The following is a 72089-nucleotide window of genomic DNA, read 5'->3' as shown; positions in this document are numbered from 1 at the left end:
TAAGAAGTGGGCAGAGGACGTGAATAGACATTTCTCCAAAGAACACATCCAGATGGGCAACTGACACATGAAAGATGCTCAACAGCACTTATTATCTGGGAAATGCAAATCAGAAGCTCAGTGACGCATCACCTCGCCCCAGAGTGGCCAAAATTAACAACACCGGAAACAACAGGTGTTGCTGAGGATATGGAGAAAGGGGAACCCTGAACCCCATTACAGTGTGCTAGGAATGCAAACTGGTACAGCCACTCTGGAAAACAGTATGGAGCTTCCTCAAAAATTTAAAAATAGAGCTACCCTACGACCCAGCAATTGCACTACTAGGTAGTTACCCAAAGGATACAAAATTACGGATTTGAAGGAATACATACATCCTGATGTTTTTGTTTTTTAGATTTTATTTATTCGAGAGAGAGCACGCACGTGAGTGGGGGTGGGGAGGTGGGGCAACAGCAAAGGGAGAGAGAAAATCTCAAGCAGACGCCCCGCCGAGCGGGAGTCTGAGATCATGACCTGAACTGAAATCAAGAATCAGACCTGTAGGGGGCGCCTGGGTGGCACAGTGGTTAAGCGTCTGCCTTCAGCTCAGGGCGTGATCCCGGCGTTATGGGATTGAGCCCCACGTCAGGCTCCTCTGCTGTGAGCCTGCTTCTTCCTCCCCCACTCCTCCTGCCTGTGTTCCCTCTCTCACTGGTTGTCTCTATCTCTGTTGAATAAATAAATAAAATCTTAAAAAAAAAAAAAAATCAGACCTGTAACCAACCGAGGCACTCAGGCGCCCCTGCACGCTCATGTTTATAGCAGCATTCTCAACAACAGCCAAATTATGGAAGGTAGGACCACTACTTTAAATCTTCTACTAGGCATATTACCTGCATTTCCCGTAGGTCTCTTGCTGTAATTGAGTCCTCTCATTCGGGACTTATTCCTCTGTCTCCTCGTTTCGTCTGTCTGCGTTTGTCTGTGTCAGCTATTCCTACGGCTCTTGAAAGCAGTGGCCTTAGGAGGAAGAGGGCCTGTGCTGCCCTGCAGTGCAGTGTCCCTTGTTCACCAGAACCCGGCACTTCAGGGGTGTCTCCCATGTACGTTGTGTGTACCCTGCCGTTGTAGCTGAGCTGCTTTTTCCTTTAGGATGGTCATATGCAGGGGCTCTCTTGGCTTGTCGTGGGCAGTGTTGGGTCCCTGTGCTGGTAGCAGGTCAGCCTGGGGCTGCCTTGGGCCTGCACCGAGTCAGACTAGGTGTCTGTGACAGGCACTAGCACGAAGCTTTCCCTGCGTTGTCTCCTGAGCAGCTTGCTTGGGCGGAGAGGGGCCGCAGTCAGACCAGTCGCCCACCCCCATCCCACTGCTAGATCTACGGTCGCACTGGTGTGAATGGTTATCTTTCCCTCTCCCTGGGGCAGGAGTCTATTGGGAGCAGTGCTGGCCCCCGTTGGGGCTGCTCACACACTTCCAGGCCTGTGGTGCTGCTTTGGATGGGCTCCGGCCAAGAGCATATGGGGGGTGTATGGATCTGCAATGCGAATGGGGCAGGACGTGCAACCTTAGCAAGGCTTCCCCACTGGTCCTCTGGGGGAGGGGACCTGCTGGCCTGGAACCAAGGCTGCAGGGGACAGATCTGCAAAGTGCAAGGGGGTGGGATCCTGCTTAGCAAGCTCTGACTGCTGCTGGTCCTTTGTGGGAGGCCCGGCAGGGTAGGGACGGAGGCAGGCTGGAGGGGCGGGATGTGTTGAAGCTGGAGGGGCGGGATGTGTTGAAGCAGGGAAGGCAGGGCGGTGGTGTAAGCAAGTTGGGTGGTAGATGTCAGTCCCGCTGGGTCGCACGGGTGGCAAGGGAGGGAAATGGCACCTGTCCTCTCCTTTGTTCCTAGAGGAGTCCCCCAACAATCTCTATCATTCCAGGACATACCCTGAGATGAATAATTCTACCTCCTGTGTGCCCCCAGCATCGCTCAAGCTGCTGCCTCTATGCTGTGTCCTCACGGGCTGTTTGTTCTGCCGTCTCTCTAAGGGTGGGGTCTCCATTTCCTCTCACTCTCCCAGACCTGAGTCCTGTGATTTTTAAAATTCCAGATTTTAAAGTAGCACTGGGGAGCGCCTGGGTGGCACAGCGGTTAAGCTTCTGCCTTCGGCTCAGGGCGTGATCCCGGCGATCTGGGATCGAGCCCCACATCAGGCTCTTCTGGTATGAGCCTGCTTCTTCCTCTCCCACTCCCCCTGCTTGTGTTCCCTCTCTCGCTGGCTGTCTCTATCTCTGTCAAATAAATAAAAAAAAAAAAATCTTTATTTATTTATTTATTTATTTTTAAAGTAGCACCGGTTGTAGGAACTAAGAAAATTCAGCCCCTGTGGTTTTCAGTGTCAAATGTTATGGGGACTCATCTTCCCTGTGTGGGCGCCCCAGTGTGATAATCTGTTTTTCTCCCCTCTCCACACCACTGTGTCCCACCCACAGGTCTGTTAAGCTCCCCCACTGCATCTCTGCCCTTCCTCTGTCTTTGGTGTGGCCTTTTCTTTACACTTACCTGTGGAGTTTGATCTGCTAGTCCTTGGGTCCTTTTCTGGGTTATTTAGTTGTATCCACGAGATAAGGTGAACTTAGGCTCCTCCTACTCGGCCATCTTCCCAGCAGACTCCAGTTTGTTTTTTCTTTAGTTGATTTCTCGTTCCATGTGATAGTGTTCAGAAGAGATGCTTGTAATGATTTCAATTTTCTTAGATTTATTTTTAATTTATTTTTATTATGTCCAGTTAGCCACTGTATAGTTTTTGATGTGGTGTTCAGTGATTCATTAGTTGTGTATAACACCCAGTGCTCATCACAACACATGCCCTCCTTAATACCCATCACCCAGCTACCTCATCCTCCCCACCCCCTCCCCTCTGAAACCCTCAGTTTGTTTGCCGGAGTCCATAGTCTTTCATGGTTCATTCCCCCTTCTGTTACCCCCCCTTCATTCTTCCCTTCCTTCTCCTACCGAACTCCCTGCTATTTCTTATGTTCCATAACTGAGTGAAACCATATGATAATTGTCTTTCTCTGCTTGATAAAAGCACTGCATTTTTACCACCTCCTCACCTCTTCAATTTTTGGAACAAGTTTGAGGATTGGCATTAATTCTTCTTTAAATATTTGGTAAAATTCACCTTTGAAGCCATCTGGTCCTGGGCTTTTCTTTTTGGAAGATATTACTACTTCAGTCTCATTACTAGTAAAAGTCTATTCTTCCTATTTCTTTCTGATTCAGTCTTGATGGGTTGTGTATTTTAGGAATGCTTCCATTTCTCCTCAGTTGTCCAGACGTTTGGTATATAATTTTTCATAGTAGCCTCTTATTACTTTCATATTTCTTTTCTTTCATTTGTAATTGCTCCTCTTTAATGTAGAATTTTGTTAATTTGGATCCTCTCTCTTTTCCTTGGTTAGTCTAAAGACTTGTCAATTTTCTTTATCTTTTCAAAGAACTAACTCTAAGGTTTGTCAACTGTTCTATTGTCTTACTTTCTATTTCATTTACTTCTGCTTTAACCCACATGTACTCCCTTTTTGTCTAACTCTGGGTTTTGTTTTTCTAGGTCCTTGGTACATAGAGTGAGGTTGTTTGAGATCTTTCTTGTTTCTTGATAGTCACTTACTGCTATGAACTCTCCTCTTAAAACTGCTTTTGCTGCATCACATACGTTTTTATACATTGTGTGTCCATTTTTGTTTTAAGATCCCTTTTAAATTTTTATTTGAGATGAAGTGGTAGTATCATTTGGGGTAAACCTGTTTAATCTCTGATATGATAATATATAATAAAGTAAGTTTGACCGAACTGATTCTGGTTTGAAGATCACTGAATCAAGGCATTTGTGGCCCTGATTCTGTGTGTAGTAGAGGTCAGTGCCTGGGGTCCCTAGCTTAAGGAATGGACACGGCCCCATCTACTGAGTTGAGTGACTTGCAACATGGCTAACAGCATCTCTTTGAAGCCGTGTTATATTCCTGAAAGACACACATTTTGGAGGAGGCTAAAACTGTGTTATTAAGTGATTTACTGTAAGTCATTAAGTGGTAATTTTAAGACTGGTGCACATACTGCCTAACTCTACCATTATTATGTTCAAGTATACAGTGAGCTTCCTGTTTGTGTCATTGGAGGCTTTTCAGTAATTATAAGGCATAGTGGCAACACTGGAGGCCCAAAGGGCTTGACTAGTGCTCAAATTATCAAGTGCTGGTTGGCAACATGTTCAGAGGAAACAACTGAAAGCTAGAGAAAGGCTCCCTAAAGACCTTGGTAAAAGAAGAATTGGACTACTTGTTGGACTAAGAAAAGGAGAAGTTAGATGTGGTCATCGTTGACAAGTCAAAGATACTTGGAGATCAGATGGCTGACCTGTTTGGCTGGTAGTGAACAAGCCCAAGATTCTTCTTTAAAATACTGGATGTCACTCTCATACATAAGTAACAAATTTACAATCCCATCCCAAAACTAGAGTATTTCCAATGAATTACATATACAGATGTTCTTGCCAAATCCTATTTTCCTGCCTTTCTCCATCATAATTACTATAATCTTATAAGATTATTATAATATTATTATTATAGTTGCATAGCGCATACCTAAGCAATACGTAGTCTTGATTGTCTTAATGTGATACGTAAGTACTAAGCTATATAATTGTTAGGGATTTGTTTTCACTCCCAAGCTGTATAGAGCTCGAGTTTAATTATTTTTAATTTTTCTACAATATCCTTTAGATTTTTATTCATTTAGTATGTTACCCAGTCAAATGTTTTCTGTTCCTACAAAGAATCTGAAAAGGAAAACTCTACATTTAGTCCTATGGACAAAAAAGATTCTGCCAAATGATGTTCCCACCTAACTTGATTTCTAAACAGACACACCTGATGGGGCCACTGAAATTTTCTGAGTCCCTGATTCAGAAATAGGCAGTTTATATGAGCTGTGGACTATGTGGAGCTCATAAACAGTTGCAGCTCAGCAGCTACTTTATGCCAAGGAGAAAAGTCAGCAGATCAGTAACAATGTGTGTCAATTGCACAATGGCTGCTCCCTCCCTTCTGCCCTCCAAATATCCCAAGACTCTCCTTTGTGGCTCACCCTAACTAGACACACAGAGTGAATTGTGGGAAATGTACTTAAGCGTAGCCACGTTGGCACATTGCAAAGACATCAAAGAATATGACACTTTTTTTTTTTTTTTTCTAGACTGAGTGGCATTAATGTCTTTTAGTGATAGATTTATCTGAGCCGGGTGTTTTTCTTCAAGCAAGGGTCAAACTATTCTCCTGATTTAAATAATCTGTCTGAAGGAGAAAGCTACTCCTTGAATTCAGAGCTCAGCTGTCCCCTCTGTTAGAAATCTCCTAAAGACAGTAGACTTAGCCTTCTCCTGAAGTCCCACGGATGCACTGAGGATGTTCCTTACCACTTTGCGTTTCTTGTTACAAGGAAGCCTATTCCACAGCTTCTCTAAATTAACCCTTTAACACAAGTAGAATGTAAGACATACTTCCCTATTCAGGACTGAGTTGGCCCAATACCAGAGTCAAGCGAAGGATCCAGGACTTCTCTATCCATTGGAGCTTGATCCTTGTGATTTAGTTTTTTAGTGACCCTCTTAAAATAGATGCTCCCTGCCCCATGAGTACATGCATAAAACTGCCCACTGCCTAGGCCTCACTGAAAAGTGCTGTCATCAGAACAGAACCCAGCATCCATGGTCTATTTCTGCTCTGACTTGTGGCTTTTGCAGTGCCACAGATATTGCAGTGGTAAGAGTTACTGGGGCCTTAAGGGCTTCCTAATGTCATCTATTAGGATGGTGTCCCAATTTTTCCTTATTCTACTAAATGTCATCACCTGACTCTTCTTAACTTTTTTTTTATGGTCTGTGATTCCAATGCATTAGAATAGGGGATAAAAATGCTTCAGGTTTGGGGTGCCTGCATGGCACAGCTGCATCAGCGTGGGACTTGTGGTTTCATTTCAGGTCATGATCTCAGGGTCATGAGATCGAACCCCACATTGGGCTCTGCACTCAATGCAGAGTCTGCTCGAGACTCTCTCTCTCTCTCCCTCTGCCCTTCCTGCTCATGCTCTCTCTTTTCCTCTCTCTCTAAAATAAATAAATCTTTAAAAAAAATCCTCAGGTTTGTGGGATATTGAAAGCAGTTTTAGAGGCAAGGCAACATCGAGTCCATTCAATATGGAGATGGTGTGGGATAGAAAGATAAACTGACTATTGCAGTGTTGCAGTGTTTGAGAAGACGAATGTGAGTTTAAAAATCTGGCTTTGGCACAATTGTTATCTATCATTGGGAAGAAAGAGGCGTGGAGATTTTGGATATGTAGTATGGAATTCTAGGTCTTAGTTGCCACACTGTTCAGGACAATTATTAAAAAATGCATGACCCAAGTCTAATCTGGGCTCTTTCAAGGAACCCAACAGAGAACACCATCAGAGGGATAGTCCCACCTATGGCAAATGGGGAGGAATATAAAAAAAATGTGTGCTGCTTAGCAGAATACCAGAACATTCTGCTTAAAACAAGATCTCTGTTTAGACTTCAACACTAATTTCTGTGGTCTTTGCTCTCCACAGAAGTAGAGTTTGAATTTACTTTCATAACATTGGAGAGAAAGCCTAGTACCTAGTATAACTGAAATTATCTGAATTATCTTCAGGGCTTTTTTTTTTTTTTTAGTGTTTCATATCATTTTTATTTATCTTTGTTTTTACACTCCCAGTCAAAACACTGTTTTCCAGAGCCACTTAGGTTAGTCACTTTCTTTTTTATTGAACTATAATTAATGTACAGTGTTGTATTAGTTTCAGGGGGACAGTATGATTTAACAACTCTATACATTACTCAGTGCTCATCATGACAAGTGTGACTTCATTACTGCCAACAAGTCTGTTCAAATTTTCTATTTCTTCCGGATTTGGTTTCGGAAGGTTGTATGTTTCTAGGAATTTATCCACTTGTCCATATACTGGTATATAATATTCTCTTATAAGAACAAACTGGTAGAACAAGTGTGCTGTTCACACTATGACTGATTCTGTAGTTTCAAAAACTTTGTCTTAATTATGGCAGTAGGAAGCAATGAATCAGGATTCACATTTACTCTTACCAGGAAGGAAATGAAACAACTTCTAAGCATGTCATGATACAAATGAGTGATAACAAGAGGGATACCAAGAATGCCATGTTATAACTCATCACTGGACTTCTGAGCTTGAGTTTTCCAGCAGCTAAGAATTCCTGCAGGGAATACAGTTGTCCGAGCACTGCAATTCTCTAGTGAGAACTCTAGACCCAACCAACCATAAGGCTACAATCTTTGGACGGTCTTTCCCAGTGCATGCTACATTTCTCATGTGTTGGGCTTTGCCTAGCAGCACCCTTTGTAGAACAGAAGACAGTCCTCACTGTAAAATGCAAAGGTCCGAGGCAGCAGTGCAGAAATGCTGCTCACGGTTTGGGCACCGTGCAGCAGGCAGGAAAACAAAACAGTTTTTAGTCCCATACCCAAACCCAGTAAACCAAAAAATCAAATTGAAAAAGGCTAGACTCTTATTTAAAGACCTGGACCTGAATCACATTGAGGTGGCAGAAAAAGCAATGATTTAGGAACAGGTGACCAATGGCTGATTCTGGTTTCTTTAGTCAGTCATTGTGCCAGGGAAAGCCTGATGTTGAGTTTTGTCATTATGTCTGGCACAGTGATTGTGTTCCTCTGAGATTTGTAGCAGATACTGCTTTCTCAAAGCTTAAGACTGTTTTACCTCTGGCTCCTCACTGTTGTAGTCAGTGGGGCCTCAAATACTGAACAAGGCAGAAATGATGACAACAACAGACACTTCTATTAATTTTTTTATTTACATGAACCTTCATATAACCAAGATGTTCACATATGGAAATGGATATCAATCCAAAGCCAGGCAAGTTCTTTCTGTATTTTTTTCTATTACCCATACATTAATGCATGGCAATACCCAAGTGGAGGAAACAGGTTCCGGTTGCCTGCTGTCTTAGTTTAACCTTCCTCAACAGCAGCAGAGAGTGCAAGAAGGACATAAATACACCTAGTTTATTTGGGAAGTGATCTTCAGGAAATACTAGTAATAGTGAGATGAGACAGGGAAGGAAAGGAAGCTCATGGTGCATTGCCAAGCCAGTTACCACCAGGGAGCTCTGGAAGTTAAAGGAAGCCCAGCTCAGGTCATGCAGAGACTGCCCAGCTTAAGTATCTCCATTGTGTGCACTCATTGGCTGAGAGCAGCCCTTGGCATGATGGCTGCACTACATACAAAACTGCACAATGGGCTGGTCGGCCAACTATGTTCCCCCATCTCCAGCAAGTATTGAAAAGCACCTCCACGGCAGCTACATTCCTTATTTAATCTTTGAAAGGACACTTTATTATATGGCAAAGGATGTGTTCAAAATCTGGGGTACATTCAAATACCAGCATTCCCTTAATTACTCTTGGATTCTGGAGTGCTAAAATCTTTGCTTTTAGAAAATGTTTATCTGATGGTGGGTTGGTGCTGTTGGTATATTTATACTGTGAAAGAGGCTGAAGGACGTAGTTTTCCAGTCACAAGATCTTGCTCCCACCAATTCTTCTCCACCCTCCTTACTTAAACTCAAATCGACCTACCAGGTCGATTGAAGGCCCAGTCTTGCCTCTGTCTTATGATGAACTGAAATTCAATTTCCTCATGCCTTCTGAGAATCTAAACAGTGAAAAAATTCTGAGAACAAATCTGGACGTAATACTGCCTCAATCTATTCCATAAAAACCTTAAGATACCTGTTCCCTGAGGAGTAGTAATCTTCAGCTGTTCTTACCTTTAGTAAGGACTTGAGTGAACAGCCTTGGGTGGGTTTTTCTCCTCCCATAATTCTCTAGTACTCTTTATAGTTCTGTCAGATAAATATAAGATTGCATTTATTTTCAAAGACTACTGGTTTTACCAAGATTTGAAGAGTCTTCTCTGCTAAATTTCAGAAAGCACTGAGAAATTTGGAAGTTACTTTGCAGTATATAAACCTCCATTCCCTCTCTCCCACCCTAGGCATCAGAGGTTTCATGGACCTAAGGAACTTTCTCCCTTGACTGGTAAGAAACCAGGGTTCCATGGAATGTTCTTCCGAAGATTGTTGTTCTTGCCATAGGAATTACAAAAGCAGACTGAGTCTTGAATTAAAAATCTAATTTAGCACTCTTAAAGATTGAGCCCCATTTTTTATACACTAAGGGCAACAAAATTTATTTATTTATGGCCTTAGGTACTCTGCAGACTATTGCTAGGTTCATCCTAGACCAAATTATCAATTGCCAACATCACAAAAAGTTACTGGGTGGAGATCAACTACGTGTTAAATAATTGAGATCTAGGGTGGTGCAAATTGTTCAAGGGAGGTATAAAAATAACCATCTGAAGTAAATTTTCATTGGCCGTGTCTAGCATATTTTGGTAATTCTCTCTGCACAGTTCTTATCCTGAGAGCTTAGGTAATAGAGTGTTAGGAAGGTGAAATCTGAATGTGCTGGAAGAAAAAATTATGACTGGTATGGAAAGATGTTTTTACCCTTTTTAATTTGTTCTGTCAGCTGCATATCAGGTCTCCAATGTGAAGTTGAACATTTTCCATCATTCATTCAGTCAACACTGAGAGACTTTTATTCAGCTGTTATCAATTGCTATCTTATAACTGGGTTGTCCTGACTCAGGAGGAAATATGTGAGTAGATATCCAACTCTGATTAGTTCTGACACTTAGAGAGGGCTTCTATTCTTATATTATCTCTGTCAAAGTATACCTACATTCTAACACCTGCCTGAACAAATCAAGACCCAGACTAAATGGCAGATAGGAACATCTGGAAAGCATCTCTTCCTCTTGCTTTATGAATATTTATTCTAATTTAAACTGTGTTTAATTCAACACAGACTTATTGAAGACTTGATCACAGACAGAGTTCTATAAACACTCTATAAATTTACTTTCAAGCACCATGGCAATCAAGACAAATTACATAATGTCTGAAACAAGGTCATCCATGGAGATTACAAGGATAGTTTCTATATGGGTGGTAGGAAATCAAATATCATAACCTTATATAGTGCAATATAGGACCATCCCATGTGTATAAAAGGAATGAATAAAACAGATGGGATGATCATGGAAGTAGGAAATTAAGGCAGTCTCCCTAGTACAGTAGATAGAAACACCGGACATCTAAAAATTATTTCTCTCCTCAGGAGAAAAACCTCATTCCAAGAGGTGACAGGGACTTCTGCTGGGGTGAAGAGGCTTTCCTAATACCTCAAAGAGATTTAATTGAAAGTGTGTTTCCTCCGTAAATACAGCTCCAGGAAAAGCCACCTCTCACTGCAAACCGAGTTGCCGTCTCAGATCCCCAATACCTTTGATATAATTTAGAACTTCTAAACTTCTCAAAATAATGGCAGAACAGCTATGGCCTAAAGAAGCCTCTAACTCCAGAGTATGACATTTTTCAATATTACTGTTACTTGAAGGTTCTTCCAGCTTGTCAACCTTCAGAATATTTCCCTTATTGAACCTCTTACTAGTCGATAACTGTGGTGAGCCTTGAAAGGGGAAGTTACCAATGATCTGGTTGATCATGTCAGTCTTGTCAATCTGGTTGCAATGGAAAATTATATTTTTAGTAATTATTTTGGTCTTAAACTAGAATGTTATCCTTCATGTAGAGGAACTTGAATATAAACAGATTCCAGTATTTTAAGACTGTACTCTGATTTCTAGGGGGTATATGTAATAGAATGATACCCTAATGCATGGACTATACTGGAGGTCTGTAGAGCTGCTTTGTTGTTCAAGGCACCCTAAGCTGTTGATACGAATCTTTGTATTAAGTCCTCTAGATATTCGGGGGTAATAAGATCATTTCCCAAGACATTTACCAAATTAGGTAGCAGAACCTAGGAAAGATAATCAGGAATCAAAGAGGGCAAAATTAAAGATTCAACTTCTATTTCAGAACCAGGAAATACCGGAGCAGAACTGGTCAATGCATAAAGAGGAGTTCATGTGTGACGGTGCTGGGACATTCACCAGACATTAAGGTAAGTCCTAGGAAATTACCATAATTTTTAAATTGAGACATTCTTGACGTATACTCTTGTATCAGTGGTAGGTGCACAACATAATGATTTGATATATGTATTGTGAAATGATCACTAAAATAAGTTTAGTTAATATCCATCACCACATAAAGTTACAATTTTTTTCTCATGAGAACTTTTAATATCTATACCCTTAGCTAGTTTCAAATATACAATAGAGTACTGTTAAATATAATAACTGTGCTGTACATTATAGCCCAGGATTTATTTATCTTAAAACTGGAAGGGTGTACCTTTTGACCCCCTTCACCCACCACTGGCAACCATCAATCTATTCTGTGTTATCTATGAAGTTTGTTTTTTAGATTCTACCTATAAGTGTGATCATGCAGTATTTGTCTTTTCTAACTTACTTCATCTGGTATAATGCCCTCAAGTTCTATCAATGGTGTTGCAAATGGCAGAATTCTATTCTTTCTCATGGATGATTAATACTCCATTCTAAATATATACCAACATTCTCTTTATCCGTTCTTTCAAATGTTGGTTGTTGGCCATCTAGTGTTCTTTAAAAAACAGACAGAGGAAGTAAATATGCTTTTCTAATCTATTTGTGGTGTTTTTTGCTATTGAGATATAGGAGGTTTTTTAAAATATATACTTTGGAATATTAACCCCTTATTTGAGACATGGTTACAAATATTTTCTCCCATGTGGGAGGCTGCTTTTTCATTTTGCTGATGGTTTCTCTGCTATGCAGAGGCTTTTTAGTTTGATGTAGTCCCACTTGTTTATCTTTGCTTTAGTGCCTTTGCTTTTGGACTCAAGACCAACGTCATGGTCTGTTTATGTTTTCTTCTAGGGGTTTATGGTTTCAGGTATCATCAAGTCTAATCCACTGTGAGTTGGTTTTTAAAGATAGTGGTCCAGCATTGTTCTATTGCCTGTGTCTACCTAGTTTTCCAAACACCATTTTTTTTTTTTGCTTGAAAACAGGAAGGAAAAGAACACTTCATTCTTTCCAATATAGATAACATAGTGTTATGTTAGTTTGAGGTGTACAATATAATGAGTCAACAGTTCTATACATTTCTCAGTGCTCATCAAGATAAGTGAACTTTTATCTATTTCACCCATTCCACACCCCCTCTGGTAACAACCAGGTTGTTCCCTGCATTTGAGTCTGGTTTTTGGTTGGTCTGGTTTTTTCTTGGTTTGGTCATAGATTTTGTTTCTTAAATTCCACCTATGAGTGAAATCGTATGGTATTTGTCTTTCTCTGACTTGACTTAGCATTATACCCTCTAGACCCATCCATGTTTTGCAAATGACAAGATTTCATTGTTTTTTATGGCTGAATAATATTCCTATATATATCTGTATATAGATATATAGATATCACATCTTCTTTATCCATTCATCTATCTATGGACACTTGAATTCCTTCTATGTCTTAGCTGATGTAATGTAAATGATGCTGAAATATACATAGGTATGCATGTATCTTGTCAAATTAGTCTTTTTGTTTACTTTAGGTAGATATCCACTAATGGAATTATTGGATCATATGGTAATTCCATTTTTAATTTTTTGAAGATACTCTACCCTGTTTTCCACAGTGGGTGCATAATTTGCATTCCCACCAACACTATACAAGTATTCATTTTTCTCCACATCCTCACCCACACTTGTTATTTCTTGGATTTTTTAATTTACCATTCTGATAGGTGTAATATGATACCCCCACTGCAGTTTTAATTTGCACTTCCCCGATGATTGGTGATGTTGAACATCCTTTCATGTGTCTATTGGCCATCTGTATGTCTTCTTTGGAAAAAAGAAGATCCTCTGCCCATTTTTAACTAGATTGTTTGGATTGGTTTTTTGTTTTGTTTTGTTTTGTTTTGGGTGTTAAGTTGTATAACCTCTTCTATATTTTGGATATTAACATCTTATATCATTTGCATATATCTTCAGTCATTCAGTAGGTTGCCTTTTTGTTTTGTTGGTGGTTTCCTTTGTTGTATGAAAGCTTTCTATTTTGGTGTAGTCCTAACAGTTTAATTTTGCTTTTGTTTCTCTTGACAGAGGTTGATATACATTATCTTTTTCTTTGGAGAATAAAATTACCAGGATTTTATTTGTAGGTTTATTATTGTTGCATATCTTTTCATAAGTTTATTTGCATTCCTATAGTTTTTTTAAAATATTTTTTTCTTATATTATGTTAGTCACCATACAGTACATCCCTAGTTTTTGATATAATGCTCCGTGATTCATTACTTGCGTATACCACCCAGTGCACCATGCAATATGTGCCCTCCTTACTACCCATCACTGGTCTATCCCATTCCCCCACACCCTCCCCTCTGAAGCCCTCAGTTTGTTTCCCAGAGTCGATAGTCTCTCATGGTTCATTCCCCTTCTGTTTACCCCCCCTTCATTCTTCCCTTTCTTCTCCTACTGATCTTCCTATTTCTTATGTTTCATAAATGAGTGAAACCATATGATAATTGTCTTTCTCTGCTTGACTTATTTCACTTAGCATAATCTCCTCCAGTCCAGTCCATGTTGCTGCAAATGTTGTGAAATCGTTCTTCTTGATGGCTGAGTAATATTCCATTGTATACATGGACCACATCTTCTTAATTCAGTCATCTGTTGAAGGGCATCTCGGCTCCTTCCACAATTTAGCTATTGTGGACAAAGCTGCTATGAACATTGGGGTGCATATGGCCCTTCTCTTCACTATGTCTGTATCTCTGGGGTAAATACCCAGTAGTGCAATTGCTGGATCATAGGGTAGCTCAATTTTTAACTTATTAAGGGACCTCCACACTGTTTTCCAAAGTGGCTATACCAACTTGCCTTCCCACCAACAGTGTAAGAGGGATCCCCTTTCTCCACATCCTCTACAACAATTGTTGTTTCCTGCCTTGTCAATTTTTGCCATTCTAACTGGCGTAAGGTGGTATCTCAATGTGGATTGGATTTGAATTTCCCTGATGGCTAACGATTTTGAACATTTTTTCATATGTCTGTTAGCCATTTGTATGTCTTCATTGGAAAAGTGTCTGTTCATATCTTCTGCCCATTTTTTTCATTTATTTGTTCCCCGTGTATTGAGTTTGAGAAGTTCTCTGTAGATCTTGGAAACTAATCTTTTATCTGTAGTGTCATTTGCAAATATTGTCTCCCCTTCCGGGGGCTGCCTCTTAGTTTTTTTGACTGTTTCCTTGGCTGTGCAGAAGCTTTTTATCTTGATGAAGTCCCACAAGTTCATTTGTTCTTTTGTTTCTCTTGCTTTTGGAGATGTATCATGAAAAAAGTTGCTATGGCCGATGGCTAAGACGTTGCAGCCTACGTTCTCCTCTATGACTTCGATGGATTCCTGTCTCACATTGAGGTCTTTTATCCATTTGGAGTTTATCTTTGTGTACGGTGTGAGACAGTGGTCAAGTTTAATTCTTTTGCATGTAGCTGTCCAATTTTCCCAGCACCATTTATTGAAGAGACTGTCTTTTTTCCACTGGATGTTTTTTCCTGCTTTGTCAAAGATTAGTTGCCCAAAGAGCCGAGGGACCATTTCTGGAGCCTCCATTCTGTTCCACTGGTCTATGTGTCTGTTTTTGTGCCAGTATCATGCTGTCTTTGTGATCACAGCTTTGTAGTATAGCCTGAAATCCAGCAACGTGATGCACCCAACTTTGTTTTTCCTTTTCAACAATTCCTTGGCGATTCGGGGCCTTTTCTGGTTCCACACAAATTTAAGGGCTGTTTGTTCCAGGTCTTTGAAAAATGTCATTGGTATTTTGATTGGGATGGCACTGAAAGTGTAGATTGCTCTGGGCAGCATGGACATTTTAACTATGTTTATTCTTCCGATCCATGAGCATGGAATATTATTCCATCTTTTTGTGTCTTCAATGTCTTTCAAGAGTGATTTATAGTTTCTAGAATATAGATCCTTTACATCTCTGGTTAATTCCAAGGTAATGTATGATTTTTGGTGCTACTGTAAATGGGATGGATTCCCTAATTTCTCTTTCTTCAGTCTCATTATTCGTGTATAGAAATTCAACTGATTTCTGAGCATTGATTTTTTTATCCCGCCATATTACTGAATTGCTCTATAACTTCTAATAGTTTGGGAGTGGATTCTTTTGGGTTTTCCATATAGAGCATCATGTCATCTGCGAAGAAAGCCAGTTTGACTACTTGTTTGCTGATTTGGATACCTTTTATCCCTTTTTGTTGTCTGATTGCTGTTGCAAGGACTTCTAGTACTATGTTGAATAATAACGGCAAGAGTGGGCATCCTTGTCATGTTCTTGATCTTAAGGGAAAGGCTTTCAGCTTTTCCTCATTGAGAATGATATTCGCTGTAGGCTTTGCCTAGATGGTTTATATGAGATTGAGGAATGCGCCCTCTATCCCTACACTCTGAAGGGTTTTAATCAGGAAAGGATGCTGTATTTTGTCAAATGCTTTTCCTGCATCAGTTGAGAGGATCATATCATTCTTGACTCTTTTCTTGTTGATATGATCTATCACGCTGATCGATTTGCAAATGTTGAACAGCCCTTGCATCCCAGGGATGAATCCCACTTGGTCTTGATGGATAATCCTTTTAATGTACTGTTGGATCCTATTAGCTAGGATCTTGTTGAGAATTTTGGCATCCATATTCATCAGGGCTATCAGTCTGTAATTCTCCTTTTTGCTGGGGTCTTTGCCTGGTTTGGGCATCGAGGTAATACTGGCCTCATAGAATGAGTTTGGTAGTTTTCCTTCTGTTTCTATTTTTTTAAATAGCTTTAGGAGAACAGGTATTATTTCTTCTTTGAATGTTTGGTAGAATTCCCCAGGGAATCCATCAGGCTCTGGACTCTTGTTTTTGGGGAGGGTTTTGATCACTGCTTCAATCTCTTCGTAATTAATCGGTCTGTTTAATCAATTTCTTCCTGTTTCAGTCTTCATAGTTTATAGCTTTCCAGGAAGGCATCCATTTCTTCCAGGTTGTTTAATTTATTGGCATAAAGCCGTTGATAAAAGTTTCTAATGATCCATCCTATTTCATTAGTGTTGGTTGTGATCTCTCCCCTTTCATTCACAATTTTATTAATTTGGGTCCTTTCTCTATTCTTTTGAATAAGTCTGGACAGTGGCTTATTGATCCTATTTATTCTTTCAAAGAAACAGCTTCTAGTTCTGTTGATCTGCTCTACTGTGCTCCTGGTTTCTAATTCATTGATCTCTGCTCTAATCTTGATCACCTGCCTTTTCGTGTGTGGGTTAGGCCTGTTCTTCTGTTCCAGCTCCAGCTTCTTGAGGTGAGAATATAAAAACTGCATTTTAGATTTTTCTATTCTTTTTTTTTTTTTAAAGATTTTATTTATTTATTTGACAGAGATAGAGACAGCCAGCGAGAGAGGGAACACAAGCAGGGGGAGTGGGAGAGGAAGAAGCAGACTCATAGTGGAGGAGCCTGATGTGGGGCTCGATCCCATAACGCCGGGATCACGCCCTGAGCCGAAGGCAGCCGCTTAACCGCTGTGCCACCCAGGCGCCCCAGATTTTTCTATTCTTTTGAGTGAGGCTTGGATGGCTATGTATTTTCCCCTTAGGACCACCTTTGCAGTGTCCCATAGGTTTTGGACCAATGTGTTTTCATTCTCGTTGGTCTCCAGAAATTGTTTAAACTGATTTTTAATTTCCTGGTTTACCCAATCATTCTTGAGCAGGATGATTCATAGTTTCAAGTGTTTGAATTTCATCCACATTTTTCCTTGTGATTGAGTTCCAATTTCAAAGCATTGTGTTCTGAGAATATGCAGGGAATAATCTCAGTCTCTTGGTATCAGTTGAGACCTGTTTTGTGACCCAGTATATAGTCTGTTCTGGAAAAAGTTCCATGTGCATTCGAAAAGAATGAGTGTTCTGTTGTTCCGGGGTGTTGTGTTCTGTATATATCTATGAGGTCCATCTGGTCCAGTATGTCATTCAAAGCTCTTGTTTTTTTGTTGATTTTCTGCTTAGGTGACGTGTCTATTGCTGAGAGCGGAGTGTTGAGGTCCCCTACTATTAATGTATTATTATCTATATGTCTCTTTATTCTGATTAAGAGTTGGCTTGTGTCTCTAGCTGCTCCCCTGTTGGGGGCATAGATATTTATGATTGTCATATCCACTTTTGGATACAGCCTTTAAAAATAATATAGTGTCATCCTGTATCTCTAACTACAGTCTGTAGTTTAAAATCTAATCTGTCTGATATGAGAATTGCTACCCCAGTTTTCTTTTCAGGTCCGTTGGCATGAAAAATTGTTTTCCATCCCTTCACGTTCAGTCTGGATGTATCTTTAGGTTCAAAATGAGTCTCTTGTAGACAGCAAATGGATGGGTCATATCTTTTTATCCAATCTGCAACCTTGTGGCATTTATGAGAGCATTTAGGCCATTCACATTGAGAGTGATTATTGAGAGAGATGATTTTAATGATGTCATGTTGCTTTTAATGATGTCATGTTGCCTGTGAAGTCCTTGTTTCTATAGATTGTAAATTTCTGTTCCGTATCACTCTTGGGGCCTTTTTATAGAACCCCCCCTTAATATCTCCTGTAGGGCTGGTTTGGTGGTTACAAATTCGGTCAGTTTCTGCCTATCCTGGAAGGTCCTTATCTCTCCATCAATTCTGCATGACAGCCTTGCTGGATGAAGGATCCTTGGCTGCATGTTCTTCTCAGATAGAGCTTTGAAAATACGCTGCCAACCCTTCTTAGCCTGCCAGTTCTCTGCAGACAGGTCTGACGTTACTCTGATATTTTTACCTGTGTACGTAAGGATTTTCTTCCCCCGGCCGCTTTCACTACTGTATCCTTGGATCTAATATTTGCGAATTGCACTATGACGTGACGTGGTGTAGGTCTGTGGTCACTGACCTTGGGATGGGCCCTCTCTGCCTCTTGGACATGAATGCTTGCTTCCTTTGCCAGATTAGGGAAGTTCTCAGCTACAATTTGTTCAAATATCTCTTCTAGAACTCTGCCTTTCTCCACCCCCTCGGGGATGCCAATGATTCTGACCTTGGAACATTTCATTGAGTCAATAATCTCCCGTAATCTACATTCTTGAGATTGGGTTTTTTTGAGCCAAGTTTCTGTTTTAACTTTCTATCAACCCATCCTCCAATTCACTAATTCGTTCTTCTGCCCCTTTACCCTGGCCGTCAGAGCGACTAGTTTAGACTGCAATTGATTCATAGCATTTTTAATTTCTGCCAAATTCGCTCTCATTTCTGCCCTGATTCTATGTTCTTGTTAATATTATTTTCAAGCCTACACATCATCTTGACCATTGTGACTCTGAACTCCATTTCTGACAATTTGGTTATATCCATATCCATCATTTCTGTGGCAGGAGCCACAGTCTGTGTCTCCTTTCTTAGTTGAGGGTTTCTCCTCATCATCATTCTGATGAGGAGAGGTTGCGGGGATGCCCAGAGCCCAAATTATTCATCAGGACCCAGGCAGTGTGCACTTGTTTTATAGGGACCTTAGGGATGTGGGCTTCTTGCTTTTTCAGCCTGTCTTCTGGGGGAGGGGCCTACTGTGCTGATAGTCAGGCAACCCTGTTTGGGTAGAGTGGCCCTGTCCCCTGCGAGGGGGGACGGGGATTGGCACAATGTGAACTGGTATTTCCAGGCTTTTGTTCTCTGGTGGCTTTCCCTGGTGGTTTTCTGTGGCTCTTCTGAGAGAGCAGCAGTGGCCGTATCCTGCCCTCTGTCTCAGAACAGAGAGATTACAGTCCGCTCTCCACTGAGCTCTCTTGGCCACTTTAACTCTGTTTCTGTCTGTGCTGCCAAAAACCCTGCAGTGTCCCGGGATGTGTGCCCCACAGCCGGTGTCCCAGCCCTCACTTCCAGGGCCGGCACGTCTCTGTCCTTTGTGCTTCTAATACCGCCAGCCGTCCCCGGTTCCCGCACGCTCTCCTGAGCTCCCAGTGTCAGTCCGGTTCCAGTGAGCGCTCTGGAGCTCCGGTTTTCAGTTGGTCACATGAGCACTCCTGAGCTCCTCGTTTCAGTCTGGTTCCAGTGAGTGCTCCGGAGATCCAGTTGTCAGTCTGGTCACATGTGCGCATTCCCGTGCTCACGGTCTCAGTCTGCTTTCTCGTGGTTACCAGTCTGCGAGTCAGGCTCACTCCCCAGTGCAAGCGGCTACCGCTTCCCGGCGCCCGAGCACAGCTGCTCCCTCCCCCTTCCATTTATCTTCCAATATCTGTGCGCGAAATCACGGCTCCTCCACTTTGTACCTTAATACTCAGCCCTGGAGATGTATCTTCCTGCATCTCCGGCTGATTCCGTGGGTTTTCAGGATGGTCTGGTAGATATCCAGCTCGACTCAGGGGACCAGCTGAAAAAGCTGTCCCCTACTCCTCGCCATCTTTTCTCTCCCTCTGATATACATTTTTTTATTTTGTTACGTTAGTCATACAGTATATCATTAGTTTTTGAGGTAGTGTTCCCTGAATCATTGCATATAAAACCCAGTGCTTCATGCAACACATGCTCTCTTAATATCCATCACCAGGCTAACCCATCCTCCCAACCCCTTCCCCTCTGAAACCTTCAGTTTGTTTCCCAGCATCCATAGTCTCTCATGGTTCGTCTCCCCCTCTGATTTCCCCCCCTTTTCATTTTTCCCTTTCTTCTCCTAATGTCCTCCCAGCTCTTCCTTATGTTCCACATATAAGTAAAACAATATGATAATTGTCTTTCTCTGCTTGACTTTTTCACTTAGCGTAATCCCCTCCAGTTCCATCCATGTTCATGCAAATGGTGGGTATTCATCCTTTCTGATGGTTAATATTCCATTGTATATATGGAACATATCTTCTTTATCCATTCGTCTGTTGAAGGGCATCTCAGCTCCTTCCACAGTTTGGCTATTGTGGACACTGATGCTATGAACATTGGGGTGCACATGCCCCTTCTTTTCACTACATCTGTATCTTTGCAGTAAATACCTAGTAGTGCAATTGCTGGGTCATAGGGCAGCTCTATTTTTAACATATTGAGGAAACTCCATACTATTTTCCAGAGTGGCTGTACATTCCCACCAACAGTGTAAGAGGGTTCCCCTTTCTCCACATACTCGCTAGCTTTTTTTGTTTCCTGTTTTGTTAATTTTTGCTATTCTAACTGGTGTAAGGTGGTATCTCATTGTGGTTTTGATTTGTATTTCCCTGATGGATACTGATGTTGAACATTTTTTCATGTGTCTGTTAGTCATTTGTATGTTTTCTTTGGAGAAGTGTCTGTTCATGACTTCTGCCCATTTTTTTTACTGGGTTATTAGTTTTTTGAGTGTTGAGTTTAAGAAGTTCTTTACAGATCTTGGATATCAGCTCTTTATCTGTAATGTCATTTTGCAAGTATCTTTTCCCATTCCATGGTCTGCCTCTCAGTTTTGTTTGTTTCCTTTGCTGTGCAGAAGCTTTCTATCTTGATGAAGTACTGCAAGTTCATTTTTGCTTTTGTTTCACTTGTCTTTGGAGATGTGTCTTGAAAGAAGTTACTGTGGCTGACGTTGAAGAGATTGCTGTCTATGTTCTCTAGGATTTTGATGCATTCCTGTCTCACGTTGAGGTCTTTCATCCATTTTGAGTTTATCTTTGTGTATAGTGTAAGGGAATGGTCCAGTTGTATTCTTCTATATGTAGCTGTCCAATTTTCTCAACACCAGTTATTGAAGTGACTGTCTTTTTTCCATTGGATATTTTTTCCTGATTTGTCAAAGATTAGTTGATCATAGAGTTGAGGGTCCATTTCTGGAGTCTAGTCTGTTCCACTGGTCTGTGTGTCTGGTTTTTTGCCAGTATCATGCTACTTTGGTGGTCACAGCTTTGAAATATACCTTGAAGTCAGGTAACATGATGTTCCTAGCTTTTTCTTTTTCATCATTCCCTTGGTGATTTGGGGTCTTTCCTGGTTCCATACAAATTTTAGGTCTTTTTGTTGCAGGCCTTTGAAAAATGCCAATGTATTTTAATAGGGATGGCACTGAAAGTGTAAATTGCTCTGGGCAGGACAGACTTTTTAACAATGTTTATTCTTACAATCCATGAGCATGGAATATTTTTTCCATCTTTTTGTGTCTTCCTCATTGTCTTTCATAAGTGTTCTGTAGTTTCTAGAGTGTAGATCTTTACCTCTTTAGTTAGCTTTATTCCTAGGTATCTAATGGTTTTTGTTGCTATTGTGAATGGAACTGATTCCTTGATTTCTCTTTATACAGTTACATTGTTAGTGTATAGAAAAGCAACTGATTACTGTGCATTGACTTTTGTATCCTGCCACACTGCTGAACTGCTGGATGAGTTCTAGTAATTTGGGGGTGAAGTCTTTTGGGTTTTCCACAGGAAGTATCATGTCATCTGCGAAGAAGAGAGAGTTTGACTTCTTCTTTGCCAATCTGGATGCCTTTTATTTCTTTTTGTTGTCAGATAGCTGAGGCTAGGACTTCTAGTACTGTGTTGAACAACAGTGGTGAGAGTGGGGATCCCTGCTGTGTTCCTGAGAGCTTTTCCCTACTGAGAATGATATTCACTGTGGGCTTTTCATAGATGACTTTTATGATATTGAGGAATGTTCCCTCTATCCCTATACTCTTAAGAGTTTTAACCAGGAATGGATGTTGTATTTTGTTAAATGCTTTTTCTGCATCAATTGAGAGGATCATACAGTTCTTGTCTTTTCTTTTGTTGATGTGCTCTACCACATTGCTTGATTTGCAAATGCTGAACCACCCTTGCATCCCAGGCATAAAACCCACTTGGTCGTGGTGAATAATCCTTTTATTTATTTATTTATTTTTAAAAGATTTTGTTTTTATTTATTCGACAGAGATAGAGACAGCCAGCGAGAGAGGGATCACAAGCAGGGGGAGTGGGAGAGGAAGAAGCAGGCTCATAGCGGAGGAGCCTGATGTGGGGCTCGATCCCATAACGCTGGGATCACGCCCTGAGCCGAAGGCAGACGCTTAACCGCTGTGCCACCCAGGCGCCCCTGAATAATCCTTTTAATGTACTATTGGATACTATTAGCTAGGATCTTGTTGAGTATTTTGGCATCCATGTTCATCAGGGATACTGGTCTGTAATTCTCCTTTTTGAGGGGGTCTTTGCCTGGTTTTGGGATCAGGGTAATGCTGTCCTCATAGAAGGAGCTTGGAAGTTTTCCTTCTGTTTCTGTTTTTTGGAACAGCTTCAGAATAGGTATTATTTCTTCTTTAAATGTTTGGTAGAATTCCCCTGGGAAGCCATCTGGCCCAGGACTTTTGTTTTTTGGGAGGTTTTTGATCAGTGCTTCAATTTCATTGCTGTTAATTGGTCTATTCAGATTGCCTATTTCTTCCTGTTTGTCTTGGTAGTTTGTAAGTTTCCAGGAAGGCATCCATTTCTTCCAGGTTGCTTAATTTGTTGGCATATAGTTGCTGGTAATAATTTCTAATAATTGTTTCTATTTCCATGGTGTTGTGATCTCTCCCCTTTCATTCATGATTTTATTAATTTGGGTTCTCCCTTTTGGATAAGTTTGGCCAGTAGTTTATTGATCTTATTCTTTCAAAGAACCAGCTTCCAGTTTCGTTGATCTGTTCTACTGTTTTTCTGGTTTCTATTTCATTGATCTCTGCTCTATTATTTCTCTTCTCCTGCTTGGCTTAGGTTTGATTTGCTGTTCTTTCTCCAGCTCCTTTAGGTGTGGGGTTAGCTTGTGCATTTGGGATTTTTCTGATTTTTTGAGAGAGGCTTGGATGACAATGTATTTCCCCCTTAGGAGTGCCTTTGCAGTGTTTTCATTCTCATTGGTGTCCATGAATTGGTTAATTTCCTGGTTGACCTATTCATTCTTTAGCAGGATGCTCTTTAACTTCCAAGTGTTTGCATTTCTTCCAAATGTTTTCTTGTGACTGAGTTTCAGTTTCAAGGCATTGTGGTCTGGTATCATGCAAGGAATAATCTCATTCTTTTGGTATTGGCTGAGACCTGATTTGTGACCCTGTATATGGTCTATTTTGGAGAAAGTTCCATGTGCATTAAAGAAGAATGGGTAGGTTGTTGTTTTAGGGTAGAATCTTCTCTATATATCTACGAAGTCCATCTGGTCCAACGTGTCATTCAAAGCTCTTGTTTCTTTATTGATCTTCTGTTTAGATGATCTGTCCAGTGCTGAGTGGAGCCCAACACCACTTCTTAAAGAGACAGTCTTTCCTCCATTGTATATTCTTGGCTCATTTGTCATAAATTAATTTAGCATATTTGTGTTTATTTCTGGGCTCTCTATTCTGTTCCATTGATGTTTGTGTCTGTTTTAAACACCTATACCACACTGTTCTGATTACTATAGCTTTCTAACCTAATCTGAAATCAGGAAGTGTAATGCCTCCAGCGCTATTCTGCTTTTCCAAGGTTTCTTTGAATATTTGGGGCCTTTTGTGGTTCTACAAATTTTAGGATTGTTTTATTTCTGTGAAAAATACCACTGGAATTTTGATAGGGCTTGCACTGTATCTGTATACTGCTTTGGGTAGAATAGACATTTTAACAGTATCAATTCTTTCAACTCATGAGCATGGATTTTTTTTTTTTTCCTTCAATCAGTGTCTTATAATTTTCAACGTTCAAGTCTTCAAACTCCTTGGTAAAATTTATTCCATTTGATGCAATTTTGAATGGGGGAATTATTTTCTCAACTGTTCTGATAGTTGACAGTTTGTATATTGATTTTGTATATTAAAACTTGATGGGATTCATTTATCAGTCCTACCAGTTTTTAGTGGATCATTAGGGTTTTATAATATATCAGCAAATACAGACAGTTGCGCTCCCTTTTCAATTCAGATGCCCTTCTTCCTTCTCCCAGTTGATCCGGCTGGGATATTTAGTACTATGTTGCATAAAAGTGGCAAGAATGAGTAGCTTTGTCTTTTTCCTGATCTTTGAAAAAAAGCTTTCAGCTTTTCATCATTGAGTATAACATTAGCTGTGGGCATGCTGTTGACAGTTTTTATCATGAACGAATGTTGAATTTTATAAAATGTTTTTTATTTTTTCATTATGTTAGTCACCATACAGTACATCCCTAGTTTTTGATGTAAAGTTCGATGATTCATTACTTGCGTATAACACCCAGTGCACCATGCAATACGTGCCCTATCTCATTCCCCCACCCCCCTCCCCTCTGAAGCCCTCAGTTTGTTTCCCAGAGTCCATAGTCTCTCATGGTTCATTATCCCTTCTGTTTACCCTCCCCTTTCTTCTCCTACCAATCTTCCTACTTCTTATGTTCCATAAATGAATGAAACCATATGATAATTGTCTTTCTCTGCTTGACTTATTTCGCTTAGCATTATCTCCTCCAGTCCCGTCCATGCTTTTTATGCATCTCTTGAGATGTTCATGTGGTATCAATCCATTTTGTTAATGTACTGTATTACATTGATTTGTGGAAGTTGATGCTTTCTGGAATAAATCCCACTATGATATCTTTAATATGCTATTGAAATCAGCTTGCTAATATTTTGTTGAGAATTTCTGCACCCATGTTCATCAGGGATATTGGCTTGCAGGTGCTTTTGTTTTTTTATTTTTTTTCTGGTAGAGTCTTTGGCTGGGGTATCAAGGTGATGCTGGTCACATGAAAGAGGAAGGGAAGCTTCCAAACTCATCTTCTTTTTTGGAGAATCTTAAGGATTGGTAGTAAATCATCTTTTAATGTTAGCCAGAATTCACCAGTGAAGCCATCTGGTCCTGGACTTTGGAAGATTTTTGACCACTGATTCAATCTCTTTAACAGTAGTCTGTTCAATTTTTTTTTTTTTTACTTATTCATGACTCAGTCTTGGTAGGTTGTATGTTTCTAGGAATTTATACATTTTTCTGGGGTGGTCAATTTGTTGCTGTGTAAAAGACTGTTCACAGTATTCTCTCATGATCCTTTGTTTTTGTGTTGTTATATCTTTTGTCTTCTCTCTGAGTGTAACTAAAGTTCTGTCCATTTTATCTTTTTCAAAAATATTTTAAAAAGAAACAAGAGCAGGGTTTTTAAATTGTCTTTTTAGTACCTTTCATTTATCTCCACTCTAATCTTTGTTGTTTCCTTCCTTTTATTAACTTTGAGCTAAGTTAGGTTGCTTGAGATCTTTTATATTTGATATAGGCATTTACTATTATGAACTTCTCTCTTAGAACTGCTTTTGCTCATCACAATACCTATCACCCTTTTAGTCCTTCCCCCCACCCACCTCCCTGCCAGTAACCTTCAGTTGCTCTGTGTAGTTCAGAGTCTGTTTCTTGGTTTGCCTCTTTGTTTTCCCTATGTTCATCTGTTTTGTTTCCTAAATTTGCACATGAGTGAAACCATATGCTGTCTTTCTCTATCTACATCATTGCAAATAGCTATACAAAAGAATGGAATCTTGCTAATATTCCATTGTGTGTGTGTATATATATACACACACACACATATATATATACCACATCATCTTTATCCATTCATCAGTTGATCAACATTTGGGCTCTTTCCATAATTTGGCTATTGTTGATGATGCTGCTATAAACGTCAGGGTGAATGTATCCCTTCAGATCAGTATTTTCGTATCTTTGGGGTAAATACCTAGTAGTGCAGTTGCTAGGCCATAGGGTAGTTCTATTTTTAACTTTTTGAGGAAGCTCCATATTGTAGTCCAGAATGACTGCACCAGTTTGCATTCCCACCAGTAGTGAACGAAGATTCCCCTTTCCCTACATCCTCACCAACACCTGTTGTTGCTTTTGTTCATTTTAGCCATTCTAAAAGGTGTGAAGTGATATCTCATTGTGGTTCCAATTTATATTTCCCTGATGATGAGTGATGTTGAGCATCTTTTCATGTGTCTGTTGGCCATCTGGAAAATGTCTATTCATATCTTCTGCCCATTTTTTATTTGTTTTTTGGGGCATTGAGTTTGGGTGCTAAGTTCTTTATATATTTTGGATACTCATTATCAGTTATGTCATTTGTAAACATCTCCCATTCTGTAAGTTGCCTTCTAGTTTTGTTGTTTCTTTCCTTTGCCGTGCAGAAGCTTCTTATTTTGATAAACTTCCAGCAGTTTATTTTTGCTTTTGTTTCCCTTGCCTCAAGAAACCTATCTAGTAAGAAGTAGCAACTGCCAGTGTTCTCCTCTAGGATTTTAATAGTTTCCTGTCTCACATTTAGGTCTTGCATCTATCTGGAATTTATTTTTGTGTATGGTATAGGAAAGTGGTTCAGGTTTATTCTTTTGCATGTTGCCAACCAGGTTTCCTAATACCATTTGTTGAAGAGACTGTCTTTTTCCCATTGGATATTCTTTCCTGCTTTGTCGAAGATTAAGTGCCCATATAGTTGTGGGTTCATTTCTGGTTTTTTTATTCTGTCCCATTGATCTATTTTTTTGTACCAGCACCATACTGTTTTGATCACTACAGCTTTGTAATATAACTTGTTGCAATGCCTACAGCTTTGCTTTGCTTTTTCAAGGTTGCTTTGGCTAGTCAGGGTCTTATTGTGGTTCCATATAAATTTTGGGATTATTTGTTCTAGCTCTGTGGAAAATGCTTGTGGTATTTTGATAGGGATTGCATTAAATGTATGGGTAGTGTCTTAGCACTATTTGTTCTTCCAATCCATGAGCATTCATGGAATGTCTTTCATGTTGTCTTCAATTTCTTTGTTGTGTAGTTTTCAGAGTACAGATTTTTTACATCTTCGGTTAGGTTTATTCCTAGGTATCTCATAGTTTTTGGTGCAATTATAAATAGGATTGATTCCTTAATTTTCCTTTCTGCTGCTTCATTATTGGTGTAAAGATATTGTAAAAGTTATTTTTTAAGGCAGCATGGTCCTTTTGATAAAAATGTTTAAAGTTTTTCTTCTCTAAGTGCATTGCAATGATAAACATTGGAGACTCATGTATGTGAAAGAACTGAAACTAATACCTTCTGTGCATGAAAAGACATAAATAAAGGGTGGCTATGTAGGCAATCAGAAACTTCAGTGTTAAGAGCAGTAGGACCACTGACCAATTCAGTTTTGAAGAACAAAAAACTTCAAGTGCCAGGCAAGCTTATTCCAATCAACCATGGTGTAATGAGCATCCTATTAGGCAGAAGTTAATTCACCAATGTTGCTAAGTGCATCCTGTTTTGAGATTGAGTAGGTCTGAATTCACTTATCTGTTTCTATTTTCTAACTGCTACCTTAATGTTAATTTGCATACAGGAATAACAAGCTTCCTCTGTGTGTAATAATCTTTACACACAAAATGATGCAGTATTTTGCAAACTGGCAGATCTGTAAGCTATTTACATTAGAAAGGTACAGTTTCAGTTGTGCTCATTTGCAAAACTTGGACTTTCAGGTGGTGACTTTAAGCAGCTGTTACTCAGAATCTAAAAGCATCTGAAAAACCTCCCTACAATGAACATAATTAATTCTACCAGTAAATTCTCACAATTTCTCCCCAAGTCCCAGTATCTTTCCTTCAAAAGCTGAAATCTTTAATGTCTACTTATTAATGGGTAGAAACTTTTAGAAAGTAAAGTACCATATGGTCTACCATGAGACTGTTGTTGCCCTACCCCTGATCCCTGCATTAGTCTCTCTCTGCCTCCTTGTCCAGCCGTTTGGTCTACTGTCCTCACATGGGGCAGTACTTAGAGGAGTTCATGGCTCTTATAGTTTTCACCACCAAAAATAGCTTCAAAAATACCCCCTCTGGAGAATGGGAGGTGGGTATTTATGCATTGACTCCTATATAAGTTGTCCTTAACAGCCTCTTATTTGGGCTGCTACTGTATATGCTTTGAGGGATGTTCCGAAGCTCCAAGGAAAGAAAAGCTTGGCGATGAGATAGTCACTTGAGTCAGAAAGCCACAGTGAAGCCTGAGAACTGTTTACCACAGTCACAATGGTATCATTGATGGACAAAGGGGATATTGCCCAGAATCAGCTACTGCTATACCCTCTTTTACTAGTCAAACTAAAATAATACTGGTAATTAATTGTCGCGATACTTACTATGTCCAGGATTTTGAGATCTCCCAGCTCTCAAGGAACAAAGGCTAAAGTCTCAGCCACTTGGACTGGTTCCTCCTGGACACATGGGCCCTTCTTCAGCTCACCCAATCCAGTTGCCTTGGGCATCTATGCTCGTGAGTCACTTGTCCCCACAAGCTGTGCTGGAACAGAACACAAAGGGCTACGTAAAGATTGATTTCCCGGATGATAGAGTGAGAACTTTGGTGAAATCTCCCACAACAACCATGAAAATAACTGGCAAAGCAACTAAAAACAGCCATTTCAGAACTCTGGTAATTAACTGAAAATCATATATCCCAGAGGAGATTGTGAACCTCAGTAAAACGGGGGGTTTCTTTTTAAATTTTAACTTGGGGTTCTTCTCACTCCCCTCCCTAACCACGTCAGCTGTGCAACAGCTTTAATGACCGCTTTTGCAGCTGCTATAAAAGTACCATCCCCAGAGCACAGCCAATATTTTGTCCCAACCTAAAGCCTCTGGGAAACCTCTATTTCAAGTGTATTTTGCCTATTTGAGTTCATCTCAGGGGGTAATATCTCTAACGCTAGAGCATTACCAAAACAATATAATGTTTGTTAGCAATATCACACCTGCCTAAGATTGTGATTTTAATTGCAAAAAAGAAGAGCTTAGTCAGAAATTTAAGAGGAAATTCTGGAAAACTAGAAGTCCATAGGAAACTTATAAAAGCTTGGGCTTATTCCTCAGGATCTCTGTGGTTCTTGATAAAGAAGATAAAAGGCTGAGGACATGCCTTATCACATAGATCCCCATACAGGTAAGGAATTTAAGATAATCTTCTGACCAGTTACTGGCAGATGACTACATTATACTGACCCAGGGGTAAAAATAAGAAGCTCTGGTTCAAGATAGCAATGTACGAATTCACCTCTACCCACTGACCCCCTAAATCTACACCTACATTCAGAATGATTACCTCCAATTCATCCAAAAACTGGCTGAGTGACTTACATGTCAGGTGAACAAGAAACACCCACATCAATACACGTAGGAGAGGCTGAGACACAATCTCACCATAAGCCCTACTCCTTGTGTGGCAACCGACGATTTGAAGGAAATTCTCAACTCCCAGCTCCTTCCTGAGAGCACTTGAATTCCTTCTCTCTTATCCCCAAATTTAAAATCTACAGCTGAAAGATGGGCTCCCAAAACATCTAGCTTTGAAAGCCACTGGGGTTTGTACCCATAAAAATAAGCTAACAGTAAACCAAGAAGCAGTTCTTAAAGGGCTCTCATAGAGTCATCATGGCCAACCCAGTATAGCAGAGCATATAGGCCGCAGACTAAAATACACCCAGTCTTTCCATGAAAGAGGCCTATTTGCTTAAAATCTTCAGTCTGAGGGGCAAGCTTCTAATTAAATGCACATATGGGGCCAACAGCAATACTCTGCAAACACAGTGGAGGCTATTTATGCTCTGTCCCTTCAGATAAAAGGAGTTTATGCACACATCTTGTACCGCCATTTTTGTGGCTGCCAGCCAAGAGCTGCCCTTTGACTGCCTGGCTCAGGTGGCCAGTGGAGCTTATGTTCAAGGTTCCAGAAAACTCTAACAACAAACAGGTAAATGGTAACTGACTAGACACCCAGGTCCAGTACAGAGGCGGCAGACATAAATGTCCAGTCTTTCTATTAAAGAGGCTTTTTAGCTTATTTTCACACCTATAACCTCAGAAGCAGGCTTCTAATTAAACACACATTTAGGGACTGACTGCAGTCCTCTAGGGAGACTAACAGGTGCCATCTTTGTGCTTTTCCTCTGCCCCATACTGACTTTCATGGCTATCAACCAGAGGACACATTCATTGACAGCCTGGCTCTGGTGGCCAGGGGAGCTACATTCATGGGTTAAACAGGATGGCAGCAAACAAAACAGTTTTAACTGGTTACCCACCCATAGCTCAATGCAGAAGGAGCAGAAAGAAACTCCATCTTCCACTCAAACACTGAAGTATATTTGTATGCTTTCAAAGCTGCTGCCTGAGGGTCTGGCTTCAAAGCAGCATGGCTCTAGGTACTTACTAATATCCTATAAGTCCTCCAAGTTATGACTATGTATAAGACCTAAGAACAAAGAAACCTTCTTGAACAATAATAATCTAGGACAGGCTAACCAAAGTTTCACTTCCTATACAAGGCCATTCCTTCAAGACTAGGAGAGGTGGTTGGTTTACCTTATGCAGTAAACCAGCAAATAAAGGAAAATGATAAATTATCTCAATTTCACTAAGGACTTTAGAAATTTTACCCGATCAAAAAGTTATATATTACAGTCATAAAGATGTCACGGAGGTCAGGAGAACAGTGTGTGAATAAAGTGAGAATTTCAACATAAGACAGTGCCAGAGTTGAAATCACAGTAACTGATCACAAAAATACAATAGAGGGTGTCACAACAGACTAGATGAAGCAGAAAAAAGAATAAGTGAACTTGAACATAAGCCCATGGAACTGATTCATCAGAGCAACAATAAGGAATGAAAATGAGTAAAGATATCTTTCCCTCCCTTCCCCTATGATCTTTTGTTTTATATTCCACAAGTGAAATAATATCCTCTCATTCCATCCAAATCATTGCAAATGGTAAGATTTCAATTTTTGATGGCTAATATTCCAGTGTGTGTATATACATACCACGACTTCTTCACCCATTCATCTGTCAATGGACATCTAGTCTCTTTCCATAGTTTGGCTATTGTGGACATTGCTGCTATAAACACTGGGTGCAGGTGCCCCTTTGGATCACTATGTTTGTACCCTTTGGGTAAATACCTAGTAGTGCAAGTTTTTGAGGAACCTCCATACTGTTTACCTGAGTGGCTGTACCAGCAGTGTAAGAAGGTTCCCATCCTTGCCAACATTTGTTGTTTCCTGACTTATTAGCCATTCTCACTCCACCTTTGAATCAAAATAAAATTTAAAAAAAGGAAAAGAGTGAAGATAATTTAAAGGACTTATAGGACAACATAAGGGCCAGTATTTGCATTACAGGGGTTCTAGAAAAAGAAAGGCTTTCTGTCCCCTTTTTTCCTATTTGGAAAAATAATGGCTAAAGAAGAAAACATCACCCAGATCGGAATCCAAAGAAATTCACACCGAACCACATTTTAATTCTCAGAAGTTAAAACCAAGATGAGAATCTTAAAAGATGAGAATCTTAAAAGCAGCACAAGAAAGCAACCTGTTACAAGAAAAAAACTATACAATTTTTTCCAGAAACTTTGCAGTCCAGAAAAGAGCAGCACAACATATTTAAAGTGCTGACACAAACCAACAACTGAAAAGTTGTCTATAAGAATTGAAGGAGACATAGCTTTTCAAAGTCTGAAGGAGTTCATCACCAATAGACAGGATTTCCAATAAATGATAAAATTCTTAATGAGAGCCCTTTTATTTCAGCTTAAAGTATACATTTCATTGGTAACTGTGTGTGGTACAAATTCAGGTAATCTAATGGAAAGGGTAGGTCAATCAAATATTACGAACACTAAAGACAAAAGTAGTAAAAATTACTGTAATGTGTTAATGGATACATGGCGGGGGAGAGAATCTCTCAAGCAGATTCCATCTGGGCACGGAGCCCAATTTCATGACCCTGAGATCATGAATCTAATTTTTTTTGTTTAACATACAAGCCTCATGGTAACCATGTGGCAAAACCTACAGGAGATACAAAAAAGATTAATCATCAAATCACCGAGCTCATAGCAAGGGAAGAAGGACAAAGGAAATGATTAACAAAATGGTAATGACTAAATGGATTAAAAAAAAATCGATCTATATGCTGCCTACAAAAAACTCAAAATAGGACCTTGGAAAAATGGCAGAGTAGGAGGATGCTGAGCCCTCCCTGTCCAACTAGGTATCCTCCACTTCCAAATCAAACTGGAGAGTGATCTGAAGACTAGCAGAACACACTCCACAGCTAGATAGAAGAAGCATCTGAAAGGGCAATCAGAAAGGCAAAGGGAGGCTGCCCACAGGAGGGATGGAGTTGCACACAGGGAGGGCAGAGAAACAGGCCCTCACATGGGAAGGATTAATATCCATGTTTGGTTTTTAAAGCCAGAGGGGCTGAATTTTGTGAGTTTTAAAACCAGTAGGACTTGGAGCCTGTAACTGACTCAGCACTGGGTGAGCCAGAAGGGCAATAGCTAGGTCGCCCCCAACCCTTTAAAACAGACAACAGAGTGCAGAGACGCAACATGAAAAGGGACGTTTATACAACATTAGGGGCAAGGCGGAGACAGAACTGTTCCTACTGATTTCTGAGTGTACTGGAGGAGCTCTCCAAAAAAGAAGAGAGATGGAAGGTGTCATTTCCCCCCCCAAGACCCCCAGCATAAACACAGAGCCACTCTGGGAGGCAGGGCTATACAAACATTTGCTACCTAACCTCCTAGCAGTGCACCATGCCCATGAGGTCTTCTGCAGAGCTGCCCACTCCAAGCCTGCTAGCTTTGGCCCTGGGCTCAGGGCAAATTTTGTTAGCACCCTGTCCAGGAACACAAACAGCGGCCACCATGCACTGCACCTAGCCATCATTGAGCCCAACCCCCCTTCCCCAGTCACCCTGGGGTGCTTGGGGGAATCTGGCATAGGACTAATGGCCCAGCCTAAATTTTGCTACCACCCCACTCCCAAGTTCCCCAGCCTGATTTTCCACTCAGCACTATCCTGCCTGGATCCCATTAACACCACGCACAAATCTCAACAAAGTGTTGGTAGAAATGACTGTGCTAAAAGGAAAAAAAGGAAAAGTAACTCAGACACAACAGCAGGGAATGAACAACACACACAGTATCCTGTCCTGTAGTACCAAGTTCTGGTGAACAGGGAACTCTACTCCTGAACCTCTTTTTCATAAAGTCACTACTTTGAGAGCAGAAGACATAGTTGACTTTAACAGAGGCAGACAAAATGAAGAGACAGAAATTTACCCCAAATGAAAGAACAGGACAAGGCAACAGCCACAGATATAAGTAACATAGAGAATTTAAAGCAACAATCATAAGGATACTCACTGATCTTAAGAGTGGAAGACATGAGCAAGACCCTTAATGCAGAGATAAAGGGCTCAATAAACAAAATGAGAAACACCCTTGATGGAGTGAAAAGTAGGATGGAAGAAGCAGAGGAATGAATTAGTGACCTAGAAGACAGAGTAATGGAAAATAAAAGAGAGAAAAAAGAATTATGCAAAACAAGAATAGACTCAGTGACTCCATCAAACACAATAACATCTGTATTATAGGAATCCCAGAAGAAGAAGAAGAGAAAAGAGGTCAGAAAATGTCACAAGTCATAATGGGTGAAAACTTCCCTAAACTGGGGAAGGAAACATATCCAGATCGAGGAGGCACAGAGAACTCCCATCCATATGAACAAAAGCAGACCCACACCAATACCTTATAATTAGGAGAATACAGTGACAAAGAGAAAGTTTTCAAAGGAGCAAGACAAAAGGAGCCCACAAGTTATAAGGGAAAACCCATAAAGCTAGCCAGAGATTTTTTTCAACAAAAACTTTGCAAGACAGAAGGGAGTGGCAGGATATATTCAAAGCACTGAATGAGAAAAATCTGCAGCCAAGAATACTCCATCCAGCAAGGCTATCATTCAGAACAGAAGGAGAGATAAAGAGTTTCCTAGAGAAAAACTAAAGGAGCTTGTGACCACTAAACAAGTCCCACAGGAAATATTAAAGGGGACTGTTTGGACAGGAAAGACCACAAGTGAAATACAAGAGCAGTAAAAATGAATACTTGTATAAAAAAATCAGTCAAGGAACTCACAAGATATAGTAACATACCTGAAGCATGGGGAGGAGTAAAAAATGGGTTCAAATTTAAAGGACCATCAATTTCATATAAACTGCTAAAGAAGAGGTGATACACAAACCTCATGGTAACCATATATCAAAAACTGCTAATAAATATGCAAAGAATAAAGAGAAAGAAATCCAAATACATTACTAATGAAAATCAGCAAAACATGAGAGAAAGACAAAAAAGGATCAAGGAAAATCTTCAGAAACAACCACAAGCAAGTAATAAAATGGCAATAAATACATGTCAGTAATTACTTTGAATGTAAATGGACTAAAGACTCCAATCAAAAGACACAGGGTAACAATAAATAAAGAAACAAGACCCTTCTATGTACTGTCTACCAGAGACTCAGGCCCAAACATACTTAAAGACTGAAAGGGAGGGGATGGAGAAATATATATCATGCAAATCATTGTCAAAAGAGAGCTGGAGTAGAAATACTTACAATGGACAAACTAGACTTTAAAATAAACACTGTACCAAGAGACGAAGGAGAGTAGATAATAATGGGACTATCCAACAAGAAAATATAACAATTGTCAAATGTTTATGCACCAAACATAGGAACAAACAAACATAAAGGAACAAACCAATAATAATACAATAATAGTGGGGGAATTTAATATCCTACTCACATCGTGGGACAGATCACCTAAACAGAAAATCCATAAGGAAACAATGGGTCAGATGGATTTAACAGATATACTCAGAACATTTCATCCTAAAACAGAATACACATTCTTTACAAGTGCACATGGAATATTCTCCAGAATAGATCACATACTAGACCACAAAACAGGCCCTTAACAAATTCAAGAAGATGGAAGTCATAGCATGCATTTTTTTAAAGATTTTATTTATTGATTGACAGAAAGAGACAATCAGAGAGGGAACACAAGCAGGGGCAGTGGGAGAGGCAGAAGCAGGCTTCCTGCTGTGCAGGGAGCCTGATGCAGGGGGCTCGATCCCAGAGCACCAGGATCATGACCTGAGCCAAAGGCAGACGATTAATGACTGAGCCACCCAGGCGCCCCATCATGCATCTTTTCTGAACACAACACTATGCAACTAGAACTCGACCACAACTCAACCACAAGAAAAAATATGTAAACACCACAAATACGTGGAGGATAAAACACATGCTACTAAACAATGCGTGAGTCAACCAGAAAGTAAGTACTTTTTTATTTCTTCTTTTCTCAGGAAAACAAGAGAAAGGACCCAAATAAATAAAATCACAAATGAGAGAGGAGAAATACCACCACAGAAATAATTGTAAGAGAACATTATGAAAAACTTTATGTCCACAGACTGGACAACCTAGAAGAAATATAAAATTTGAATAGACTGATAAGCAGCAAAAACATTGATTCAGTCATCAAAAAACTCCCAAAAAACAAATGTCTAGAACCAGATGGCTTCATGGGGGAATTCTACCATACATTTAAAGAACAGTTAATACCCATTCTTCCCAAACTATTCCAAAACCTAGAAAAGGAAAGAAAACTTCCAAATTCATTTTGTGAGGCCAGCATTATCCTGATACCAAAACCAAATAATGGCCTATAGTTCTCTTTTTTTAGTAGTGTCTTTATCCCTGATAAACATAGAGGCAAAAATCCTCAACAGAATACTAGCAAACCAAACCCAAAAGTACATTAAAAAAAATTGGCCATTATCAAGTGGGGTACACCCCGGGCTACAAGGATGGTTCAATATTTGCAAATCAATCAACATGATACATCACATCAATAAGAGAATGAATCAGAACCATATGGTTATTTCAACAGACTCCAAAAAAGCATTTGACAAAGTACAACATCCAGTCATGATAAAAACCCTCAACAAAATAAGTTTAGAGGGAACATACCTCAATATAATAAGGGCCATATATGAAGAAATCACAGCCAACATCATCCTAAATGGGGAAAAACTGAGTGCTTTTCCTCTACAGTCAGGAACAAGACAAAGATGTCCACTCTCACCACTTCTCTTCAACATAGTACTGCAAATCCTAGTCAAGCAATAAGATAAGAAAAAAAAAAGGCATAGAAACTAGTGAGGAAGAAGTAAAACTTTCACTAGTTGCAGATTACTGATACAGAAAACCCAAAAGATTCCACGAAAAAAACTTCTAGAACTGATAAATTCTGTAAAGTTGCAGGATACAAAATCAATGTATCAAAATCTGTTGCATTTCTACACACCAATAATGAAGCATCAGAAAGAGAAATTAACAATCCCATTTACAACTGCACCAAAAATAATAAGATATGTAGGAATAAACCTAACCAAAGAGATCAAAGACCTACACTCTGAAAACTATAAAACACTGATTGATAAAAGAACATGAAGAGGACACAAAGAAAACACATTCCATTCTCATGGATTAGAAGAACAATTATTTTTATAATTTCTATATTACCCAAAGCAATATACAGAGTTAATGCAATCCCTATCAAAATGCCAACAACATTTTTCACAGATCTAGAACAAATAATACTAAAACTTGTATGGAACCACAAAAGACCCTTAATAGCCAAAGCAATCTTGAAAAAGAACAAAACTGGAGGTATCACAATCCCATATCTCAAGACGTACTACAAAGCTATAGTACTCAGAACTGTATGGTACTGGCACAAAAACAGACACACAGATCAATGGAACAGATGAGAGAACCCATAAATAAAGCCATGATTATATGGTCAATTAATCTACAAAGAAAGCAAGAATACACAATGAGAAAAAGACAGTCTCTTCAACAAATGGTGTTTCAAAAACTGGACAGCTACATCCAAAAGAATAAGCCTGGACCACTTTCTTACACCATACACGAAAATAAACTCAAAATGGATTAAAGACCTAAATGTGAGACATGAAAACATTAAATTCTTATAAGAAACCATAGTCCATAATCTCTTTGTCAGCAGCTGTAGAAACATTCTTCTATGTGTCCCGTGGCAAGGGAAACATAAGTAAAATAAAATTATCGGGAACACGCCAAAATAAAAAGCTTTTGCACAGCAAGGAAACCATCAACAAGACAAAAACACAGCCTAGTAAGTGGGAGAAGATATTTGTAAAGATTTTTCTGATAAGGGCTTAATATCCAAAATATAGAAAAAACTTCTGATTTACACACACACAAATATATATATATATATATATATATATATATATATATATATATATATATATATATATAAGAACTTGTGCAAATCAATACCCGCCCCCATGATCCAGTTGAAAAATGGGTGGAGGACCTGAATAGACATTCTTCCAAAGACGATATACACACGGCCAACAGACACATGAAAAGTTGCTCAACATTACTCATCATCAGGGAAACGCAAATCAAAACCACAATGAGACAATCACCTCACACCTGTCAGAATGGCTAAAATCTAAAACAAAGAAATAAGAAATGTTGATGAGAATGTGGAAAAAAGGAACCTTTGTAGACTGCTGGTGGGATAGTAAACTGGTGTACCCAACTGTGGAAAACAGTATGGAAGTTCCTCAAAAAATAAAAAATAGAATCACCATATAACCAGTAATTCCACTACTGGGTATTTACCAAAAGAAAACAAAACCCTATTTGGAAAAGGTATGTGTACCCCTATGTTTACTGCAGCATTATTTAGAAGAGCCAAGATATGGAAGCAGAAGCAACCCAAATGTCTAACAATAGATGAATGGATATATGTATATATTTATAATATAGCAACACACACATACACCCAATGGAATATTACTCAGCCATAAAAAAGAATGAAATCTTGCCATTTGCAAGAAAATGGGTGGACTAGAGGATAAAATGCTAAGTGAAATAAGTCAGAGAAAGACAAAAACCATATGATTTCACTCAAGTGGAATTTAAGAAATAAAGAAGAAAGAAAAATAAAACAAAAAACAGACTCCTTATAGAGAATAAACTGTTTGTTGCCAGAGGAAATATGATAGGGGGAAGGATGAAACAGGTCAAGGGAATAAAGAGTACACTTATGGTGTTGAGCACCGAGTAATGTATAGAATCTTTGAATCATTATATTGTAGACCTGAAACTAACATAATACATTAAATACTTGAATAAAAAGAAGTAAATTGCCAAAACGCCAAGAACAACTTTCCAAAAAGAAGAGCCTAGAACCAGATGACTTCACTGATGAAACTGGGGGTGGGGGGGAAGCATGGCAAATACTAATTCATTGTAGTAGTCCAGTATTACATCGATAACCAGAATTAAAAATTGCAGGAAAATCAAACTACATACTGAAACTCTCATAAATATAAACACAAAGTCCTTAATAAAATGACTAGCACACCGAATATAGAAATGTATAAAGGGAACTATACACCATGACCAAATGGGATTTATCCCAGGAATGCAAGGTTCATTTAACATCTGAGAAATGGATAAATTGCAACACATGGCATTGGTAGATTAAGGACAAAACTACATTAACAACTCAACAGACACAGAAAATTTCATCTGGTAAAATGCAGTATGCTTTCATGATAAAAACATTCAACATTCTGAGAAGGGCACTTGCTCAACCTGATAAAGGGCATCTATGAAAAACTCCCAGCTAACATCACACTCCATAGTAAAAGACTGAATACTTTACTTTCTCCCTAAGATCAGGAACAAGCCAAGAATGTCTGTTGTTACTACTTTTATTCAACATCATACTGGAGGTTATAGCCAAGGCGAACTGGAAAAGAAAATAAAAAGCATCCAGACTGGAAAGAAAAGATGTAAAACTATCTCTATTTGTAGATGATAGTATCTTTTATATAGGAAATCCTAAGGAACCCACTAGTAAGTCCAGTACAGTTAGTTCCAGGATACAAGATCAATATGACCCATTAATTCCACTCTTACCTATGTATCCAAGAGAAATGAGAACATAAGTCCACAACACCAAAACATGTACAAAAATGGTTATAGCTGCATTCTTTATAACTCCAAAGTGAAACAACCCAATATCCATCCAATGAGGAATGGATAAATATAGTATATTCATGCAATGAAATATTACACAGCAATAAAAAATAAAGTACTACCTGAAACCAATATAATGTTTTATGTCAATTCTACATCAATAAAAAAGACATTTCAGTTTTACAGGAGAATCTTAGAAGGGTAAATTGCCCCAAGTCACTCATATGGTCTGTGCCAAAACCAGAACTCTGATCCAGTTAAACTCCCACACAGACTAACCATCATGCACACCGCCTCTTTTTAGTTGAACAGATCTATTCTCTTTCATACTTACAACTTATTTTCTTATGTGAATAGACAAGTACATGATATCATTTTGACTATATGCTGACTTATCACTTTAGAGACTTCACCTAAAAAAGGTGAATTTTATGCTTATATGTATTATAACTGCTACTATTATTTTTTAAAATCACTACAATATAAATCAGTGTTTCTTAACCTTTTTTATCATTATCTTTCCCCAAGGAACATTTTTGGGGCACTTTTCCTAATTGTCTCCCAGTAAAAACGTGATATTACATACATACTGTGTACCTGTTTATGAGTGTGTATATGTTTGTGTGTGTGTACACGCACATGTGCACTTTATACATAAATAGGATTTTTTTGCTCCTAACAACAAATTTTTACCCCCTTCACAGTGATATAATTCCTGTTGATAGTGAACGATCTGGATTTAAGATAGAATGTGTCAAAATATCTTTTCTTCCCCATGACTTGCTATTTGAGGCCTAATGGTGTTTCTGACAAAGATACCACTAAAGGTTTGATTAAATTGGGTTATAAGTCTCCAACAGTACTCTCTGAAGCTGCTATACCTTCCATTTTACACAGTTCTCTAGCCTCTTGCACTTGGCATCTGAGAATGGCCTATATCATTTATCTGTGATTGGCTGAGACAGGCTGAAGAGCTAATGGAGATACTAGTATAACAGGGTGTGAGACATGGCAGGAAAACTAGGCAGAAGTGCACTAGTTTGACTTGCTTACAGTCTAGGATTTATCCTGTTTCCCAAATGGGACCAGCTCTGATGCTGTCAGCATATCTTCTCATCAAAGGCCAATTGTTGTTGGCCAGAGACTGTGACCTTGTTCTCCTTGATCTTATGGAAGAAGCTTACAGTGTTTCCTACCATGAAGAAAAGAAGGATACTACAACTACTGGCTGCATTTTGGAGGTCTCTTGATAAAAATGATTCAGACATCTTTGAAAATCTTCCTGTGGGCAAGAGGGTGAGACTCAGGAGATAGCAAACTCTCTGAAGTCATCTCTATGTGTACGGTTGACTTGCTATATCTTAAGATGGAGGGTGGTACAAATAGCACTAATAGTATAAGTGCCTTGTGGAAGCAACTCCAGAGAATTAAAATTTTTGCCTAAAGATGAGGTGGTCTTATAGATGGGATAATCATACTCCTCTGTGATTTGGAGTACAGGTGGATTTTAAAACACAAGAAACTCTTCTGAATTAAGTCCGGATACCTGAAATGTTGACAATCTGGTCTTGTCTCTGTATGTTCTAATACCTACTTCATATTTGCAGGGCCTGGGGATTTTTTTCCTTAGAAGAATTACTATAATCTGGCGGCACCTGGATGGATTGGTTGGTTAAGGTGCCTTCAGCTCAGGGCATCTTGGGATCAAGCCCTTCATCAGGCTCCCTGCTCAGCAGGGAGCCTGCTTCTCCCTCCCTTCCTCTCACGTGCTCTCTCTCAAATAAATTTTAAGAATATTTAAAAAAAAGAATAGTGTAATCTCATTTGAGGTTAGCCATGTTATTATGGACTCACTTCATTGTCTCTACTATTCCTCCAAATGATCCTACAGACAAATGATACCTCAGTTTTAGCTTGATCAAGTCACTAATTGACTGAAAATGAATCATGAATTCAAACTAGACACAGGTCTGGCTCGGAATGCTTCCTACTTTAGCTTAATGCCAATATCACCTAAATTTTTCATAGGCTGTAGACATAAAGTGATAACATGAGCAGAGAAGAGATGATCATATTATCCAAGCCCAGTCTAGAATGAGAGTTTCACCTCATTTGTGTCTATGAAAGAGAGTTAGTTGTTCATTTTTTTAAAATATTTTTTTATTATATTGTTAGTCATCATACAGTTAGTTTAAAACAGTGATTCTCTGACCTTGGTTTGAGAGACAAGATGGATTAATCTTCAACTGGAAACTGCTTTATAAATATCCATATTCACGGTAGAAACCTTATTCATGTGAAAGGATAAAGGGAAATTAGAGTAGAAGAAAAAGCAAACACGGGTGGTATTATTGAGCCACTTAGGTTTTGTTTAAAGTTTTGTTTAAACTGGGTGAGCATTTCTCCCATTAATCCTGTAATGTTGGCTACTTTCTCCCAATTTGAAGTCATGCTAGAAGTAATTTATTAGATACAGTGATGGCCCTGTAAATGCCATTATAAATGTATTCAAATTTCCCCCCACATGATTGAATGAGCTTCTTCAACTTCTTATTTCCAAGAATTGCTAGAACTCCTCAGAAACCATTTCATTCAGATATGTATCTCCCAAATTCACAAATAATGGGGAGTAGACAACAGGCTACTGAGCAACCAATGGTCAAAGAAGAAATCAACAGAAAAATTAAAAAAATATCTTGAGACAAACAAAAATGGAAATGCAACATACCAAAACTTATGGGATGCAGCAAAAGGAGTTTTAAGAGGGATGTTCATAACAATAAATGCCTACATCAAAAAATTAAAAAGATCTCAAATAATCTAAATTTACAACTTAAGGAACTAGAAAAAGAAGAACAAAGCCCAAAATTAGTAGAAGGAAGGAAATAACAACACCACAGAAGAAGTAAATATCAAATAAAGACTAACAAACAATAGATCAATAAAACTAAGAAGTGGTTTTTTGAAAAAACAAACTTTTAGCTACACTTACCAAGAAAAAGAGAGGACACAAATACAATCAGAAATAAAAGAGATGTTACAACTGATACCAAGAAATACAAAGGATCATAACAAACTATTATGAACAATTATACACCTACAAACTGGATACCCTAGAAGAAATGGATAAATTCCTAGAAAAATACAACCTATTGATACCGAATCAAAGAAATATAAAATCTGAACAGACCAATTGACTAGTGAGAAGATTAAATCAGTAACTGAAATCCTCCCAACCAACAAAAGTCTAGGACCAGATTGCTTCACTAGTAAATTCTACCAAACATTTCAAGAAGAATTAACACAAAATCTTCTCAAACTCTTCCATACAACAGAAGACGAAAAAACACTTCCAAACTAATTTTAAAGGCCAGAGTTACCCTAATATCAAAACCAGATAAGGATGCCACAAAAAATTATAGGCCAACACCCCTGAGGAACATAGAGGCAAAAATTCTCAAAAAAATATTAACAGATTCACTATTAAAAGGATCATACACCACGACCAACTGGGATCTCAAGGATATAAGGATGGTCAACATTTGTAAATCAACCACTGTGACACACTACATTAACAAAATAAGGGATTAACATCACATGAACATCTCAACTGACTGAAAACACATTTGACGAAAAACAAACTGGATATGGAAGGAATATACTTTAACATAAAAACGAACATATATGACAAGCCCACAGCTAACATCATACTCAATGGTGAAAAACTGAAAGCTTTTCCTCCAAGATCAGGAACAAGAAAATAATGCCCACTCTCACCATTCTTATTTAACATAGAAAAGATCCAAATTGGAAAGAAGGAGGTACCAGCTGGCCCTACTGGCAGATAACATTATATATAGAAAATCCCGAAGACTCCACAAAAACAGTGTTAGAATAAATAAATTTGCTAATGTTGCAGGATACAAAACTCAATATACAAAGTCAGTTCCATTTCTATAAACTAGGAATGAACTATCAAAAAAGGATTAAGAAATTAATTCAAAAATTAAAATCTCATTCACAATTGCATGGAAAAGAATAAAATATTTAGGAATAAATTTAACTGAGGAGAGGAAAGACCTGAACACTGAAAACTGTAAAACACTGATGAAAGACACTGAAGAATATACAAATGGAAAGATATCTCATGGTCATGCATTAGATTTAATATTGTTAAAATGTTTATACTACCCAAAACCATCTACAGATTCAAAGCAATTCCTATCAAAATTCCAATGGCATGGGGCGCCTGGGTAGCGCAGTCGTTAAGCGTCTGCCTTCGGCTCAGGGCGTGGTCCCGGCGTTCCGGGATCTAGTCCCACATCGGGGTCCTCTGCTGGGAGCCTGCTTCTTCCTCTCCCTCTCCCCTGCTGTGTTCCCTCTCTCGCTGGCTGTCTCTCTGTCACATAAATAAATAAAATCTTTTAAAAAAAAAATTCCAATGGCATTTTCACAGAAGCAGAACCACAATAGACCCTGAATAACCAAAGTGATCTTTAGAAAAAAGAACAAATCTGGAGGCATCACACTTCCTGATTTCAAACTCTATTACAAAGCCAGAGTTATAAAACAGTATGGCACTGGCATAAAATCAATGCATAGATCAATGGAACAGAATAGAGCCCAGAAATAAACCCATGCATATAGGGTCAATTAGCTTATGATAAAGGAGGCAAGAATATACAATGGGGAAAGGACAGTCCCTTCAATAAATTGTGCTAGGGAAACTGGACAACCATATATAAACAAATGTACTGAACCACTATCCTGCATCATACATAAAAGTCAACTCAAAATGATTAGATTTGACCTTGAGACCTGAAACCGTAACACATCTAGAAGGAAACAGCAAGCTCCTTAACATCAGTATTGGCAATGAGTGTTTGGAAGTACACCCAAGGAAAAGCAACGAAACTAAAAACAAACAGGTGGAACTACATCAAACTTTAAAGCTTCTGTATAACAAAGGAAACCATCAACAAAATGAAAAGTAAATCAAACCTACTAAATGGGAGAATATATTTGCAAATCATGTATCTGATAAGGGGTTAATATTCAAAATACATGAGGAACTCATACAATTCAATAGCAAAAAAAAAAAAAATCCAATTAAAAGGTAGAGAATCTAAATAAATATTTTTCCAGAGAAGACATGTAGATCGCCAACAGGTACATGAAAAGGTACTCAACATCAGCAATCAGGGAAATGCAAATTGAAACCACAATGATATAGCATCTCACACGTTTCAGAATGGCTATTATGAAAAAGACGAGAAATAACAAGTGTTGCCAAGGATGGGGGCGAAAAGTGCTCTCTTGGTGAGAATGTAAATTGATGCAGCCACTATGAAAACCAGTATGGAATTTCCTCAAAAGAATTAAAAATAGAATTACCATATGGTCCAACAATTCCACTTCAGGATATTTACTGAAGAAAATGAAAACACTAACTCAAAGAGATATCTGCACCCCAGTCTTCATCACAGCTTTATTTACAATAACCAAGACATGAAAACAATGTGTGCCCATCGATGGATGAACAAATAAAAAATGTGATCTGTATCTATAACACACACACACACACACACACTGGAATATCATTCAGTCATAAAAAAGGAGATCTTTCCATTTGCAACAACATAGATTAACCTTCAGGGTATTAAGCAAGTGAAACAGAGAAAACAAATACCGTATGACCTCACCTTATAATTGGAATCTAAAAAAAAAAAAAAAGATTTGAACCTTCTAAAGCTGATATAGTAAGTCAAATGTGAGGCGGTAGAAATAGTACGTTCTTCTATGTTGCAGTCACTATTCTCAGATTATTTCAACTACAATTAAGGCGAAGACTCAAACACAGTTGGAGAACTCCCTCCCAACAATGAATAAGTAGATTATCTCTCAACAGCTGATAACTTAAGAAGCGACAAGGTAATAATCTTACTAGGCTATCTCCTAACTTTGTGTGATCAAGAATATGAGATATAACTTCACACCAGTCAGAATGGCTAAAATTAACAAGTTAGAAAATGACAGATGTTGGCAAGGATGAGGAGAAAGGGGAACCCTCTTACACTGTTGGTGGGAAAGCAAACTGGTGCAGCCACTCTGGAAAACAGTATAGGGGTTCCTCAAAAAGTTAAAAATAGAACTACCCTATGACCCAGCAATTGCACTGCTAGGTATTTACCCAAAGGACACAAAAATATTATTTGAGGGAACACATGCACCCTGATGTTTCAGCAGAATTATCTACAATAGCCAAATTGTGGACAGAGCCCAGTGTCCATCAACTGATGAATGGAAAAGGAGATGTGGTTTATATATGTATATTACACACACACACACACCATGGAATATTAGCCATAAAAAAGAATGACATCTTGCCAACAATGTGGACGGAGCTAGAGAATATTATACTAAGTGAAATAAGTCACCAGAAAGACAAATACCATATGATTTCACTCACATGTGGAATTTAAGAAGCAAAGGGGGGGGGGGGGGAACAAACCAAGAAATAGTCTAAACTACAGAGAAGAAACTGATGGTTGCCAGAGGGGTGGGGCGATGGGTTAAATAGGTGATGGGGATTAAGGAGTGTGCTTGTGATGACCACCAGGGATTGTAAGTGTTGTATCACTTAATTGTACACCTGAAACTAATACACTGTATGTAAACTAGCTAGAATTTAAATAAAACCAAACAAAGATTTAATTATGAGAAGCAGTCTTCAGATAATAACACTGTTAATGTCATATCTTGGAATAGTTACAATAATCAATTTAGTTGCTCTGTCCTTACTGTATTTTAGATCTGTCCAGTTATATATAACAGTCTTCTTCTATAAATATATTTGTGTTTGGCTCTTCCAGTTCTAATAATGTTTTGCTTTATTCTAATAATGTTTGCTTCTATAATATGTGTTCCATAATACAGGTTTATGACTTCATGAATCACACTATATCATTAATATATTTTATTCTAGGCATTGCTAATATTAATATTGCTAATACTGCTTTATTTTTATTTGCATGCCAGGAATCTCTTTGCCCAAGACTTTTTTTAAAATTTGGTGACTTCAAAAGAATTAATACCTATTCTTCTGAAGCTGTTTCAAAAAAACAGAAATGGAAGGAAAACTTCCAAACTCTTTCTATGAGGCTAGCATTACCTTGATCCCCAAACCAGACAAAGACCCCACCAAAAAGAAGAATTACAGACCAATATCCCTGATGAATATGAATGCAAATATTCTACCAAGATACTAGCCAATGGGATCCAAAAGTGCATTAAAAGGATTATTCACCACAGCCAAGTGCGATCTATTCCTGGGCTGCAAGGGTGGTTCAACACCCTCAAATCAATGTGATACAGTACATAAATAAGGACAAGAACCATATGATCCTCTCAATAGGTGCAGAAAAAGCATTTGACAAAGTACAACATTCTTTCTTGATTAAAAGTCTCCACATTGTAGGAATAAAGGGTACATACCTCAATAGCATAAAAGCCATCTACAAAAAGCCCACAGCAAATATCATTCTCAATGGGGAAAAACTGAGCGCTTTTCCCCTAAGGTCAGAAACACGGCAGGGATGTCCACTATCACCACCGCTGTTCATCATAGTACTAGAAGTCCTAGCCACAGCAATCAGGCAACAAAAAGAAATAAAAGGCATCTGAATCAGCAAAGAAGTCATCAAACTCTCCCTCTTTGCAGATGTGGAAAACCTTAAGACTCCACCCCAAAATTGCTAGAACTCATACAGGAATTTAGCAAAGTGGCAGGATATAAAAACAATGCACAGAAATCAGTTGCATTTCTATACACTAACAATGAGACAGAAGAAAGAGAAATTAAGGAGTGGGAGATCCCATTATAATTGTACCCCCAAACTGTAAGATCCCTAGTAATAAACCTAACCAAAGAGGGAAAGGATCTATACTTTGAAACTATAGTATGCTTATGAAAGAAATTGAGGAAGACAGAAAGAAATGGAAAAATATTCCATGCTCGTGGACTGGAAGAACAAATATTGTGCAAATGTCTATGCTACCTAGAGCAATCTATACATTTAATGCAACCCCTATCAAAATACCATCAACTTTTTTCACAGAGCTGGAATCCTAAGTCCTAAAATCTGTATGGAAAGAGAAAAGACCCCGAAGAGCCTAAAGAGGGTTGAAAAAGAACACCAAAGCTAGTGGCATCACAATTCTGGACTTCAAACTGTATTACAAAGCTGTAATTATCAAGACAGTACGGTATTAGCACAAAAACAGACACACAGATCAATGGAACAGAACAGAGAGCCGAGGAATGGCCCCTCAACTTTATGGTCAACTAATCTTTGACAAAGCAGTTAAGAATATCCACTGGGGAAAAGACAGTATCTTCAACAAATGGTGCTGGAAAAACTGGACAGCCACATGCAGAAGAATGAAACTGGACCATTTCCTTACACCACACACAAAGATAAACTCAAAATGGATGAAAGACCTAAATGTAGGATAGAAATCCATCAAAATCCTAGAGGAGAACACAGACAGCAACCTCTGTGACCTCAGCTGCAGCAACTTCTTGCTGGACACGTCTCCAAAGGCAAGGGAAACAAAGGCAAAAATGAACTATTGGGACATCATCAAGATAAAAAGCTTTTGCACAGCAAAGGAAACAGTCAACAAAACTAAAAGACAACCAACAGAATGGGAGAAGATATTTGCAAATGACATATAAGATAAAGGGCTAGTATCCGAAATCTATAAAGAACTTATCAAACTCAACACCCAAAGAACAAATAATCCAATCAAGATATGGGTAGAAGACATGAACAGATATTTTTCCAAAGACAACACCCAAATGGGCAACAGACACATGAAAAAAAAAAAACAAAACAAAACTCATCACTTGGCAGCAGGGAAATACAAATCAAAACCACAATGAGATACCACCTCACACCAGAGTGGCTACAATTAACAAGTCAGAAAATGACAGATGTTGGCGAGGATACAGAGAAAGGGGAACCCTCTATTCTGTCCATGGGAATGCAAGCTGGTGCAGCCACTCTGGAAAACAGTATGGAGATTCCTCAAAAAGTTAAAAATAGAGCTATACTATTACCCACCAATTGCACTACTGGGTATTTAGCCCAAAGATACAGATGTAGTGATCCGAAGAGGCACCTGCACCCCAATATTTATAGCAGCAATGTCCACAACTGTGGAAAGAGCCCAGTGTCCATCGACAATGAATAAGAAGATGTGGTGCATGTATATACAACAGAATACTACTCAGCCATCAAAAATGAAATCTTGCCATTTGCAATAACATGGATGGAACTAGAGGGTATTATGCTAAGTGAAATAGGTCAACCAGAGAAAGGAAATTATCATAGGATCTCACTCAAATGTGAAATTTAAGAAACAAAACAGAGGATCATAGGGGAAGAGAGGAAAAAATAAAAGAAGACAAAATCAGAGATGGAGACAAGACAAAAGAGACCTAATCATAGGAAAGAAACTGAGAGTTACTGAGGGGAGATTGGAGGGGGATAGGGTAACTGGGTGACAGACATTAAAGAGGGCATATGATGTAAAGATCATGGGGTACTGTGTAAGACTGATTAATCACTGACCTCTTCCTCTGAAACCAGTAATACATTCTTTGTTAAGTAATTGATTTTAAATAAAAATTCTTAAAAATTTGCTGACTTTATCTATCTTATAGAAAGTATATATCTCGGTTTTTCCTAAGTCAGTCTGACAGTCTTCTAGAGAGAGGATTCCATCCAGTATTTAATATAATAAATCCTTAACTCATTTCTTTCATCTTTGTATCATTTTTTCAGTATTTTCCTGATTTTATCAATGTTCTATTAACTTTACACTTTTCCAGCTCATTAATGCTTCCCATTCTTTATTCTCAAGTCAAAGATAAGAAAATAAGAATAACCTAGTAGAGCAAATAGTTATCTCAGTACCAGTAAGACACACAGAATACTTCTCTTTCTCTAACCATTGCTTTCTGACCACCTCTTCCCATGAGAATTTTTAATGTTTTTACTTCACTTTTCATTGTAGGCATCTCCTTCTAACGCCACTGACAACTTTTAGATTTTGTGGAGATAGTTTAGTAATTTTTATAACAGTCAATAGGAATGATGCTTATAGTTTATCCTCATTTGGCATTTATATATGCCAAATGTATGGCATACTATACATTTAGCCTAATATTCATTTAAATTCAATTATATTTCAGGGTTTATTACTTACCATTGTTTCCTTTCTGTATTTTCCTTTATGTCGGTCTTCCTTCTTGATCAGTGGTTTAAAGACATTTTCAAATATTTTTCTTCAAATGTAGTAAATGTATGCTCTCAGGAAGCAGGCCTAAATTCTCAGATTATATCTTCCCTTTTGTCTCCAAGATAAAATGACTGGAATCCAACAGTCCTATATGGAGCAAAGATATTGTTCAGTCAGCCTAGAAGCTAAGCAAAGGTGATATCTACAATATTCCTACTTATTTTTTCTTTATTAGTTGTTTTTCTATTTGGAACCTTTCAGGCAATTCTCTACATTACTCAGCACCTACCATGATACGGGTAGCCACTGTCTGTCACTGTGCAATGTTATTACAATAGTCCCAGTGCTGTACTTTTCATCTCCAGGACTTATTTATAACTGGAAGTCTGTACCTCTTAATCCCCTTTACTATTTCACCCATTCACCTCCACCCACCTCCCCTCTGATAACCACTAGTTATTCTCCACATTTAAGAGTCTCCTTATTTGTTTCATTTATTTTGTTTTATAGATTCTACATATAAGTGAAACCATATGGTACTTGTCTTTCTCTGTCTGACTCACTTCACCCAGCCCAATACCTTCTAGGTCCATTCACGTTGTCACAAATGGCAAGGGAACTTTTCTACAGGCCATCACAATCTTTGCCCGCCCAGTCAGGAGCTCCAGAGCATTCTCAGAGCTGCATCACAGTTTGAAGCTCTTCCTTTCCCAATCTTTTTTTTTTTCATTTGCCTTTTCCTTTCACAGGTATGAGACCTTAATCATGATACGAAGTCTTTCTCTGACTACCTCTGCTCTTCTTCCCTTCATCTTTCACAATAACATTCTTGTACTTCTAACTTCTTAGCATGCTTCCCAAAGGACCAAAACCAATACAGCTGGTAATAGGAGTGGTTTGAGAAATCAGGAGAAAAGATGGGATTTTGAGAACAGAGCACTCATTACCATACCACTAAGGATGACGTCATATTGAGTGGAATGTGGGGCATGAATAATCCATGACATGAGCTGGCAGTCCCATTACTGATTTCACCAGTCATCACATGGAAAAATATGGTTGGTGGACCATTCTTGCTGGTGCTGTGACTCAGGCTTCTGTCCATGTATGCAATTTTCCCTCATACCTTTGGAACTGGCTATATAAATCTTCAAAGATGACTTGATGCCCTACACAGAAATGAGAAAATAAGAGTGATTAACTGGTGAAGGCTAAATATGAGTGCAAAAAGATCCCTCTTACAGTTTTCAAAGAGACTCTTATCTTCTGCAATGGCAGAGCAGACAGAGCCAAGGAATAGACCAAATTAAAGTTGCTGAGCTTCAAAGATAGTGAACCCTCAGTCAAAGCAGATCTATTTTTTTAAAAGACTTTATTTATTTATTTATTTATTTATTTATTTATTTATTTATTCATGAGAGGCAGAGAGAGACAGAGAGAGGCAGAGGGAGAAGCAGGCTCCCTGTGGAGCAGGGAGCCCTATGTGGGACTTGATTCCAGGACCCAAATGCAGGTGCTTAACTGACTGAACCACCCAGGAGCCCAAGGCAGGTCTATTAAGACTATGGCCCTGGTCAGGAAAACCTAGCAATCTGACATGGATTAGGCATATCTAGGTGGATACTCCCTATAAATTGTGGTTTGCAGACTTCCCTGTGCCCTGAGAGCCTCCAGAGCTACTGTAACACTCCTCTTTAGAACTAGTCCCACACCATACACAAAAATAAACTCCAAATGGATGAAAGACCTCGATGTGAGACAGGAATCCATCAAAATTCTAGAGGAGAACATAGGCAGCAACCTCTACGACATCGGCCAAAGCAAACTTTTTCATGACACATCCCCAAAGGCAAGAGAAACAAAAGATAAAATGAATTTATGGGACTTCATCAAGATTAAAAGTTTCTGCACATCCAAGGAAACAGAAAAACTAAGAGGCAGCCCACGGAATGGGAGAATATATTTGCAAATGACACTACAGATAAAGGACTGGTATCCAAGATCTACAAAGAACTTCTCAATCTCAATACAAGAGAAACAAATAAATCAAAAAATGGGCAGAAGATATGAACACTTTTCCAATGAAGACATACAAATGGCTAACAGACACATGAAAAAATGTTCAAAATCATTAGCCATCAAGGAAATTCAAATCAAAACCACACTGAGATACCACCTTACGCCAGTTAGAATGGCAAAAATAGACAAGGCAAGAAACAACAATTGTTGGAGAGGATGTGGAGAAAGGGGATCCCTCCTACATTGTTGGTGGGAATGCAAGTTGGTACAGCCACTCTGGAAAACAGTGTGGAGGTCCCTTAAAAAGTTAAAAATTGAGCTACCCTATGATCCATCCATTGCACTACTAGGTATTTACCCCAAAGATACAGATGTAGTGAAGAGAAGGGCCATATGCACCCCAATGTTCATAGCAGCAATGTCCACAATAGCTAAATTGTGGAAGGAGCCGAGATGCCCTTCAACAGATGACTGGATTAAGAAGTTGTGGTCCATATATACAATGGAATATTACTCAGCTATCAGAAAGAACGAGTTCTCAGCATTTGCTACAACATGGACAGCACTGGAGGAGATAATGCTAAGTGAAATAAGTCAAGCAGAGAAAGACAACTATCATATGATTTCTCTCATCTATGGAACATAAGAACTAGGATGATCGGTAGGGGAAGAAAGGGATAAAGAAAGGGGGGGTAATCAGAAGGGGGAATGAAACATGAGAGACTATGGACTATGAGAAACAAACTGAGGACTTCAGAGGGGAGGGGGTGGGGGAATGGGATAGACCGGTGATGGGTAGTAAGGAGGGCACGTATTGCATGGTGCACTGGGTGTTATACACAACTAATGAATCATCGAGCCTTACATCGGAAACCGGGGATGTACTGTATGGTGACTAACATAATATAATAAAAAATCATTAAAAAAAAAAAAAAAACTAGTCCCGCCCCATCCCCACTCTTGGGAAGGGACTGTATACTCTTCTCCAACACAAGGTGGCAGCAGCTCTCATCGGAAACTTCCCTCAGGCATATAATTAGGTTTGTCCCATTATAACAGGACTAGGGATATATGGGCAACAGGGAAGAAAGAGATTGTAACTGCAGAAAACTAAGTAGTAGTCAGTATGTGCTGACCAAGGAAGTACATGCAGTATTGGATTTTGAGGGTTCTTGATCAAGAGGAATGAAATATAGCACTAAAAAAGCAATAATTCATTGATCTGGATTCATTCTATTTAACATCCTTCCCTGTTCTCCATCCTAGAGAGTAGGGCAAACTCATTGCTAAAGTAGCACTTAGAAGCTTAGAGAAAATGATAACCCATGCAGAACAAAGCAAAAATGCCTGAGTTACCATGGTAGATTATATTATGGCAAGGATGAATCCTAAAAATTACTGGATACTACTGCAAACTTAGCCAAGTGGAAACCATAACTGTGGCTGCTGTGCTGGAGGTAATATCTTCATAAGAGCAGATTAATGAATAAGTTGTATGTAGCCATTGATTAGGTAGATGTATTTTTTTTCTATCTAATTTAGGAACGAATATAAAAAATAGCCCTGGGGAAACTTTTATTCATATAGAAAGGACGAGTAAATGCATTTTTAAACCATTCATAAGTCTTCCTTGCTGTCATGATATAGTCAGAAGAAGTCTGGACCACGTCCATCTGATCCATGATATCCAAGAAAACATGCTGTTGAGGCAGGATGTGGATGAGGTGGCTACTATATGGAAGGTTTTCATAAGAACCATGTTCTGGAAGGCAAGAGAGGAACCCTTCCAAGATTCCAGAATCTATAATTTTAATAAAGCTGCTAGAGATCTAGTGAACAGGAATGTGCCTGTACATCTCCAAAGTAGAATACAGATTTCTACACCTTGATGCCTTGCCACAAAGAAGCAAGTACAAGGCCTGGTCAGCCTTTCTGTGTTCTGGGGATAGTCAATCCCTTACCTGAGATACGGGTCTGGCCTATAAACCAGGTGACACTAAAGGCTGCCAGTTTTAAGTGCAGCTTGGAGCAGAAAGGTACTCTTTGGCAGGTCCAGACTATGATGCACATAGTTTTACTTCTTCAGTCAGATGATTTAGCAGACCTGATGGTGTCAGTGGTGACAAATGTTTCATTGTAGACTTTCTGGAAAGCCCATGGGAATCTGAAGCAAGGCCATATCATCTGCAAAGGAGAATTATATGCCTTTGATAAAGTTTTTGGTGTGTTACTACAGCCTGATAGAAATGGACTGGCCATTAAGTCACAGTGATTGTCACGTTGCTTGTCCAGCTTTTTAAGATGCAAATGGTACACTTGGAATTGAATCCAAGCAGGAGGGGTGCTAGTGCAGCTTACTTTGCCTTCTTAGTCCTGACCCATATCAAGTATTGGTGAGTATATGGAGTAAATTTCTCTCTCATACATTTCCCATGGGAAAGTAAAATTGAACAACCACATCTGTAAACAGTTTGGCAGCTTCATAAATAACTTAAACATGTACTTACTATGTAATGTAGCTATTCCATACCCAGATATTCATGCAAGATAAATGAAAGGGTATATTCATACAAAAACTTGTTGACAAATGTTCGTATTAGCTTTATCTGTAATAGCCAAACTCTGGAAGCAACCCAAACATCCATTAAGAGATGAGACAAATTGTGGTATATCCATATAGTGGAACTATTCAGCAACATAAAGGAATAAACTATTGATTTAACAATATGGATGAATTTCAATATGAATCTCAAAATGACACAGGCCGTATTTTTTTAGAGTACATACTGTGTAATTCCATTCTAGAAAATGCCAAGTAATATAGGGAGACAGTGTCAGTTGGAGGGAGGGGTTAAAAGTGGCAGAAAACTTTTGGCAGTGATAGATATGTTGATTACTGTCATTATTATGCTGATAGTTTCACAGGTATATGCATATGTCAAAATGTATTAAGTTACATACATTAAATATTTTTATTGTACACCAACTATACTTCAATAAAACTATCTTTTTAATAGAGCAGAAATTCAGAAAGTGGTGATAACATCCCAGGAAAAGCTTTTTCTGTGCTCTAGTAATGCCACACGGACTAAATTTAAAGGTGATGGCCATGCTTGGGTATCATTCTTCTGAGACTCATGAAGAACTAGATGAATCATCAGTATATTCAAGCATAGGAAATGAAGGTGTCCTATTCATTCCAGCATACCATGCCAGACTAGGTCAAATACCTCTCCTCAGCATACTAAAGCCTACAGTTCTTCACAAATCACTCCTTGGTCCCTTAGGAAGATCACACATAGAAACTAAGAGAGCAAGGGAATAAGTTATGGCCCAGCTGGTTTCCCTACCACAAGAAGTCTGGGGTTGCCAGGCACCTGAGAGATAATCAAGCACTGGTGACCACATGCAACTGGCTCACTCTGTTAAGGACAGACGGTCCAAGCCTCACTCTTACTATACTGGATTTTCTTTGCCAAGTCAGAAAGCAATATAATTGAATGGTCAGGTACATTTTGAGATAGTAGATGCCAAGTCCTCTACAGGGAGGAAGGTTTCAGACATCTTGAAGTCAATGTCCTAGCCTTAGTCATCTTCTAATGTGCAACAGAACATACAGCCCTTTTTAACTAGGGGAGGTATGTAATAGAGAAGTCCGTTTCATACTTGGAGCGGCATTTAGAAGTAGTAATAACCGATCTGAGCCAATGCAATCCTGTAACCTGTGATCCAGCTCTATAGGATCTTGAGGCAGTGTCTCGCTGAGAAAAACATACAAGAACTTGTTTGTACTTAGTTACCTGGATATTGGCCAGTGAATTGTTTGGTCAATGGGAAGTACTTCCTGTGCCCTTTGAATGACAATTTGAACTATAGAGTCACAAGCCATAGGCAAGAAGGGAGAATCACTGGCTGAGCACTATTACTAATACGTGGTAATTCCTGGGTGCCATCCCCACTGCCTTTATTTTTTGGCATCTCTATTTTCTTTAGTGAGGGTTCTAAAACTCACTGCTTCATAAAGATCCAGAATGTCGTAGAGACCAAGACTATGGGCCTGGCTTGACTCAAAGGCCTATGAGTTTTGAAACACTAGGTCGCCTAGTGTTTCAGGAAAAACTGCCTTCAAAGCCATGTTTGAGAAGCCTATTCATTGTTACAACATTCTGGCAGCACTGTAGAAGTCAGTCTCCAATAAAACACTGAAATATACAAAGAGTAGGACTTAATATTCAAAGGTCCAAATGAGTAGTGATTTCACTGAAAATTCAACTTCTTACAAAACCTGGACCCCTTGAAACTGACCTTGCAGGAAGGATGAAAGGGAGTAGGGCCAAATCTCAGACTGGTCCTTGCCTGGTAACTGCAATAATAATAAAGGAGTCATGGATTCCTCATTTGTCCAATCCACTTGAATAAGAGAAGTTGTCATGGGGCAAATGAACCATGTTTTCATTCCAGTGCTGACCCAGAAGGGAGAAAACTGTTTATCCAAGACTACTAGCATAAAGCCAACAGTCCACTTTGACCCTCTGTATTCTTTCCGAAGACATGTAACATGAAAGACCCATGTTTAAAGCCATAAACTCTGTGGCCACCTGGAGAGACTTATAACAGATCCCTAGTGCTGCCCATAGAGTGTTTTTGCAAACTACAAGGCCTAGGAATTTAGATTTCTAGAATCTACCATGGCCTGATTCTGCAGGAGTCCAGAGATGTTTCTCGTGGCAGATTCTGAAGCAAAATAGTAATCCTCTGACATGCCCCTTTCCCTCAGCTTAGATCCTTCATTAGGGATATGAGTATAGACATATAGATTTTCTTTTCAGCGTAGCCAAATTGCCTGCTTAGGCATTGTAACAGCTCTTCTAAAGGTCCTGATCATTTTCTGCTGGAATTGGATATAAAAGCTGCTGCATTCCATGCCTAGCTGCAAGCCATGTGCCAATGCTAGAGAAATCCAGGAGAGAGCACCATGGGGGCAAGAGTATTGAAAGGATTTATAGACTGACAGAATATCCTTGCCTGATTCTTAACTACTCACTTCTTAGATACATGACAGATAAATGATCAGAGAGGATATTATGGGTGAAATATAGACACAGGGGCTAGAACAGATGTTCAGGAAGATACCATAACAAGGGAACAGAAGTAATAAGCAAACAGACCTATTTCAATCTATGACAATATAAAAATTAACAACCTGGGAGTAAGACTTCCTTCTTTTTTTCTTTTTTCCAACCCATAAGAACAATCCTATAAATGTTCTTGCCTAAAGGGAAAGACAGGGGGAAGTTTATAGAAAGGTTTATTATTTCTTTATAGGGAAGAAATGAGCCTTTTCTTCAAGAAGAAAGGATCAAAGACCAAAGAACCGGGAGGAGGGAAAAAAGCCCTTGGCAATGAATAGAAGAGTATATACGTTATGGAGGTATGGAAAGATGTCAGAAAGATGGACAGCAGATTTCAGCAACTGTTACTGTGGGCCATGGTTTCCACTTAAGGTCATCCACAAGAAGAGTAATTATAAAGAATGGAATTGCTTCTTGTTACTTTGGGATCTAGAAGTATGCCTTTGTAAGAAGACACTATCTTACAATTTGAGTCACTTAATCTCAATTTAAGATGGGTTGTCTTCATCTGCCATCTAAGTAAGCTTCTCAAGAATGGCCTTCAGGGGCATGTGGGTGGTGCAGTTGGTTAAGCATCTGCCTTCTACTCCAGTCATGATCCCGGGGTCCTGGAATAGAGCCCTGGATCCGGCTCCCTGGAGCCTGCTTCTCCCTCTCCCTCTGCCTGCTGCTCCCCTAGCTTGTATGCTGTCTGTCAAATAAATAAATACAATATTAAAAAAAAAGAATGGCCTTCAGTGTTCATTCTATTCTTTATTACATCAAATGATTTCCTTAAACTTCCAGCTTCATTTCCTTCTAAGTGTAGCCGTTTTATATATCATCTTCCTTCTCCTTTCTGGCTATTCCAAAAAGTTCATATTCTCTCAAAAGTCTAAACTTGAATAATAATCATAGGAAAAATGTTTAAAACTGGCACAAGGTATATGCCATCTATGTTCTAGACTCTAGAGAGACATTATATAGTCCCTGACTTAATGGTTTATAGTGCCTAGCAGGAAAAAAATAAGGAACAATTACTAATTACAAGAATGAGAGATAGGAAGATATTAAAGGATGTCTGGAGCACAGTAGGAGTACACAGAGGGGATTTAATCTGGTCTAGGGAGTCCTACTTCACCACCTCGGGTAGTCCTTTATTAAGCTGAGTCTTTCTGAATGAGGGAGGATGCCTTATTGTCAAACTAGTACATTCTCTTTTTTTTAAAAAAAAAAATTCAACATTTAATAATTTAGGTAAGAAACAGGCTTTTTTCATAAAGACATAAAGATAAATTCTTACCCCAGGATAGTCTGCAACTTTTGGTTATGGTTAGTAACCTAAATATTTGAGCTCTATGGGTTTCATAATTCTAATTTGTCACTTAGACAAAACAGTCAAATTGATTTTGTAAGTATTTTAGGGAAATATCTTTTCCCACATGTCTTTACTTTCACAGAATCTGATTTTTAACTTCTCCCTGCTAGCTAAATCCTTAATCAGTGAGAAATGGTAAACTATTTGATGACAACAGCTCTTATAGAAAGAGTTTAAAGGCTAAGGGAGGCACAGAAAAGTCTAATTTTGCATAATAGGTCACCTGAGTCTTCTTAGATGAAATAGAACTAAGCCCTACATGTTCCAGGATTTTAGATCTTCTCAACATTTTTTTTTTCTGTTGACATTTCCATTAGCACTTCAGCCTAAGGGAAGTGAGTATATAAACTGGCTCGGACTGTGTGGCTTTCACTGTTTGAAGTTGCTGTTCCAGGGATGACTAGCTTTCTTAATCCAATTTTGTTGAACTCTAAGGTGATAACCACAGTTTGCTTCCTCCCTAGTACCTATCCATCAGGAAGAAGCATCGCTAGTTTAGACTTAAAAGACTGAGCTCCCCTTTCCCTAAGTAGCCATTGCTATTAACCCACAGTAGCAAGTCAGTGGCCACTCTTGACTTCTATCTCACCCCATTGGTTACACACTGTCAACAATTTCAAGAAATGCACTAGATGTTGTGGTATCCTTCTTTACCTTCTAGCACTAATACAAGCTTTTATTATTTTCAACTCTGGTCACCTAAGTGAAGTTTTGTTAAGGATGGGGAAAGAGTTTCACCCCAGAGCTCATCTTCCCCAAGAGCCTCAGAAGGCTAGTTTGGGATCAATGTACATGTCAGGTTCGGTTTGACATGTTCCTTTTCTGTTTTGTACATGCCTGCTGGGACCTTTTAAAGAGCTTTGAGCAAATTCAACCATTCATCCATACAAAAGTACAAAGGATCAGTTCTTCTCTTTACCACCCACAATGGTACAGTTAGGGAAGTAGAGAATGCACTTAACCCCATCTAAACTCATGGTTCCCACTCTGTGGGTATGCTTTCAAATATTACTATACTGCTCTTACTCTCCAAGCACACAGCCTGCTGGTGCAATCAATTTCTGGGAGCATGATTGACCTATTTTTCTCTGCCATTCAGACTTCCTCTAAGCAGACATATCTCTAACCCTTGGCATATAAATTCTCTTAAAAAAATCCTGATACTTAAACAAATGGCAAAGTTCAATATAAAATGGGGATAGTTCTTCCTTAAGAATTATCAAATAGGGGAGGTGGGAAAAACATGGATGTTACTATTATGATACCAGATACATAGTGAGCACTAATGTCCTATTTGGATCTTGAAGGCTTTAGTCTAATAGTCTCCAGGGTTACACTCTACTTCAAGGTTTAGATTCAGCATAGTCTGCCCTTTTATCCCACTGTGCCCTACTCCATAGGATTAAAGGGTTTAGTTTTTGTAAGAGAAGGTAAAAACTTAAAATGGAGACATCACAGTCTTTGTTGTGTTTCCTTCTTTTCCTGCTTTTTCAAAACTCAATATGAAGTAGGAAGACTCTGCGATGAAGATTATTAGCAGACAGTCAGTCTTTTAAGAAAGTGCTCTCAGGATTCTCAACTGCAGAAGGGAAAGGAATCAAGCAGAACTGAGCAGAGGGAGAAGTCAAGCTTCAGTGCTGTCTGGGTAGAATACCTCAGCTAATTCTGTAGGAAGATCTAAAGATAAAATTATCCCTCAGAGCTGCCCACAGCTGGAAAAAAAGAAGGCCAGACTTTTACACTCCTGGGACAATCATTTATTGGATGCAGACAATCCAAGAAAGAGGCATGGCTTTGGACAAGGGTGTTCTCTTCCACTGAGGAAGCCTTAAAGAAGGCTGATAGCTGAGGGCTGTATGCACACAGCACTCTCAGCAGCTTGGGCAATCAGTCCCTTATTCTTGAATGAGGATCTTAGTAACATAGCATAGTAGCCACCATATTACCTAATGTATACCTCTGGAGAAATTTTCAAGTTTCTAAAGATTTGAACCTGTAGTCTGAGACAAGTGTATCGTGTCCATATGCAAGCTGAAATACCTGTAAATATTATTAACTAAAAAGAAATTATCTTTTAATCTTGATTGGGGCTATAATCCTTTTATTTTCACATATACCCTTAAACAAGGAAAGAACATTATTATCCATACCTATCTATTCAAAAGGGAAAATAATTAAGTGGTTCTCTAAAATAATCATCTTCTGGAGATACTCATTGGCCTTTAGGATTGACCTCTTTAAATCTATACATAATTAGCAGAGAGCTGGCAAAGAGAGATACTGCTTCCTTATGGATTGCCATGATAATGTAATTGGATATCTTCTTTCTAACTAGTGTGGAGTAGTGGGAATAAAATATCAATATGGACATGCCTACCTATTAGCAATACTGAAGTGTAAAATGAGTAGTAGAATAAAGAAAGTACTGCAGACCATTTGAAGAAAGGCTTCAAAAGTGAGACTCTTAACACTGTGGGAGATACATAAAATCCTTCGGGAGACAGGTAGGATAATACTACAAACAAAGGCAAAGCTCAAAATTCTCAGAGTATTCTGGGAAATCAATATGGCTCTATGGCTAGAACTACTCACGAAGTAGAAACAGGAAGAACCTGGGACCAGAAGGTCGTCTTCTCTGTCCTCCAAACAAAATGACAGCACAGGTTTAAGAAGACGACTTGCTTGATAAAACAATGTCTTACAAAGGCTAACTGAACACTCGATGGGGATGAATTAAATGTGGGAATGGAACAGATTAATAAGAAGCATATAACGTTCAGGCCTCCAGACAATAGCCAAATTAGTATCAACAAAGATACAAGAAGATATGATAACCTATGAGGAATGTCAGTCTTCTTTATTCCTGTTTGGTCCTTTAAAAATGAACCAAAAGAATTCATGAATTATATTCTTTAGTATAATGTAGTCTATGGTGTTATTACAGTCCATATGATGAACTTTTTCAAATGCTATTAGCTTATTTGCACTTCTTGGCCTATTTCGATAGAGCTGTAGTTTGATAATCTATAGAACAAAGCCAGGTGGATTAGACAGAATTTTTCCTCAGCAACCCAGCACTGCTTACCACAGGACTGACAGAAGGGAAAGACCTGGGCATCTGCTTCTTGCATTTCTACAATTTCATACAGAATGGAAAAATGTTTTCTGAAAGTAAAAGGGTCAGCAGTGCTATCATCTAAAACAGATTTGTTGAGGATTATCAATACATATTGATTAATTGAACAACTGGATGGTTTAGTCCATGTATACTCATAGTGATGACATTCCAAAGAGTCCGGAAGACTAAACAGAGTCTTACACCATCTCACAACAAATTACTGATCTCTGAAAATTGCAAAATTGAATATTCTAGAATACTGGTCCCCTATCAGTTCCAGTCAGCTAAGATATCACTTTAAAAGCTAAACCAAGATTGTAAGACAGACTTTTTAATTATCACTGGTAAGATCAATTTCCTTGTATATTCAGTTCCCGGCTTAGCTCGGCTCATGTGGTATAAAAGAAAAGGCACTACTTTTCAAAACAGAGCAATATTTTCCCATTCTCCCACTTTGTCTTCACAAATATGTTCTTAAACAGACTGACTGAACTTTCCAGGCTTTGACTATCTTATGGGTAAGATTATCTACCTACTTACCTACCTATCATAATATCTATAGTAATTTGAACGTTTGTAAATTATTTTTCATTAGACCAGGTATAATTTAAAATATCAGGTTTTTTGACAAGATCATTAGATAGGAATATGTTTTAGATTCAGTTTTCCTGGAGGCAGAGACTAAGAGGAGAGAAAACAGAAACTTTATAGTGGAGAGATGTGACAAACGATCTCAGCTAGGTAATCAAGGTCAACATAAACAATGAGAAGTCATGATCATAGTATATACCCTTTATATGTTGTGATAAAAATGGCACTTTACCTCTGTCATCTTCCTCCCCAAAACCTGTATCCTCAACTTAATCATGAATTAAACATCTGACAAATCTCAACTGAGAGTCATTTTACAAAATGTCTGACCAGTGCTCCTCAAAACTGTTAAGGTAATTGAAAACAAGAAAATTCTGAGAAACTGCCATAGCCAAGAGAAGCCTAAGGAAGCCTGACAGCTAAATGTAATGTGGTATCCTTGATTGGATTCTGGAACTCAACAACAAAAAGTGAAGGACATTAGGTAAAAATGAAGGAAATTTGGACAAAATATGGACTTTAATTGATAATAATATGTCAATATTGGTTCATTAATTTTAACAAATGTGCCATACTAATGTAGAATATTAATAACAGGGAAAACTGGGTACAAGATGTAATGGGAACATTCTGTAATATCTCTGCAATTTTTCTGTAAATCTAAAACTGTTGTAAAAAAATAGCTTACTTTAAACAAAGTAAAGAAGTTCCTTACATAAAAGTTCAAACTCTAGGTTTAGAGCGCTACTAAATATACTAGGAAGAAAATCCCCAGTATGTGGAGCACCTCTTGTACATCACTTCAGATTCTTTCAAATTCTTTCACCCTTACGTCCCATTCCAGTCCCTGTACCAATTTCATATAGACCTCTACCACTTCTGCATATTTACCTCATCCCATGGTGCCCCTCTCCTTTTCCTGCTTCAAGCTTCTCTGATATCACAACATGGGACATCCAAGGGAATCCACTCAGAAAGCACACAGGGGGAAGCTTAAAGAAGCCCTCCCCACAGACTCTTGGGATTGGCTGCAGGTGTCCTTGCCAGTACAATGACTCCCAAGTCATGGATGAGAGATCCTCTGTCCATAAATTCTCCCTCATTCAGCCTTTATTCTTTCCTTCCTTTATCTAACTCCATCAAAATACTCTCTGTCTGATGTTTTCTGGTTCCTAGAGTACATATTAGCCAGGTCCTTCAACTGTTTTGGCATGTGAACTATTTCCTCCTGACACAGGATGGGACTTCCAATGTTTAGGCTGTGCTGAGATCTGGCCCTAGTTATTGTCCTGGAGGTCTAAAGTGGTGTTTGAGAACAACAAGTGTCATCATGTAAGGCACCTACCTCACAAAGTCATTGTATGGTCTTCGGGCAAAAGTAGACTCTTCTCTTTTCTTCTGGCTGAAAGAGTGTGCTCTCCTTTGGCAAGGAGGAAGACGATACTTTGCCCTCTTGGTGGGTGTAAAGGAATCTGGGTTGTCTTAGTATGGATCTCCCTAAACATAGATCAGAGGCAAAGTCTTGTGTTTCTCGGGATCACTTCCCAAATAAACTACCTGCTCCCAATAAAGAACTGGGGTAAATGAGACAGGGAAGTGACAGGGAAGAAAATGCAATGAAGAGTACATTACTGAGAGTTTCATCACTGTGAGAAACCAGGGCTCCCTCCTGCTTTAGAGATTCTTGTAGAATATGCCATTGCCCACCAAAAGCGCAGGAAAGCTGGAGTATTTATCTACCAACTACCATTTTTCATTGGTTGAAGATATTCCCAGGAGCATTTCACCCCAGCATTTTTGGACTGCTCTGCACATGCATTTAAGAAGCTCCCAAGGCACTAGAGAAAGCCCTCAGGCAGAGAAGCAAAGAAGTATAGGTACTAAAACTATAAATGATCAGTATGCTAGGAACTGTCCACCCCTGCTCTAGGTGAATTTAGAGCTTGAGATTATGGGGCAGGGCTTTAACAGTATTTGCCATTCCAAAGTTTTAGACTTCTCAGGATCATCCATCCCAAAGTCACCATCTAAGGTCTCAGGGACCTAATCTTTAAGTATCAGAGCTTAAGATGGGGGACTTATATACTATTATTTTATTGGAGATGATGATCTTAGATAACAGGAGTGAAAAGGAGAATTAAGCAGGTAAGGAGGAAAACCCAATATAAACATATAACTGATTGTTCAAGCCCATAAAAATTTCCCCAAAAAGCCATTAGAATGTGTCTAAGGACCTTCTGTGGGTGGAGGGAGAAAGTAGAGCCAGTGCTTAAATATTTGGTCAATGGAAATGAGCAAAGGTTTGCTCTTCAAGGTGTTGTCTGTACTTCCAGGATGAATATATGAGGCCTCCAAGAAGTGTCCCAGTGTAGGAGGCAAAAGGTATGTGGCACAAGGTCCACACAGAGCTAGTTGCTGCAGTACAGATGATAAAAGACAAATGAGGCTGAAAGGATGTAAAGTGATGCCTGAGTGATGTTTGACCAGGAGGCTAACAATATACAGCTAAAATATTGGCAATAATATGGAAGGTGAAAAAAGAGATGCATTAGAATACTTTCCATCTTTACATTCCTCCTGACCAATACAAGGTGTAGATCAATCTTCCTCTAAGTCAATACTCATGTTAGCACATAAAGGTGAGAACTAAAATACTAGATATAGAATCAATAAGTCCTGACTCAGAAAAAGGAAATGTGGGATAGAGGATCCAATCAATCCAAGAAGTCAAGAAAAGAGGGGAGAAAAAAGTTAAATAAAAAAAAAAAATGAAGACAGTGGAATCATCAAATGTAATGATTAAATATATCTTTGACCCTACCTACATGCTCAGGCCCTGCTTCAGCTGGTGGGCTCCCTGCACATGAGCTCTCCTATTGTCCCCTGTCAGCCAGCAGGCTCACCCTGGCCACGGACTTCCCAACAACCCCAGTGAAGCCAGCAAGGGCACACAGCCTACAGAGGAGATGCTCCTTGAATGCCTGGCTCTGGTAGCCAGTGGGGACTGTGTTGCTAGACCCCATGGGACAGAAACAATTGGGAAAGCAGTTCTTGGCAGACTACTACCTGGGCACGGCACAGACAGCAGACTAAAACACACTCCCTAGTCTTCCTGTGAAAAAGGCCTATTTATTTATCCTGGAGTTTCATTCTGAGGGGCATGCTTCAGGATTACTACATATCTAGGGGCTATGGAGGAATTCTCAGGGAACACTGGCCAGGGGATGCCATCTCTGCACTCTCCCTCTGCTTCACTACAGCTTGTTGGTATTTCCCAGAAAGGAGCTTATACACTGGAGTCCTGGTTTTTTTAACTGTCACTAAAGGGAGATGTCTTAATTGCCTGGTTTGTAGGCCAGCAAGGGTTATAACTGTAGTCACACTGAACTGTATATATTTGCATACTTTAAAAGTTGTTGCTTAAGGGTCTGGCTTCCAATCAGCCTAAAACTAGATACTGACTAAGATCCTCCCCTTTAGAACACTGATAGCTTGGCTCAACGCTCAATGGCTGGGACCTATCAATAATAAATCAGATTACTTAGACAATCACAAAGGTCAAAGAGACAACTAAGAGTTAGTGTGATGTTGAATGATAAGGCTCATCACCTACACAAGTCTCCTTTAAGACCGGGAGAAGCAGCTGTCATGCCAAATACGTAGAAAAAGATACAGACAAATGAAATGAGAATACAAAGGTTCCAAACAAAATAATAAAATAAAACCCCTGAAAAAAAGGCCTTAGTAAAACGGAGATAAGTAACTTACCTGAAAGAGTTCAAAGTAATGATCATAAAGATGCTCACCAAACTCCAGAAAAAAATAACAAACGAACACAGTGAGCAGATGGAAAATGCAAAACAACACCCAGAAGTCACAGAGCTGAAGAATACAGTATGGGGCCTGAAAAATACACTAGCGGGGCTCAGCAGTAGACCCGATGAAACAAAACGAAACAAAACCAGACCAGTGGCCTGGAAGACAGGGCAGTGGAACTTACCCAAATGGAACAGCAAGAAGAAAACAGAATTTTGAAAAGTGAAGATAGCTTAAAGAACCTTTAAGACAACTTAAAGCAAAATAATATTCACATTATAAGAGTCCCAGAAAAAAGGAGAGAGGGAGGGAAAAGTGGCAGGAAAGTTATTTGAAGAAATAGAGGCTGGGACTTCTCTAACCTGGAGAAGGAAGCAGACATCCAGACCCAGGAAGCACAAAGAATCCCAAATAAGACATACCAACCCAAAGAGATCCACACCAAGACACATTATGATTAAAACATCGAGAGAAAAAGAAACAAATCTTAAAAGCAGCAAGAAAAAAAAAAAAAAAAACAAAACTTGTTACATACAATGGAACCCCCATAAGGCTATCAGCTGATTTTTCAACAGAAAATCTGCAGGCCAGAAGGGAATGAAATGATATATTCAAAGTGCTAAAAGGAAAGACCTACAACCAAGAATACTCTATCCAGCAAGATTACCATTCAGAATTGAAAAAGAGATAAAAAGTTTTTTTCAGAGACGCAAAAGGTAAAGGTGTGTATCACCAATAAGCTGAAAAGAAAAGTCACCAGCTAGTAACAATGAGACATGAGTAAAAAATCTCTCCAGTAAAGGCAAATATATAGTAAAAGTAGTTAACAATCTATGAAGCTAGTATGAAGATAATTATTAAGACGAAAGTAGTAAAACTATAGCTACACTAACACAATGAAAAGATGTAGAATATGACATCAAAATCAAAAAAAACATGGAAGGGGTGGAGTAAAATGTAGTTTTTAGAATCCATCCAAACTTAAGTTGCTATCAAATTAAAATACACGGTTATGTTACATATATATATATACATATATACACACACACACACACACAATACATATACATATATATACATTTATATACATATACATACAAATATATTCCAAACTTAAGTTGCTATCAAATTAGAATACACTTATGTTATATACATATACATATATAGAGAGAGAGAGACAGAGAGAGAGATGATAGATGATTGATTGATAGATATAGGCTGGTGTGTGTGTGTGTGTGTGTGTGTGTGTGTGTGTGTGTAGGATGTTGTATATGAACCTCATGGTCACCACAAAGCAAGAACCTATATAAGATACACAAAAGATAATGAGAAAGGAACCTAAACATAACACTAAAGAAATTCATCAAACCATAAGGGAAGAGAGCAAGATAAGAAGAAACAAAGAAACTACAAACACAACCAAAAAAACAATTAACAAAATGGAAAATGGTATATCCAAATCAATAATTACTTTAAATGTAAATGGACTAAATTCTCAAAAAAACACAGAGTGGCTGACTGAATAAAAAAGCAAGCCACAACAATAAGCTGCCTACAAGGGGCTCACTTCAAATCTAAGGACACACACACAGACTAAAAATAAAGAGATGGAAAAAGATATTCCATGCAAATGGAAACCAAAAGAAAGTTCATATAGAGGTATCAGACAAAAGACTTTAAAACAAACTGTAATGAAATACAAAGAAGGGCATCACACAATGAAAAATGGATCAATCCAACAACAATATAGCATTCGTAAATATATATGCATCCAACATAGGGGCACCTAAACATACAAACCAAGTATTAGCAGACAATAAAGGGAAATTCCAACTGACAGCAAAACAATAATAGTGGGGGGATTCTTTAATTTAAATTCAATCAGCCAACATATAGTACCTCATTAGTTTCAGATGTAGTGTTCAATGATTCATCTGTTACATATAACACCCAGTGCTCATCACCTCATGTGCCCTCCTTAATGTCCATCACCCAGTTACCCCATCCCTCACCCACCCCACCCACCCCATCATCCCACCACCCAGAGTGGGGGATTTTTAACAGCCCATTTACATCAATGGATAGGTCATACAGACAGAAATTCAATAGGGAAATATTGTCCTTAAAAGAGACATTACACCAGACGGGCTTAAGAGCTTTATACAAAACATTTCATCCAAAAGCAAAATACACATTCTTCTCAAGTGTACATGGAACATTCTCCAGAACAGATCACATGTTAGGTAAAGTCTCAATAAAGTTAAAATGATGGAAATCATATAAGGATCTTTTCTAAACAAAACTGTAATATGTTAGAAATCAGTTACAAAAAGAAAACTGGAAAAATCATAAATATGTGGAGATTAAACAACATGCTACTGAACAATGAATGGGTTAAGAAATCAAAGGGGAAATCAAAAAATAAGACAAAAGAAAATGGAAACACAACATTCAAATTTATGGAATGCAGCAAAAGCAGTTCTAAGAGGGAAGTTAATAAAAATACAGGCCTACCCCAAGACACAAGAAATATCTCAAACAATCTAACTTTATACCTTTTGGAACTAGAAAAAGAAAAAAACACAGCTCAAAGTTAGTAGAAAGACAGAAATAATAAGTATCAGAGTAAAAATAAATAGAGACTAAAAAGAAAAATAGAAAAGATCAAATAAAATTAAGTGCTGGTTCTTTTAAAAGATAAACAAAATTGACAAACCTTTAGCTAGCTAGACTCACCAAGGCAAAATAAGAGAAGGCTCAAATAAAGTGAGAAATGAAAGAGGAGAGGTTACAACTGACCACAGAAACACAAACGATCAGAAGAGACTGCTATGAACAATTATACACCAACAAATTGGACAACCTAGAAGAAACAGATAAATTCCTAGGAACATATACTCTTCCAAGACTGAATCATTAAGAAAGAGAAAACCTGAACAGAATGATTATAATAAGGATACTGGATCAGTAATAAAAAAAAAAAGTCCCCCTCCGCCCTTAAAGAAGTCCAGGACCAGATAGCTTCACAGGTAAATTCTATAAAGCATTCAAAGATGTAATTCCTATCCTTCTTAAACTCTTTCAAAAGATTGCACAGGGGAAATACTTCCAAACTCATTTTATGAGGCCAGCATGACCTTGATACAAAAACCAGTAAAGGATAGCACAAAACAAGAGAATTATAGGCCAGTATTCCTAATGAAAATAGATGCAAAAATTATCAACAAAAAAAATTAGCAAGCTGAATCTAACAACACATTAAAAGAATCACACAACATGCTCAAATTGGATTTATTCCAGGGATGCAATGATTGTCCAAAATCCACAAATCAATCAACATGACACACCATGTTAACAAAATGAAGGATAAAAATCATATGATCATCTCTATAGATGGAGAAGAATCATTTGACAAAATATATCATCCATTTATGATAGAACTCTCGACAAAGTGGGAGAGAAGCTACCTCAACATAATAAAAACTATATGTGACAAACCTACAGTTAATATCATTCTCAACCATGAAAAGCTGAAATCTTTTTCTCTAAGATCAGAAACAAGAGAAGGATTCCCACATCCCCATTTTTATTTAACACAGTACTGGAAGTCCTGTCCATAGCAATTAGACCAGAAAAAGAAATGGGGGGGAAAAAAGTAAAACTGTTACTATTTGCATATAAGATGATATTATATATATAAAAAACCCTAAAGATTCCACACAAAAACTGTTAGAATAAATGAATTCAGTCAAGTTGCAGGATACAAAATCAATATACAGAAATATGTTGCACTTCTATACAGTAGTAACAAACTGTCAGAGAAGTGAAGAAAACAACTCCGTTAACTATAGCATTAAAAGAAAACAATACCTAGGAATAAATTTAACCAAGAAGGTGAGAGACCTGTACCGTGAAAACTGTAAGACACTGATGACCACACAATAAAATAAATATTCTGAGCTCATGGATTGAAAGAATTAATATTGTTAAAATGCCCACACTACCCAAAGCAATTTACAGATTCAATGCCATCCCTATCAAAATTCCAGTGGCATTTTTCACAAAACTAGAAGAAAAATTCTAAGATTTGTGTGGCACCAGAAAAGATGCCAGATAGCCAAAGAAATTTAAAAAGAAATCTGTAGGTATCGGCTTCCCTGATTTCAAACTATACAAAGCTATAGTAATGAAAACAGTATGGGGGCGCCTGGGTGGCTCAGTCGTTAAGCCTCTGCCTTCGGCTCAGGGCGTGATCCTGGCGTTCCGGGATCGAGCCCCGCATCAGGCTCCTCTGCTGGGAGCCTGCTTCTTCCTCTCCCACTCCCCCTGCTTGTGTTCCCTCTCTCACTGGCTGTCTCTCTCTTGCTCAAATAAATAAATAAAATCTAAAAAAAAAAAGAAAAGAAAAGAAAATAGTATGGTATCGGCATTAAAGACAAATAAATCAATGGAACAGAATAGAGAGCCCAGAAATAAACCCACACATATACTATTAATTAACATATGACCAATTAACATATGACAGAGGAGCCAAGAATATACAATGGACAAAGAACAGTCTCTTCAATAAACAGTACTGGAAAAAATGGACAGCCACATGCAGAAGAAGGAAATTAGACCACTATCTTACAACACACAGAAGTTAACTCAAAACAGATTAAAGACATGAATGTAAAACCTGAAACCATGCAACTTCTTAGGAAATATAGGCAGTAAGCTCCTTGACACCAGTCTTGGCATTGAATTTTTGGATATGACTCCAAAGCAAAAGCAACAAAAGCAAAGGCAACAAGAGCAAAAATACAGAATTGGGACTATACCACATAAAAAGCTTCTGAATAGCAAAGGAAACCAATAACAAAATGAGAAAGCAACCTAATGAATGAAAAAAGATACTTGCAAATCATATATCTGATAAGAAGCTAATAACCAAAGTATATAAAGAACTCAAACAACTCAATAAAAAAAATCCAATTTAAAAAAACAGAAGATCTAAATACTTTTCCAGAAATGACATACATAAGGCCAACAAGCAAATGAAAAGATGTTAAATATCGCTAATTACCAGGGAAACATTGTACACTGTTGCTGGGAAGTAAATTGGTAGAGCCACTATAGAAAACAGTATGGAGCTTCCCCCCAAAAATTAAAAAATAGAACTACCATATGATCCAGCAATTCCACTTCTGGGCATTTATCTGAAGAAAATTAAAAGACTAATTTAAAAAGATATATGCAGCCCTATATTCACTGCACCATTATTAACAATAGCCAAGACATGGAAACAACCTAAGTATCCACTGACAGAAGAGTAGATAAGGAAGACATGGGATATATGTGTCTATAAATGGACTATTAGCCACAAAAAAGATGGAATGCTTGCCATTTGTGACAACATACACGCAACTGGACATTATTATATGTTAAGTAAGAGAAAGACCAATCCTCTATGATTTCACTCATATGTGAAATCTGAACAAAACAAATGAACAATTATAACAAAATTCACAAAGAACAGATTCATAGTTATCAAGCGTTGGGGATGAATAAGTGAAGAGGGTCAACTGTATAGTGACAGATGATGACTAGACTTATTATGGTGATCACTCTGTGGTATATACGAAGATCAATTATTATGTCATACACCAGAAACTAATGTAGTGTTATATACCAATCTTAAAGAAGGAAAAAAAGAAACTATCAATTAGATACACAAGCCAAAGGGAAAAAAAAATCTAACTTTTTAAAAATTGGTTATTCGTTGATTAGGATCACAGTTTGAAAATAAATTAGTGGAAGAGATATAACTGTCAAATATTAAATATAATATTGCTAATGTCAAAATATTTATAGAAGACTGAGTTGTCATTTATTAATATGAGGTGTTTATCTGTAACAATGCATTTTTACTGATGGAAAATGTACCACGAATTTGTATGTGCCATGAACATAGCCTCAACATAAGGCAAGAACTGGCAGATTTTTTTATGATCGTAGATTTTTCAATTTTTCCTTATTTTTCTATTATAATTCTCCCAAATTGATAAAATTTTCTCTATACTTACCAATTAACTATTAACAAGCTTATTTCAGTGAACATATCTAGAAGAACCCTACAGCTAACAACAGAACGTCTATAAAATTTGATTTATATATATTCGTGGTGTATACTGTGATGTATAAATATACATATATATTTAAAGCCTTTTTTTTGTTTTCAAACAATTGATATGCAGACCATAGTTTCTGACTGCAATACAATTAAATAAGAAGTCAATGAAGTTTCCTACCATAATATAAAAGAGCTTTTACTATTTTGCCTACTTTTATATTTAATAAACCCACATGTACTCATCATGCAGGCTCATTTATTAACTCAGAGCCAATTTTGTTTCATCTATACCCCACTTACTTCCCTATTACCATATTATTTTGAAGCAAATCTAATAAATCAGTCCTTGGAAACACACTGAAATATTTATGAATAAAATAAACACTCTAACCTATAGGGTGTTTAAAATCTCTGTATCCTCTAAGATTGCTTTTGCAGTTCTTTTGATCCTTGTGAAGACTTAGAAACAAAGAAATAAGGTTGGCCAACAAAGAAAAATTCCGTTCTATTGATCTGGCGGTGAAGTATGTGTGTTGGTGGAGAGAGGACACGGGGTGGTGATAAACAGACCAATTACAC

The sequence above is a fragment of the Ursus arctos genome, unplaced genomic scaffold (assembly GCF_023065955.2).
Source record: "Ursus arctos isolate Adak ecotype North America unplaced genomic scaffold, UrsArc2.0 scaffold_36, whole genome shotgun sequence".
Lineage (NCBI taxonomy): Eukaryota > Metazoa > Chordata > Mammalia > Carnivora > Ursidae > Ursus > Ursus arctos.
The sequence above is the reverse complement of the archived record's forward strand: the minus strand, read 5'-3'. Positions refer to the sequence as shown.